At 45.9% G+C, this 72,089-nt stretch overlaps 1 protein-coding gene across 1 annotated transcript; it reads right to left on the bottom strand.

The window, feature by feature from the left end:
- Positions 1-18,191: 18,191 nt before the first annotated feature.
- Positions 18,192-62,650, bottom strand: chaf1b (chromatin assembly factor 1, subunit B). Its single transcript, XM_070893829.1, has 14 exons — positions 62,575-62,650; positions 58,926-59,061; positions 52,348-52,480; positions 50,519-50,639; positions 47,131-47,234; positions 45,749-45,845; positions 41,040-41,118; positions 38,082-38,175; positions 28,150-28,219; positions 27,973-28,064; positions 26,986-27,142; positions 24,896-25,333; positions 21,717-21,772; positions 18,192-18,629 (listed from the first exon to the last, which is right to left on the bottom strand). Exons 2-14 carry the CDS (start codon positions 59,049-59,051, stop codon positions 18,559-18,561), a joined length of 1,638 nt encoding a protein of 545 aa, XP_070749930.1. The 5' UTR covers positions 59,052-59,061; positions 62,575-62,650; the 3' UTR covers positions 18,192-18,558.
- Between the last annotated feature and the right edge of the window lie 9,439 nt (positions 62,651-72,089).

Below are 72,089 nucleotides of genomic sequence, written 5' to 3'. Positions count from 1 at the left end.
CAGAAAGTAGTTGAGGCCAATTCACTAAATATATTCAAAAGGGAGTTAGATGAAGTCCTTACTACTCGGGGGATCAAGGGTTATGGCAAGAAAGCAGGAAGGGGGTACTGAAGTTTCATGTTCAGCCATGAACTCATTGAATGGCGGTGCAGGCTAGAAGGGCTGAATGGCCTGCTCCTGCACCTATTTTCTATGTTTCTATGTTTCTATGTTTACTTGGTCCAGATGTTTGCGGCATATCTGCCCATTGTCAAGTCTGACCACGATGACCCTATTACCCTCTTTGCCAATTGCAGTACCCTCAAGCCACTTGGGTCCCAAAGCATGATTGAGAATAAATACAGGGTCATCGATTTCTATGCATCTCCCCACTGAGTTGTGATCATGGCACTCGATTTGGGACTGGCGCTTGCCCTCAACAATGTCTGACAGGTCTGGGTGAATGAGGGACAGCCCCGTATTAAGCGTGCGTTTCATTTGTAGTTCCGCGGGCTGGACTCCCGTGAGCGAATGCGGGCGGGACCTATAGGCCAGCAGGAGGCACGATAGGCAGTACTGAAGGGAGGGTCCTTGAATCCGGAGCATGCCCTGTTTTATGATTTGAACCGCACGTTCCGCCTGGCCATTGGAAGCCGGCTTGAATGGTGCTGTCCTGACGTGTTTGATACCATTACCCGACATAAACTCCTGGAATTCATAGCTAGTGAAACACGAGCCATTATTGCTAACCAGGATGTCCGGCAAGCCGTGGGTCGCAAAGACCGTATGCAGACTCTCCACAATGGTGGATGTCGTGCACGAATTCAATATGATGCGCTCGATCCATTTCGAGTATGCATCGACAACAATCAGGAACAGTTTTCCCATGAACGGGCCCGCGTAGGCTACATGAATACGTGACCATGGCCTGGTGGGCCAGGGCCACGGGCTGAGTGGGGCCTCCCTGGGGGCATTTCCCAGCTGAGAACACGTCGTGCACCTGCGAACCCAGTGTTCCAGGTCTGAGTCAATTCCCGGCCACCATACATGTGACCGGGCAATGGCCTTCATTAGCACGATGCCAGGGTGCTCGCTGTGGAGTTCCCTGATGAATGCTTCCCTTCCTTTCTGGGGCATGACTATCCAGCTGCCCCATAACAGGCAGTTGGCTTGGATGGAGAGCTCGTCCATCCTTCTGTGAAACAGCCTGACCTCCTCAGGACACGCTCCGTGTGCGGGCGCCCAATCCCCAGTCAGGACACATTTATTTATCAGGGATAGGAGGAGATCTCTGTTGGTCCAGATTTTGATCTGGCGGGCAGTGATGGGAGAGCCTGCAGTTTCGAAAGCCTCAACGGCCATGACCATCTCCGCGCTTTATTCCGACGCCCCCTCGGTGGTTGCCAGTGGGAGCCTGCTGAGTGCGTTAGCGCAATTTTCAGTGCCTGGCCGGTGCCGTATGGTGTAGTCATACGCAGCCAGCGTGAGGGCCCACCGCTGTATGCGAGCTGACGCATTGGCATTGACAGCCTTGCTGTCGGACAACAGGGATGTTAACGGTTTGTGGTCCGTTTTTAACTCGAACCTTCTGCCGAAAAGGCACTGATGCATCTTTTTCACCCCGTAGACACATGCGAGCGCTTCCTTTTCAACCATCCCATATCCCCGTTCTGCCTGGGAGAGTGACCTGGAGGCATAAGCCCTCATCATTACTCTGCTGCAACATGCACCCAACCCCATAGGATGATGCATCACACGTTAAAACCAGTTTCTTACAGGGGTTGTACAAGATCAACAGCTTGTTCGAACAAAGCAGATTCCGCGCCCAATTGAAAGCCCGTTCTTGACAGTCCCAAAACCATTCACAACCCTTACGCAGGAGCACGTGTAGCGGCTCCAACAATGTGCTTAAGTTCAGCAGAAAGTTCCCGAAGTAGTTCAATAGTCCCAGAAATGAGCACAACTCCGATGTGTTGCCGGGCCTGGGCGCACGACGGATCGCCTCCGTTTTGGATTCGGTAGGCCGGATCCTGTCTGCGGCAACCCTCCTGCCCAAAAAATCGACCTCTGTGGCCAAAAACACACACTTGGACTTCTTTAGTCGCAACCCTACCCGGTCCAGTCGGCGAAGCACCCCCTCCAGGTTGTGAAGGTGTTCCTCGGTGTCTCGACCCAAGATTAGAATGTCACCTTGGAATACGATTGTTCCAGTGATGGATTTAAGCAAGCTTTCCATGTTCCTCTGGAAGATAGCGGCCGCTGACCAAATGCCAAACAGACACCTGTTGTAAACGAATAGCCCCTTGTGCGTAGTGATGGTGGTCAGAAGCTTCGATTCTTCAGCCAGTTCCTGAGTAATGTAGGCTGAAGTGAGGTCCAACTTGGTGAACAGCTTGCCACCTACCAGCATGGCAAAAAGATCCTCCACTCTCGGAAGCGGGTATTGGTCCTGTAGTGACACTCGGTTGATGGTGGCCTTGTAGTCGCCACAAATCCTGACCGAGCCTTCCACTTTAAGAACAGGAACGATGGGGCTTGCCCAGTCGCTGAATTCAACAGGCGAAATTATGCCCTCTCTTAGCAGCCTGTCCAACTCACTCTCAATTCTCTCACTCATCACATACGGCACGGCTCTAGCTTTGTGGTGCACTGGTCTGGCGTCCGGGGTGATGCGTATCACTACTTTGGTGCCCTTAAAGATCCCGACACCTGGTTGAAAAAGTGGCTCGAATTTCTGTAGGACCTGTGAGCATGAACTTCACTCCACAGATGAAATGGCATCACATCCCCCCATTTCCAGTTCATCTCGGCTAGCCAGCTCCTCCCCAAGAGCGCGGGACCATTCCCCGGGACAATCCAGAGTGGCAGCCGGTTCTCCGATCCATTGTGTGTGACCACCAAGTTTGCACTGCCTAGTACTGGGATGATCTCTCTGGTGTACATCCGTAGCTGCGTGTCAATGCGTTCCAGTTTGAGCCTGTTAGCTTTGAGTGGACATAGTTTTTCAAATTGTTGGGCACTCATAAGTGACTGGCTGGCCCCTGTGTCCAGCTCCATGCGTACCGGAATGCCATTTAATAGAACTTTCATCATCATAGGTGGCGTTTTGGTGTACAGCTGTGGACGTCTGCCACATGAACCCTCTGAACTTCAGTGTCCATAGCTTTGTCCCAAGCATCACCCTGCCTTGCAGACCGCTCGTCTGGTTCCTCTGCCTCGTAAACTAGCCTCGACTTGGGCTTTCTGCAGATTCTAGCCAGATGTCCACTGAAGTTACAGTTTCCACAGATAAATTATTGAAACCTACAGGTTTTCGCAGCGTGTCTGCCACCGCACCTCCAGCATGAGCTGAGGTTGTTGTGAACAAAGGAACTGTTAACAGGCATTCCTCTCTGATTGTCCCTTTGATTATTCCTGAGCACTCTGTTGCTGAGTGTCAATGGTCCCATCCCGGGATGCATTGTCCCTTGTGATGGCGTGAATTGCCGATCTCCCTGCCATTGTCTCTGTTGCTGGCCCACCCTAGAGCCTGTTGGTGCCTGGGTAGTGTCGAATTGCCCTTGCCTGCCTGCGGGATTCTGTGTTTCGTTTACAATGTTAACTCCCTGGTCCACGTTGGAACCAGGGCTGCGCGTGTAAATGATCTTGGTCTCCTCTTCCCCTGCCATGAAGGTCTGAGCTATCAGCATTGCCCTTTCCAAAGTCAAGTCCTTGGTCTCAATAAGCTTCCTGAAAATCCCAGCATGACCAATGCCCTCAATGAAGAAATCCCTTAACATCTCCCCCCTGCAGGTGTCTGTGAACTTACAGAGGCTGGCCAAACGCCGAAGGTCCTCAACGAAGCCCAATATGCTTTATCCCTCCCGACGCCGGTGTGTATAGAACCAGTGCCGGGTCATGTGTATACTGCTTGCTGGTTTGAGGTGCTCACCGATCAGAGTGCTGAGCTCTTCAAAGGACTTGTCCGCTGGCTTCTCAGGTGCGAGCAGGTCCTTCATCAGCACGTACGTCTTGGATCTACAGCTGGTCAGTAGATGCGCCCTCCGTTTGCCAGCCGCTTCCTCTCCCAGCCAGTCCTTCATGACAAAGCTCTGCTGGAGTCTCTCAACGAAATCATCCCAGTACTCACCAACACAGTACCGTTCCTCTGTGCTACCGGTGGTCGTCCTCGTGGATCGTTGATTCCCATTTCTTGTCGCCAAATGTAGTGTCCTTTCATCTTACTATAGAATCACACGAGGCATGTACTGCAGACAAGGTCACTGCATGAACTGAACCTTTATTCCCAGAACCAAGAAGTGCTGACCCTGCGTGAGACCTCCCTTTATATACCTAGATAACCAGATGAGGAGTGACCCCCACAAGTTCACCCCCTGTGGTCAAGGTGTGCATTACTCAGGTGTATACAGTGTATAATGTTGTTACATAAAGGTTACAGTTATGTGAAGGCTACAAACATGACAGTAACTTCGATGGTATGAGATGTGAATTGGCTAGAATAGACTAGCGAGTGATACTTAAAGGGCTGACGGTGGATAGGCAATGGCAAACATTTAAAGATCACATGGATGAACTTCAACAATTGTACATACCTGTCTTGAGTAAAAATAAAACGGGGAAGGTGGCTCAACCGTGGCTAACAAGGGAAATTAAGGATAGTGTTAAATCCAAGGAAGAGGCATATAAATTGGCCAGAAAAAGCAGCAAACCTGAGGACTGGGAGAATTTTGGAATACAGCAGAGGAGGACAAAGGGTTTAATTAGGATGGGGAAAATAGAGTATGAGAGGAAGCTTGCTGGGAACATAAAAACTGACTACAAAAACTTCTATAGATATGTGAAGAGAAAAAAATTAGTGAAAACAAACGTAGGTCCCTTGCAGTCAAATTCAGGTGAATTTATAATGGGGAACAAAGAAATGGCGGACCAGTTAAACAAATACTTTGGTTCTGTTTTCACGAAGGAAGACACAAATAACCTTCCGGAAATACTAGGGGACCGAGGGTCTAGTGAGAAGGAGGAACTGAAAGATATTCTTATAAAGCGGGAAATTGTGTTAGGGAAATTGATGGGATTGAAGGCCAATAAATCCCCGGGGCCTGAAGGTCTGCATCCCATAGTACTTAAGGAAGTGGCCATAGAAATAGTGGATGCATTGGTGATCATTTTCCAACAATCTATCAACTCTGGGTCAGTTCCTATGGACTGGAGGGTAGCTAATGTAACACCACTGTTTAAAAAAGGAGGGAGAGAGAAAACGGGTAACTATAGATCGGTTAACCTGACATCGGTAGTGGGGAAAATGTTGGAATCAATTATCAAAGATGAAATAGCAGCACATTTGGAAAGCAGTGACAGGATCGGTCCAAATCAGCATGGATTTATGAAAGGGAAATCATGCTTGACAAAACTTCTGGAATTTTTTGAGCATGTAACTAGTAGAGTGGACAAGGGAGAACCAGTGGATATGGTGTATTTGGACATTCAAAAGGCTTTTGACAAGGTCCCACACAAGAAATTGGTGTGCAAAATCAAAGCACATGGTATTGCGGGTAATATACTGACGTGGATAGAGAACTGGTTGGCAGACAGGAAGCAGAGAGTCGGGATAAACGGGTCCTTTTCAGAATGGGAGGCAGTGACGAGTGGAGTGCCACAGGGCTCAGTGCTGGGACCCCAGCTCTTTACAATATACATTAATGATTTAGATGAAGGAATTGAGTGTAATATCTCCAAATTTGCAGATGACACTAAACTGGGTGGCGGTGTGAGCTGTGAGGGTGACGCTAAGAGGCTGCAGGGTGACTTGGACAGGTTAGGCGAGTGGGCAAATGCATGGCAGATGCAGTATCATGTGAATAAATGTGAGGTTATCCATTTTGGGGGCAAAAACACGAAGGCAGAATATTATCTGAATGGCGGCAGATTAGGAAAGTGGGAGGTGCACCTGGGTGTCATGGTTCATCAGTCATTGAAGGTTGGCATGCAGGTACAGCAGGCGGTGAAGACGGCAAATGGTATGTTGGCCTTCATAGCTAGGGGATTTGAGTATAGGAGCAGGGAGGTCTTACTGCAGTTGTACAGGGCCTTGGTGAGGCCTCACCTGGAATATTGTGTACAGTTTTGGTCTCTTAATCTGAGGAAGGGCGTTCTTGCTATTGAGGGAGTGAAGCGAAGGTTCACCAGACTGATTCCCGGGATGGCGGGACTGACATATGTGAAGAGACTGGATCAACTGGGCCTTTATTCACTGGAGTTTAGAAGGATGAGAGGGAATCTCATAGAAACTTACAAGATTCTGACAGGACTGGACAGGTTAGATGCGGGAAGAATGTTCCCGATGTTGGGGAAGTCCAGAACCAGGGGACACAGTCTTAAGATAAGGGGTAGGACATTTAGGACTGAGATGAGGAGAAACGTCTTCACTCAGAAAGTTGTTAACCTGTGGAATTCCCTACCGCAGAGAGTTGTTGATGCCAATTAATTGGATATATTCAAGAGGGAGTTAGATATGGCCCTGCGGCTAAAGGGATCAAGGGGTATGGAGAGAAAGCAGGAAAGCCGTACTGAGATGAATAATCAGCCATGATCTTATTGAATGGTGGTGCAGGCTCGAAAGGCCGAATGGCCTACTCCTGCACCTATTTTCTGTTTCTATATTTCTATATAGCAGGGTGTGTCATGGGTAGCCAATCAGATATCACCCATTTTATGCCACGAACAAAAGATAAAACATATCCTTCCGTATGTGATAAAGGCAACTGAAAGGCTGCTTCCTATCATTACAAGGATAAGGTGAATACCTCCTTTTACAGCACAGGGAAAGCATCTGTGCACTTCACACCAGAACTGCAGTAAGTGTTTTAAAGAGTTTAAACAGCTTTCAGCACATGGTTTGTGGTTTTAATCAGATATGGGTTTTTTATTGCAAACGTAGGTTAGTTACAACATGGTGGCATATATTACAAGCAGGGCATATTGTGCACATGGTATAATTTGTTGATTGTGAAGCACGTTGTGATATCCAAAGGATAAGGTGCTATATAAATTGCACATTTATCTTACTGGATACATCGTACACTATTGCAATCAGTGAGCTTTCCTGTTATTGACAATACTATAAGCTGGAGTTAGTAATGATACTACTGTGTCCTGCTGTGCTAGAACCGAGGGAGTTCTGGCTATGCCAAAGCTTTGACAGTTAACCAATTCAGGTGGGTTGAAGTACACTCTAAGTGCCCGGTATGCAACTTGGGTTACTGCTGACCTACCAGCTAATCACTGGCATCATCACCATCATCATTATTGGGGTCTTAAACACTTAAATCCCCACTCTAACCCCAACCTCGCGAATCCCAAAGTTCGGGCCTACCTGAGGCCTCCCGTCACACCACACATTGGCGACTCGACGCGACTTGGGCCTCTCGGCTGGACCTCCTGCAGCAACTGAACGACTCGGCACGACCTGGGCCTCCTGGTTGGAACTCCTGCGGCGACTCGGCACGACCTGGGCCTCCTGGTTGGAACTCCTGCGGCAACTCGATGCGACCTGGGCCTCCCGGCTGGACCTCTTGCGACGACTAGGCAGCTGGACCTGGCTATCGGGCCTCCACCTCCTCCCCGCCCCCCCCTCCCCCATCTGGACCTCTTCTTCCCCACTGATGACCTGGCCTCCTTTCCTCCTCCAGCACATGGTGAGTACCATGGCTGTGACCCCCCCACCCCCGCCCTCCCATTCTGAACCCCAGTGCACCACTGGCCCCCCCCCCCAATTCCTGTCCCCAACAAGGCCTTGGACCACCTACCATCAAGGGCGCTACCCAGTGCCGAGCCTGCGGCCAACATCTCGCCATAGGCAACTAGGCCCATACAACAGTGCCTGGTCTCCAGTCGTCTTGGACCCCCTTGCCACTGGACCAAGACCTTGCTCAGCTAACCCTGTGTGGTAGCTGGTGTGCAACAGCCACCCCACGTTAAAAGAACTCATGCACAGGCATCTTCCAGTCCGTTAACATGAAGTTCGGGACCTGGAACGTCAGGACCCTCATGGACAACCCCAACAGCGACAGACCGGAACACCGCACCGCCATATTTGTCTGGGAACTTAAACGCTTTGATATCGACATCACCACCCTAAGCGAGACGTGGTGGGTAGGGGAAGGCCAGCTCAAGGAACAAGGTGGAGGTTACACCTTCTTCTGGAAAGGGAAACCAGAGGTAGAACGCCGCCTCCACGGAGTCAGCTTCGCCATCAAAAATGAGCTGGTCGACCGCCTCAAAGGCTCCCCCTGCGAGGCTAACGAACACCTCATGACGTTTCAACTCACCCTATCTCAACTCAACCAGTGCGCCACAGTCATCAGTGCTTACGCTCCAATACCCGATGCAACAGATGAAGCCAAAGAGGGTTTTTACTCCAACCTCGAAAAATCCCTGTCCTGCGTCCCCGCGGGCGACAAACTAAACCTCCTCGGTGACTTCAACACTAAGGTCGGCAGGGACACAGACCTCTGGGGAGGCGTGACTGGCAGAGAGGGGGTAGGGAAAGCCAACTCCAGTGGTACCCTACTCCTGACAAAATGTCTAGAGCATGAATTTGTCATCACCAACACCTTGTTCCGCCAGAGGGACAAATACAAGGCATCGTGGCAACTCCCTCGTTCCAAACACTGGCACCTGCTCGGCTATGCCATCGTCCGAGCCAGGGATCACAAGGATGTGAGCATCACCCGTGCCATGACAGGAGCTGATGACTGCTGGACGGACCATCGCCTAATCCCATCCATCATCGACATCAACATAGCCCCAAAGCGAAGGGGGCAGCAGAAGCAGTGTCACAAAAAAATCAATGCCGGGGCAATTAAGGACCCAGCTAAGAGAGCCCTTTACAGTCAGCGCCTCACAGCTAACCTGGCGTGCCTTGATGACCCGAGACGCAGAATGCCCACAGCGCTTGGTCTGCTCTCCAGGCCTCCATAACCAATGCCTGCAATGAGACGCTCGGTCACTCAACCAGGAAACACCAGGACTGGTTTGATGTGAATGATCAGGAGATTCAAGAGCTAATAGACTGCAAACACAGGGCATTTCTGAGCCTTAAACAGCAACTCAACTCAGGAGCAGCAAAGCAGCATTACAGACGGCTAAAGGCTAAGGTCCAACAAAAAACCCAGGACCTAAAGAATAGGTGGTGGATGGAGAAAGCACAGGAGATTCAGCAGCTGGCTGACAGCCATGATGTGCGAGAATTCTTCATCGCAGTCAAGGCCAACACCCAAGGCCCCACTCCACTGCTGGCCAAGAACGGGGAAACACTCATCAAGGACACTGAGGCAGTCAGGGCCCGCTGGAAAGAGCACTTCAAAGATCTCCTCAATCGAGACTCTGCCTTTGACTCGAGTGTTCTCAACTCCATTCCGCAGCGTGCGACCCGCCACCACCTCAGTGAGACCCCAACACTGCATGAGGCAGAAAAAGCCATAAGACAGCTAAAAAACAACAAGACTACGGGAGCGGATGGAATCGCTGCTGAGGCACTGAAATATGGCGCAGAGCCACTGCTGTTGCGAATACACGACCTCATCTCTCTCATCTGGAGGGAGGAGAGCATGCCGGGAGATCTTAGAGATGCAGAGATCGTAACCATCTTTAAAAAAGGGGACAAGCCCGACTGCGGCAACTACAGAGGAATCTCCCTGCTATCAGTCACTGGGAAAGTCGTCACTAGAGTCCTCCTCATTCGTCTTCTTCCCATGGCCGACGAGCTCCTCCCAGAGTCGCAGTAAGGATTTCGTCCCCTCCGGGGCACAACGGACATGATTTTTGCAGCGCGACAGCTGCAGGAAAAATGCAGGGAACAGCGCCAGCCCTTATTCATGGCCTTCTTTGACCTTACAAAGGCCTTTGACACAGTTAACCACGAGGGTATATGGAGTGTCCTCCTCCGTTTCAGATGCCCCCAAAAGTACGTCACCATCCTCCGCCTGCTCCACGACGACCTGCAGGCCGTGATCCTTACCAACGGATCCATCACAGACCAATCCACATCCGGACCGGGGTCAATCAGGGCTGTGTCATCGCCCCAACCCTCTTCACAATCTTCCTTGCTGCCATGCTCCACCTCACAGATGACAAGCTCGCCGCTGGAGTGGAGCTAAACTGCAGAACCAGTGGGAAGCTGTTCAACCTTCGCTGTCTCCACCAGGTCCAAGACCACTCCAACCTCTGTCGTCGAGCTACAGTACGCGGATGATGCCTGCGTCTGTGCACACACAGAGGCTGAACTCCAGGACACAGTCAACGTATTTACCGAAGTGTATGAAAGCATGGGCCTTACGCTAAACATCAGTAAGACAAAGGTCCTCCACTAGCATGTCTTCGCCGCACAGCACTGCCCCCCAGACATCAAGATCCACGGCGCGGCCCTGGACAACGTGAATCACATCCCTTATCTCGTGAGCCTCCTAGCAACAAGAACAGGCATTGACGACGAGATCCAACACCGCCTCCAGTGCGCCAGTGCAGCCTTCAGCCGCCTGAGGAAAAGAGTGTTTGAAGACCAGGCCCTCAAAACTGTCACCAAGCTCATGGTCTACAGGGCTGTAGTAATACCTGCCCTCCTGTATGGCTCAGAGACATGGACCATGTGCAGTAGACACCTCAAGTCGCTGGAGAAATACCACCAACGATGTCTCCGCAAGATCCTACAAATTCCCTGGGATGACAGACGCACCAACATTAGCGTCCTAGTCCAGGCCAACATCTCCAGCATTGAAGCACTGATCACACTTGATCAGCTCCGCTGGGCAGGCCACATCGTTCCATGCCAGACACGAGACTCCCAAAGCAAGCGCTCTACTCGGAACTTGCCCACGGCAAAAGAGCCAAAGGTGGGTAGAGGAAACGTTACAAGGACACTCACAAAGCTTCCCTGATAAAGTGCGACATCCCCACTGACACTTGGGAGTCCTTGGCCAAAGACCGCCCTAAGTGGAGGAAGTGCATCCGAGAGGGTGCTGAGCTCCTCGAGTATCGTCGCCGAAAGGGAAATCATGCTTGACAAATCTTCTAGAATTTTTTGAGGATGTAACTAGTAGAGTGGACAAGGGATAACCAGTGGATGTGGTCTATTTGGACTTTTAAAAGGCTTTTGACAAGGTCCCACACAAGAGATTGGTGTGCAAAATTAAAGCATGTGGTATTAGGGGTAATGTATTGACATGGATAGAGAACTGGTTGGCAGACACGAAGCAGAGAGTCGGGATAAATGGGTCCTTTTCAGAATGGCAGGCAGTGACTAGTTGGGTGCCGCAGGGCTCAGTGCTGGGACCCCAGCTATTTACAATATACATCAATGATTTAGATGAAGGAATTGAATGTAATATCTTCAAGTTTGCAGATGACATTAAGCTGGGTGGTGGTGTGAGCTGTGAGGAGGATGCTAAGAGGCTGCAGGGTGACTTGGACAGGTTAGGTGAGTGGGTAAATGCATGGCAGATGCAGTATAATGTGGATAAATGAGGTTATCCACTTTGGGGGCAAAAACATGAGGGTAGAATATTATCTGAGTGGCAGCAGATTAGGAAAAGGGGAGGTGCAATGAGACCTAGGTGTCATGGTACATCAGTCATTGAAAGTGGGCATGCAGGTACAGCAGACGGTGAAGAAGGCAAATGGCATGTTGGCCTTCATAGCTAGGGGATTTGAGTGTAGGAGCAGGGAGGTTTTGCTGCAGTTTTACAGGGCCTTGGTGAGGTCTCACCTGGAATACTGTGTACAGTTTTGGTCGCCTAATCTGAGGAATGACATTCTGGCTATTGAGGGAGTGCAGCGAAGGTTCACCAGACTGATTCCCGGGATGGCAGGACTGACATATGAGGAGAGACTGTATCGACTGGGCCTGTATTCACTGGAGTTTAGAAGAAGAGGGGATCTCATAGAAACGTATAAGATTCTGATGGGACTGGACAGGTTAGATGCAGGAAGAACGTTCCCGATGTTGGGGAAGTCCAGAAACAGGGGTCACAGTCTAAGGATAAGACTGTGATGATGATGGTGATGATATTATAGACAGTCCTTCAAAATCGAGGAAGACTTGCTTCCACTCTAAAAGTGAGTTCTCAGGTGACTGTACAGTCCAATATGGGAATTACAGTGTCTGTCACAGGTGGGACAGATAGTGGTTGAAGGAAAGGGTGGATGGCGAGTCTGGTTTACCGCACACTCCTTCCACTGTCTGCATTTGATTTCTGCATGTTTCAAAGGACGTTTCAAAGAAACGTTTCAAGGACACCCTCAAAGCCTCTTTGATAAAATGCAACATTCTCACCGACACCTGGGAGTCGCTGAATAAAGATCGCTCTAAGTGGAGGAAGAGCATCCGTAAGGGAGCTGAGCACCTCGAGTTGCCGAGAGCATGCAGAAAACAAGCGCAGGCAGCAGAAGGAGCGTGCGACAAACCAGACTCCCCACCCACCTCTTCCTCCAATGCCTATCTGTCCCACCTACGACAGAGACTGTAATTCCCATATTGGACTGTACAGTCACCTGAGAACTCACTTTTGGAGTGGAAGCAAGTCTTCCTCGATTTCAAGGGACTGCCTATGATGATGATCTGCATGCTCTCAGCGACGAGACTCGAGGTGCTCAACGCCCTCCCGGATGTTCTTCCTTCACTTAGGGCGGTCTTGGGCCAGGGATTCCCAGGTGCCGATGAGGATGCTAAACTTTATCAAGGAGGCTTTGAGGGTGTCCATGAAATGTTTCCTCTGCTCACCTGGGGCTCGCTTGTCATGTAGGAGTTCCGAGTAGAGCGCTTGCACTGGCAGTAGGCTATTACCAAGGAGCATATTTTGTGCACAGTGAAGCCTATGGCGATGTAATTTTGAGTAGAAGTTTGTTTGGGCTGGGGACAACACCTCGTAGAGTTGAGGCTGCGATCTGGATGAGACTGTTCAAGTCATTCTGTGCAGCACTGGCTCCAGTATCAACCTTTGGAGTATCTGCTTTCCCTCTCTTTACACTTTGCCAGGAAATTTGGTTTTCGTCTTGCTGATTAGGATGGGGAGCATTGGGCACAAGTTCTTTGGCTTGGAGCAAGTGGTCAATATCCTGATATGATGTGAAGGATTCAGTGGCACCCTCTATGGGGCTGTAGAGCCAGGTTGGGTAATGCATGGAATACCTAATGTCTTTCCGCAGTGCTTTCTTTATTCCAATAAATTCCTTCTATTTCCTTAAGAAAGGGGACATAGTTCTCCATATACCGATATGTGGCTGCCCTGCCAGGTGAGCTAACTTTTGGTGCTGGCCCTTTGCAAGACTGTTTTATTTCCATGCCTGGGAGATATACCTAGCACAAAGGAAGATGGTTGTGGTTGTTGGAGATCAATCATCTCAGCCACAGGACATCACTACAGGAGTTCCTCAGGGCAGTGCCTAGACCCAATCATTTTCAGCTGTTTCACCAATGGCCTTCCCTCCATCATAAGGTCAGAAGTGGGGATGTTCGCTGATGATTCCAAAGTGTTCAGTTCCATTTGCAACTTCTTAGATAATGAAGCAGTCCATGCTCGCATGCAACAAGACCTGGACATCATTGAATCTTGGGCTGATAAATGGCAAGTAACATTCATGCCACACAAGTGCCAATCAATGACCATCTTCGACAAGAGTCAGCCACTTCCCCATGACATTCAACGGCATTAACATCACCGAAACCCCACCAGCAACATCCAGGGTTCACCACTGACCAGAAACTAAACTGAACCAGCTACATAAATACTGTAGCAACAAGAGCAGATCAGAAGCTGGATATTCCGCAGTGAGTATCTCACCTCCTGACTCCCCAAAGCCTTTTCACCATCTACAAGGCACAAGTCAGGACTGTGATGGAATACTCTCCATTTGCCTAGATGAATGCAGCTGCAACAACACTCAAGAAGCTCAACACCATCCAGGACAAAGCAGTCTGCTTTATTGGCACCCCATCCACCACCCTAAACATTCACTCCCTCCACCACCGGCGCACCGTGGTTGCTGTGTATCATCCACAAGATGCACTGCAGCAACTTGCCAAGGCTTCTTCAACAGCACCTCCCAAACTCATGACCTCTACAACCTAGGACAAGGGCAGCAGGCGCATGGGAATACCAAGTTCCCCTCCAAGTCACACACCATCCTGCCTTGGAAGTATATCACTGTTCCTTCATCGTCACTGGATCAAAATCCTGGAACTCCCTCCCTAACAGCACTGTGGGAGTACCTTCACCTCATGGACTGCAGCGGTTCAAGAAAGCGGCTCCCCACAACCTTCTCAAAGCCAGTTAGGGATGGGGAATAAATGCTGCCCTTGCCAGCAATGCCCATATCCCATGAATGAATAAGAAAAAAATTCTCAGGATGTGGGCATCACTGGCAAGGCCAGTTTTATTGGCCATCCCTAGTCGACAAAGTATTGATGGGCCTTCTTCTTGGACTACTTGTCACCGTTTGTTACAACCGAGCAGTTTCCTAGGCCATTTCAGAGAGCAATTAAGAGTCAACCACGTTGGTGTGGGACTGGAGTCACAATATTGGTAGACCGGGTAAGGACGGCAGGTTTCTGTCTTGTCCATTCAGGTATTTTGCCATGGTTGGTTTGGGATGGGGCTGGGAGAAGGATAAATGTCTGCCACGCTCACTTGACTTCTAGATCTACTGGGTTACGGTCTTGTAGTTTACGGAGAATTGTCTGAGTAGAGTTGATTGTTCCAACCTCTGCGGTTTCCTTGATTCTTAAGTTTCTGACCTGGTTTCTTCTTTCACAGCGGTCAAGGTTATCCAGTTTGTGTGTGATGACTCAGTTGTTGTGTACTGTTCCAGTATGAGCAAACAGTCCTCAATTGCACTGATTCACAGCTGCCAATTGAGCTTGCCCGCCCACAGGGAGCTCCGTTGGAGAGCTGCCACTTTCATACATATGCAAGACCATCAGCAGGCCGGGGCCATTAGAGGGAGCAGCGGCATGCCACTTCAGGGAGCAGTGCGTGCTGCTGCAGGAGGATGACAGCTGATTGCAGTGCGGGCAGGAGCAGCAGTAGTGACAAAGGAGCAGCAAGAGTTCGTAGAGGGATATGATCGAGGCCCAGGAGAGGTGAGAGTTTGGGGTCCAGAAGAGGCGAGGGCCCAGGGGCAGCATGGGCCAGCCCACACCACAATATGTGTCCGTGCAGCAGAGCTGGTCTCCAGTCGTCTTGGTTAATCCTTGCTACTGGACCAAGACCCAGCTCTGTCAAGCCGTGTGGTGGCTGGTGTACAACAGCCACCACACGTTAAAAAAATCCACGCACAGGCATCTTCCACCCTTCAAGATGTAGTTCGGGACCTGGAATATTAGGTCCTTCGTAGAACTCATCCCTTTTTGGCGTGGAAGCAAGTCATCCTCACTTCGAGGGACTGTCTATGATGACATATGAAAGAAAAAGACTTACATTTATATAGTGCCTTTCACAACCACCAGACATCTCAAACGCTTTACAGCCAATGAAGTACTTTTGGAGTGTAGTCACTGGTGTAATGTGGGAAAGGGAGCAGCCAACTTGCGCACAAGTAAACTCCCACAAACAGCAATGTGATAATGAGCAGACAATCTGTTTTTGTTATGTTGATTGAGGGATAAATATTGGCCAGAACACCGGGGATAACTCCCCCTGCTCTTCTTCAAAATAGTGCCATGGGAACTTTTACATCCATCGGAGAGAGCAAACGGTGCCTCGGTTTAACATCTCATCTGAAAGAAAGCACCTCCAACAGTGCAGCACTCCCTCAGCACTGCACTGAGTGTCAGCTGAGATTTTTGTGCTCAAGTCTCTGGAGTGGGACTTGAAACCACAACCTTGACTCAGAGGCGAGGATGCTACCCACTGAGCCACAGCTGACACACATATAGTAATCAAGCTGCTTTTTATCTCGATCACAAATACTCCGAACACAGCAAACTTTGTTGCATGGGGTCCAGTGGGTTGGAGATCTAGATGTAGTGTGTGCCAGGAGCTGGGTTACCTTCTGCTTGTGGTGTTGTTCTGAATAGGGGCTGGTAGGTCTGTGCGAGGTTTTGTAACCCTTCCACAGCTTTGCATGGGAGTATCTGGGGTAATTTTGACTTTTGGGTGATGGTGTAAAACAGGCGATGTTGATTCCACCACCCGTTATAAATTTCTCCTGATTTTCATTCCATTTGGAAATGTAAATCGGGAGAATGTATAACGGGCGACATCGATCACCCAAAATCAAAATGACCCGCTGGTGTGGATGCTTGCAGAACGGTGGAGAGGAAAGCAAGTGAACCTGACACACCTATCTGGTCTGGGTATATGTGAATCTAGCTTGTATCTTTCACACCCACATCCTGAAAACAAGTTTTTTTTTAAAACTTGTTTGCAACATTTATGTAATGCGAGGGGCTGCTATGCTGCGCCTTTAATTTGCAGCTTCTTGGCTGCATGTGTTACTGCCTGCCTCTGACATCCTGGAGACCAGGTTCCAACTTCCTTCAGCTGTTTTCGCTCAGGCCGGTAAGCTTCCTGCGGGTCAGGGTTCGGTGTTCCTGCGTGGTTGTTGCTGCCTCCCACCCTCCCCCCCACACTCCTCAGACTTCACAGCACTGCAGTCCAGTTCATAATCATCATAGGCAGTCCCTCAAATCGAGGATGACTTGCTTCCACGTCAAAAAGTTCACAGGCATTTCAATGATGGACCTAAAATTCCAGGTCCGAACTAAATCTTGAAGAGTGGAAGATGCCTGTGCGTGGATTTTTTTTTTTTTTTTTTTTTAAACGTGTGGTGACCGTTGCACACCAGCCACCACACGGGCTTGACAGAGCTAGGTCTTGGTCCAGTGGCAAGGATTACCCAAGACGACGGGAGACCAGCTTTGCTGCACGGACCTAGTGCGCACACATATTGCAGTGTGGGCTGGACCGTGCTGCCTCTGGGCACTCGCCTCTTCTGGGCCCCGATCACGTCCCTCTACAATCTCTCGCCGCTCCTTCGCCCCGACCTCGCCACTCCTGGAGTACCTGCCTATGCTCCAATCACAGACCTGGATCTTGATGACTCTTGGCTGTCGTCGCTCTCCTGCTCCAGCACGTGCTGCTCCCTGGAGTGGTAGGCTGCCCCGCTGCTCCTTCCGTCGCATTCCCCCCCCCCACGCCCTGCTCCGATGGTGCTCGCAGGCCGGGGGCCGCGCAGACAGTTACAGTAAATCCTGTTCAATTCACTAACGCGGCCTTTCAATGTCTTATTGTGTTTCAGAAACCGCCCCAAGCATTTCAGACTTAGCGAATTACAATGCCCAGTTCCTACTGTTACACAGCAAGCCCGGCAGCCATTTTGTATATGCCAAGGACCCACAAAGGTCAATGAGTTGAATGATGGTGTTGAGGGACATACTACCTTCTCTTCAGATAGCGCTGTGGGAGCTGCAACAGGAAGGCCAGAAACAGCCGGGGGCGGGGGGGGGGGGGGGGGGGGGTGGCAGAAACAGACTGGGCGGGGGGCAGAAACAGACTGGGGTGAGGGCGCAGAGGCAGGCAGACAGAGGCAGAAATCGACTGTGGGGGGGTGGGGGTGGGAAGAGAGAGACTGGGGCGGGGGTAGGAATGTGCCCCGTCCGTTTCAAGTGAGGTCCGTTATGTCTGCAGTCAGCAGTCAGAATGGCTTGAATTATACTTTGCAAAGTCATCGATTACGTAGGCAGGGCGGTTCTAATTACACATTCCAGTGAAACTGCCGAGTGCGTCTTATCCTCCAAGGGGACCAATCAGCAGCCAGTCATGTGATCAAGGTGATCCAATCAGAGCTTTAGGTGTTACAAATAAACACATCCTTTTTATGCTCCAGTCTCTGGAGTGTGACTTGAACCCACAACCTTCTGACTCAGAGGCAAGAGTGTTACCCACTGAGCCACAGCTGACACTATTGTTTGGGAATGGGGGTTCAGCTTTGAGTTAGCTAATTAACTGACATTACCAGGCAGGCTAACTGGGCAGACATCTTATTGCCCTTTCTAGAATCTTATTGTGCACAAAATGGATGCTATATTTTCTGACGTCACTGCACTTCTAAGTATATGTGAACCATGGAAGATATTTCTGATGCGATTAAGGCACGGCATGAAGTCAAAACTTTTCTTTGAGAGAATTGGAATATCAAATGCACATTTCTACCAGCACTTAAACAGAAAAAGCTTTTAATTTGTTTTATGGCATAATTGTATTTTGTACAGTGATCAACTAAAACAGGACTATTCACATTCAGAACCAGCCTAATGCCAACAATACAGAGAGGACGTTATATCATCTTTAAAACTTAGACAAAGATACCCCAGAAAATTAAAGGTCCTTTATATGACTTATAATGCAATTTTCAGCTCGCATATACATCCAAGCATCGCAACAAAACAGAACAGAACAGAATTTTATACAAAGTACATGTTTTAAAAAAGTTCGGAGCAATGTTCATTTATCAGATTGCACACTGTTCTTCTCGCACTCATCGTCCGTTTTCACATTAGCCAAAGCAGTGGGCCTTAGGCTCTGTTCATTTATCAGTTCTGGAGCGTTTAGCATCTGGGGACTTGCACGATGGATCATTTGACAGAGTAGGTCTCTCTAAAACATTTAAAACATTCTTTTTTGTTGTAGTTGTAAAGCGCAGCTTTAGCCGACAAAGAAATGCACACGTGTGCGGAGGTCAGATAAGGACGGAACTCTGGTTGGCTACAATGCCTTCCCCAGTTGATCAGCATGGTGACACTCACCATCAAGGTCGAAATGCAAATAAGAAGCGGCACTTTAGTAAACAACTGGAAGGCACCCGGCACCGATGGGACCAGAACCCCGGCACTAATGGCCTTGGGGTCGTGGAGAACCCTCAATGATAGCTTTGCCCAAAGATAACATGTATTCACACCTCTTTATTCACATGTCTTGTTTGGAGAGGGCTTTAGTTAAAACATCCAGTTTTTTTACCAGCAGCTGTAAAAAGTGCTTCAACAGAGGGGCTCCCAACAATTTGCATTTATATAGCACCTTTACCGTTGTGAAACGTCTCAGGGCACCCCCCACCACCCAAACAAGGTACCTGGATGGGTTCAGGTAGCGCTATTGCATCTACAGCTAGTTACTCAAATCACAAAAACTAAATTCTACCAACTCCCTCCCCCCACTACCAGAGTTTCTCTCTACTGACTTTTTCTCTGCCCCCCACCCCACACCACTACCAGTGACTCACAGCAGCATAAGGCACCAGCTGCACTCCACTTTTCATACGTGAACCTCGACAGTGAGCGTCGGCGACTATCACGGCCTGATCCTGTCCTCGTCTGAAACACATGCAAGTCTGTTTCATGGTCAGCAGGAGCAATCCAGGTGGGCTCATTTCCCCTTTCATAGCTCAGGGCCATGTAGCCAGTTATACTGGCCCCAGCACTACATTGCTGAAAGCAGCTTACATAGTATACACCAGGGATTGCACCTGGAAATAGCTAATGTGTGTGTTTTTTAAGTATTATTTGATTATTTAAAAAAATCCACAATTCCTACTCTTTGACATCACCTTTACATTCATTAACTATACCCTAGTGATCATATACAGGGTTAGCGTCTGAAATCCGGAGTTCTGGAATGTTCCGGAATCTAGGCATCAGGTTGATCCATGGCAGCGTTGTCTGGAAAATGTTCCGAAATCCAGACACCCCCCCCCCCCCTTTGACCTCCCCTCGGCTGTCAATCCCTCCCTGCTTCTTACCTCGCCCCCCCCACCCTGCTTTTACCTCGGCCCGGGTGTTTCCAGACTCAGGGCTTCGGAAAGATATTCCGAAATCTGGAACGGCCTCGGTCCCAAGGTTTCCGGATTTCAGACGCTCTACCTGTACCAGCAAACCAAGACATTGTTGGTGCCCATCATTGTAATTAACAAAATTAGCATCTCATAGAATCATAGCACGGAAGGAGGCCATTTCGGCCCATCGTGTCCATGCCGGCCATCAAAGAGCGATCCAGCCTAATCCCACTTTTCAGCTCTTGGTCCGTAGCCATGCATGTTACAGCACTTCAAGTGCACATCCAAGTACTTTTTAAATGTGGTGAGGGTTTCTGCCTCTACAACACTTTCAGGCAATGAGTTCCAGACTCCCACAGCCCCCAGAGTAAAGAAATTTCCCCTCAAATCTCCTCTCAATCGTCTACCAATTACTTTAAATTTATGCCCCCTGGTTGTTGACCCCTCTGCTAAGGGAAATAGGCCCTTTCTCTCCACTATATACCTAGACCCCTCATAATTTTATATACCTCAATGTGGTCTCCCCTCAGCCTCCTCTGTTCCAATGAAAACAAATCCAGCCTATCTAATCTGTCCTAATAGCTTAAAGTCTCCACTCCCGGCAACTTCCTTGCAAATCTCCTCTACCCTCTCCAGTGCAATTACATCCGTCCTGTAAGGCGGTGACCAGAACTGCACACAGTACTCCAGCTGTGGCCTAACCAGTGTTTTATACAGTTGAAGCATAATTCCCCCCTACTCTTGTATTCTATGCCTTGGCTAATAAAGGCAAGCATTCCATAGGCCTTCTTAACCACCTTATCCACCTGGCCTGCTACTTTCAGGGATCTGTGGACATGCACTCCAAGATCTTTTTGTTCCTCTACACTTCTCAGTATCCTACCATTTAATGTGTATTCCCTTTCCTTGTTAGCCCTTCCAAAATGCATTCCCTCACACTTCTCTGGATTAAACTATATTTGCCACTGTTCTGCCCACCTGATCAGTACATTGGTATCTTCCTGCAGTCCGCAGCTTTCCTCTTCATTATCAACCGCAGCCGATTTTAGTATAATCTGCAAACTTCTTCATCATACCCCCTATATTCAAGTCTAGATCATTGATGTAAATCACAAAAAGCAAAGGACCTAGTACTGAGCCCTGCGGAATCCCACTGGAAACATCCTTCCAGTCGCAAAAATGCCCATCAACCATTACCCTTTGCTTCCTGCCTCCGTGCCAATTTTGGATGCAACTTGCCACTTTGCCCTGGATTTTTACTTTTGTGACCAGTCTGCCATGTGGAACCTCATCAAAAGCTTTGCTAAAATCCACATAGACTACATCATACGCACTGCCCTCATCAACCCTCCTGGTTACCACCGCGAAATATTTAATCAAGTTAGTCAGACACGACCTTCCCTTAAAGCCGTGCTGACTGACCTTGATTAATCAGTGCCCTTCTAAGTGGAGATTTATCCTGTCCTTCGGGATTTTTTCCAATAATTTTCCCACCACTGAGGGTAGGCTGACTGGCCTGTAATTACTCGGTCTATCCCTTTCCCTCTTCTGATTAGACTGGCTCCATAATTTTTTTTTGAAATATAGAAAATAGCAAGTGATGGAATAAAGAGAACAGTCACATAACTTGGGATGTGAGCGATATCAGAAACTGTACAATGTCCACTATCTGTCCTTAGACACCAATGACAATGGAGATTAGAGTGAGCTCTATACCCAGTAGTCGTTTGTGTCTAACAGAAACCAGCCTCTATTGGTATTCACTCACATACCTTTACCTACTGGTGTCTTTATAGACACCTCTGGATTTCTTATTTTGTGTTAAATGTTTTTTAGGAATGCAAATTAGAGTTTAATTGATAAAGACCACGCTTGGAGTTCGGTTGGTTGATGGCCAACGGGAATCACATACTCACCATGTACTATTTTTTCTGCTTGGGTTACTGTTGGTGTAGATGTCAGTGAGATTCGCCTAGAAAAGAGCCATAAAGCATTTCACTAAAAGTACCCAGAAATACAAAGCACAGGACACCCAGCTGACCATCACAAAACACACAAAATAACTTCAAGACCGAATAACTAGAGCGGTAGATAGGGCTTTAAACTAATGAAGAGAGTGTGGGAGGATTCAGGAAAGAGTGAATTAAAAAATAAGAGAAATGTCAAGGCTGTAGAGCAGTGCAGCGATTTGGGTAAAATTAAGCATAGTGGGTCAGGATGGGACAGAGAGCTGAACAAAGGTAATAGGGCAATAGTGACTGTGACATCAGGGAAAAATAGAAAAAAGTTCAAGCTAAAGGTACCATCATCATAGGCAGTCCCTCGAAATCGAGGAAAATTTGCTTCCACTCTAATAGCGAGTTCTCAGGTGGCTGTACAGTCCAATACAGGAATTACAGTCTCTGTAACAGGCGGGGCAGTCAGTGGTTGAAGGAAAGGGTAGGTGGGGAGTCTGGTTTGCCGCATGCTCCTTCCGCTGTCTGTGCTTGTTTTCTGCAAGCTCTCGGCGACGAGACTCGAGGTGCTCAGCGCTCTCCCAGATGCTCGTCCTCCACTTTGAGCAGTCTTTGGCCGGGGATTCCCAGGTGCCGGTGGGGATGTTGCACTTTATCAAGGAGGCTTTGAGGGTGTCCTTGAAGCATTTCCTCTGCCCACCTGGGGTTCGCTTGTCATGTAGAGCGCTTGCTTTGGAAGACTCGTGTCGGGCATGCGGATGATGTGGCCTGCCCAACGGAGCTGATAAAGGATGGGATAAAGACAGTGGATAGAAAGGATCTTGGCTTTGAAAAATCAAGATGTAGAAACAGCTTGGGTGGAGCTAAGAAACAACAAGGAACAGAAAACACTGGCGGGAGTAGTTTGTAGGCCCTTTAACAGTAGTTGTAGTGTCGGGCACAGTGTAAATCAGGAAATTAGAAGTGTATGTAACAATGATAATACAGTAAATCATGGGGGACACTAATTTTCATATAAACTGGGCAAACCAAATTTACAGTAATGATGTGGATGATGAGTTCATGAAATGCATTCAAGATCATTTTCTAGATCAGTATGTCGGGGGAACCAATTAGGGAACAGGCTATTTTAGATCTAGTATTGTGCAATGAGGCAGGGTTAATTAATAACATTGTAGTAAAGGTGCCTTTGGGGAAAAGCGATTATATGATAGAATTTGAGTTCGAAAGTGATTTCGTTAAGTACGAAACTAGGGTCTTAAATCTAAACAAAGCAAATTACGTAGTTAAGAGCGGCGAGCTGCCCAAGGCAGATTGGGAAACTACATTAAAAGATATGACGGTACATTTGCAATGGCAAATATTGAAAGAAATAATTCAAAATTCGCAATGAATATTCATTCCTTTAAGGAATAAAAACCTTACGGGAAAAATGGTCCAACCATGGCTAACAAAAGAAGTTAAAGATAGCATTAGTTTAAAGGAAGAGTAGTAAGCCTGAGGATTTTAGAATTCAGCAAAGGATGACCAAGAAATTGACACAGAGAGAGAAAATAGAATGAGTGTAAACTAGCAAGAGATATATAAAAAGAGAAAGCTTTTATAGCTATGCAAAAAGGAAGAGATTGGCGAAAGTAAACATGGGTCCCTTACAGGCAGAGACAGGGGAAATTATAATGGGGACTAAGAAAATGGCTGAGACATTAAACAAATACTTTGTATCTGTCTTCACAGAAGACACAAAAGCATCCCAGAAATAGTGGGGAACCAAGGGTCTAGTGCAAATGAGGAACTTAAAGAAATTAGTATTAGTAAAGAAATAATACAGGAGAAATTAATGGAACTAAAACCAACAAATCTCCAGACCTGATGGCCGACATCCTAGGGTTTTAAAAGAGGTGGCTACAGAAATAGTGGATGCATTGGTTTCGATCTTCCAGAATTTCCTAGATTCTAGAATGGTCCCCAGGATTGGAAGGCAGCAAATGTAGCACCGCTATTCAAGAAAGGAGGGAGAGAGAGAGAAAACAGGGAACTATAGACCAGTCAGCCCGACATCAGTAGCAGGGAAAAGGTTAGAATCTATTATTAGGGACATGGCAACTGAGCACTTAGAAAATCATAATTTGATTGGGCAGAGTCAACGTGGATTTATGAAAGGGAAATTGTGTTTAACAAATCTCGAGGTTTTTTGAGGTTGTAACTAGCAGGGTAGATAAGGGGGAAACCAGATGATGTAGTGTATTTGGATTTTCAAAAAGCATTCAATAAGGTGCCACACAAGAGGTTATTACACAAAATTAGGGCTCATGTGGTTGGGGGTAATATACTAACATGGATTGAGGATTGGTTAACGGTTAGAACAGAGTAGGAATAAACAAGTCATTTTCAGGTTAGCAGACTGTAACTAGTGGGGTACCGCAAGGATCAGTGCTTGGGCCTCAGCTATTTACAATCTATATTAATGACTTAGATGAGGGGACCGAGTGTAATGTATCCAAGTTTGCTGATGATACAAAGCGAGGTGGGAAAGCAAGTTGTGAGGAGGACACAAAGATGCTGCAAAGGGATATATTTAAGTGTATGGGCAAGAACATGGCAGATCGAATATAATGTGGAGAAATGTGAAGTTATCCACTCTGGTAGGAAAAATAGGAAAGCAAAATATTTTTTAAAGGAGGGATTGGGAAATGTTGGTATTCAGAGGGACCTGGGTGTCCTTGTACACAAATCATTGAAAGTTAACAGGCAGTACAGCAAGCAAGGAGGAAAGCAAATGGTATGTTAAGTCATTATCACAATTCAGTAGTTTTATTCCCTAGGCTATAGGAGGCAGGTAAGAAACTTTGATTCTTCGCATGCTATCATGCATCACACTGTGAGCAGCAGAACTGGACTGCACCTCTCTGTTATGCATCTTGCCTTTGCCCCTCCCCCCTCCAGCTAAGATCAGGATTGGACATAAATGGCAATCTAACACTTAGATTTATATTTTGCCTTTCGCATAACAGAAATCTCCAGAGACTCTTTCGAGTGGTTGACATTAACAGGAAGTAAAGAAGAACTTGAGAGAAGTAAGCACAAGAGCAGTGGAGTGTTACGATTAATGGTTTGTCAATTGAGCCGAGGTTCAACTTTACCTGGGCGCCGGGGCAGTGCTGGGTTTGCTCCAAGCCTCCAGCGTGTTCAAAGTGATCCTCCTGAACTGAGAGGCTTTATTGCCCCGAGCAGCAGCCTGGAGAGGTTTTGTGTCCGACAAGGTTGGAGAAACTTTGGTGGCGAGAGGAGTACTGGGGGACTCTTTAGCGGTTGCACCAGGTGCTTTCAGTCGAGTAGGGGTAGGAGAGTCATTTTGATCCACGTTCCTGCTGGCAGTGCTGCACTCGGGTTGTTTTGGGGTTATAGGGGTCATCCTGTTTGCTTGACCCTTCTTCAGTTTTTTTTCGGAGATGCTCGGGATCTGCATGGAAAGCACTGGCTTTTCTTTCAGAGGGACACCCAATTCATCTTTCTCAAACGTGATAAAGGAGCAGTATCCATCTGTGGACGATATGGTGAGGAAAGTCCCATCTTTCGACCTAGTTGAAAGGATTTGAATGATACACGTCAGCAAGAATTTCAGCAACTTTCCTCAGAAACTGTCCATTTAAAATGTATATAACTCAACAATGGGTGGAGAGGGGGTGGGGAGAAGAGAAAACAGGATATTTCTCAGTTAAAAGCCAGTCCTGCTTAGAGACTCAACTAAAAATTCCACAAGGAACTTCCCAAAGTACATATTCAATTGTCAGTTAATAAAAAATAAAATATTCTCACAAACAACCCCTGGTCAAATTAATTTTTTAAGAATTGAAAATAAGAACAATTCCCATTTGATCCTAAAATTCGTCATTAAATTTCACTTCGTACTCCTCAAGAGCGAAGGACACACACTCCCATGGGAAGCTCAGGTTGACGTACTAATGCGGTGGTAGGGCGCAGCCCTTGTGCTCACCACACCCCACATGGCAAGTTCCCAATCTTGGCTGCAATTTCAGGGGCGCCTCATCCCTTAAGGGACGGAAAGACAACTAAAACCTAAAAACCTGCAGACAGACGAATCATCTAAGATCAATGATTACTTAGAAAGTGGCAAATAAGAGAGTCTGCAAGAAGGTTACACGTTCACAGTGGAGATTGGATGCCCCGCCTGATGCGAGGTTGGAAGATGAAATGCTCGCAAAACAAGTGTGGGGCAGGGTGAGGGAATATGCAAACTTGAATGAAAGTCATTTGGACTACTTTCAGGCAACATACAATTTAAAACTATGATTCTGAAAAAAAAATCTCATCAACATTTCCAGTAGATAGGATATACATTCCAAATTGTGGTCATAAGTTAGCCTAAATTACTTTTTAAAATTAATTAATTATTATTATTATTTTTTTTTTTTAAAGTAGTTTCCTTACTTATTTAATGACATTAAACATGCACGATTGGCAAAATAATCAACACAAGTGTAATAGGATTCACGCAAACAATTCACCTCAATATCAGGAAATACACAACCAGCTCATTCTATAACCATTTTCCATCATCAGACCACTTCCTTTCATCTCTTCTCACAACACCAAGTAACATCTAAGAGGAGATCTTAAAGATAGATGACATTTATCTAAGTAAAGCCGAAACAATATTTTCAGATTTTCAAGGCAGGTGGGCGAGGGAGCACAAGTTCAAGGTTGTGAAAGGAAGTCTAGGACAGGCGTCAAGAAGTACTTTACCACTGAGTGACCAAGAGAGGTGGACAAGGTTTACACCTAAATAAGCGACCGGTCTTTAAGCTTCAAAAAGAGACATTGCAGAGGAGCCTCGTAGACGCATATAATGCTTAAAGTGAACCCATAATAATAATTAGATGCAGCGGAAAGGGCACAAGCTCAACGTTGTGAAGGGCACAGTTGAACAGACACCAGGAATAGATTTTTACAGAGGGCGATTTACCGCTGAACAGGTGGCCGAGAAGGCTGGTTGAGGCCAGGACACTACCTTCATTCAAGAATGCTGTAATGGGAAGCTGGAAGGTCAGGCATTACGAAAGGATAATATTAAATAGTCTGAAAATCCTTATTAATGCAAATCACATCTTGTAATCTCGTGATGTGCAGTAGGCTGGGATTCAAAAGCAATATAAACAAAATTCTATGCAATTGCACACAGAGAGAGTTTCCGTTGTAAACCTTTCCTTACCATGTTATATCACTCAGGGTGTGATAATGGATGTTTGAGATGTAACCAAAGGGTACCGTTTGTTGTGTATCATACAAGAGTATGGAATCTTCAGAAGCTACAGCAAACACCAGTCGATATGGCAAATTCAACATGTTCATTTTCTTAGGTGACTCACCTAAACACGAAAACTTGGGTTATAATTTTGTTGGGGGATGGAGAATAATTGTTCTAGTAAAGATAGGTTTCGAAAAACTTCTTTGCATAAATAAATCAAGCACTAACTATCTCAAATAAAAGCAGTAAATACTGAAAATGCACAGGCCAGCCAAGCATCAGTGCTGGTGAAGGGACGAACCAGAAATATTAACAAATCTTTCTCTTCCTGACCTGCTGTGCAATATCCAGATTCTACTCATTTACTTCATGCTTTCCAGGAATGTTACTCGCTGATCGAGTACCTGTACACTTTCTGAATACATTATTAGAACAATAATAATTACATGAAAAGGCTTCCATGATTTTAGAAGAAAGAAGACTTGTATTTATATAGCGCCTTTCACGACCACCGGACGTCCCAAAGAGCTTTACAGCCAATGAAGTACTTTTTTTGGAGTGTAGTCACTGTTGTAATATAGGAAACGCGGCAGCCTCGACACCGAGGCAAATAAGAAATGAGCGCAGGCGACCAAAAGCTTAAGAGGTAGGTTTTAAGGAGCGTCTTGAAGGCGGAAAGAGAGGTAGAGAGGTGAGATGGTTTAGGCAGGGAGTTCCAGAGCTTGGAACCTAGGCAACAGAAGGCACGGCCACCAATGGTAGAGCAATTAGAATGGGGGATGCTCAAGAGGGCAGAATTTGAGGAGCGCAGGTATCTTGACAGTAAGGAGAAAATTGTCGAGGGAAGCAATAAAGGGAAAAAAATTTAATATATTACAATTATATCGGACTAGATATCTGACCAAAATCAGATCCCGTCAATTAGTGCCCATACTGCTTTATCAGACTCACCTTCTACTTTATGTTGCCTTAATTCAAAATATATCGGGCAGCAACGAACAGCCAGAGTGGCCTTAGCAGGACAAGGCAGGTGGGCAACGGGCCTTCAGAAAGAGAGATACTTTTATTAAGTTACCTCACAAATTTCAAGCAAATATCCAACATTGTAATAATAAAGCAAGCCCCTACCTTTTCAAGTTTTTTCTGGAAAACACATATGTTGTATTAGTAACATTTTCTCCAGCTTCCACGCAGCCAGCTGAAACAGGAAGTACAAACCAGTGAGAAAAAAGAAAAAGACTTACATTTATATAGCGCCTTTCACGACCACCGGGCGTCTCAAAGCACTTTACAGCCAACAAAGTACTTTTTGGAGTGTAACGTGGGAAACGCGGCAGCCAATTTTACGCACAGCAAGCTCCCACAAACAGTATTGTGATGACCAGATAATCTGTTTTGTTATGTTAATTGAGGATAAATATTGGCCAGTAAACTAGCTCATCTTCAAAATAGTGGCACTGGATCTTTTATGTCCACCTGAGAGCACACAGGGCCTCGGTTTAACGTCTCACCCGAAAGACGGCACCTCCAACAGTACAGCACTCCTTCAGCACTGCACTGGAGTGTCAGCCTACATTTAAGTGCTCAAGTCCCTGGAGTGGGACTTGAACCCACAACCTTCTGACTCACGAGGCGAGGATGCTACCCACTGAGCCATGGCTGACACTGTAAGGTTCTTTGGGTCAAGATAAAAATGAAATGCAAAAGCTGAACAGAGAATGTTGGAAGTGCACAAGTCTCAGGCCTCTGAAAGAGAGAGGGGCTAACTTTTTAGGACCAGATCCCACCAGAGTAGTTAACCCATCTTTTCTTTGTATTTCCAGCACTTTCTGTTTCTACTTCTGCAGTTAATTTAACTCAAACAGTAAATACAAATGTGAAATTGCTTTCAGAAATGATTCGTTCCGGAATCATTCTAATGAACAGACAAATTTGCACACAACTCCCAGCGTGTTCTGAAATATTGGATAATGTTAAAGTGGAGTAAGAAAGCCAACAAGTACAACTACACAGAATTAATTCATTATGGCAGATTTATGAATAGGTATTTATCGTTGAAAGAAACAAACTGTAGCACAGTTTTAATTTTGCATTCCCCTTTCTTCTAGCTGCTTCCAAGCTTTAATATTGTCCTTCAAAAAAGCAAAAGGCAGCCATACCAAAAAGGTGCCAAATTCTTTGTAATTTTAATTATGACGGCATTACTACTCAATTGCTCTGCTGATTAGACCGGCAGCTGCCTAAATATTTATTCTGTAACAGAGAATTCACCGTTCTGGAGCACCAGCAAGTTAAGCAAAGCAAAAAATAAACAGTCTTTGCTTCTTGATTGCTGTAAAATGACTGTTCTACAAGTGGCCATACATAACTATTACCAAAGCATATCCTGGGTACATTGGGGGAAGGGAGTGGGAACTCGGTGGAAGAAGAGGATTACAGTCCCATATACACAAACTATTTTTACAGCTTAAGCCAAACCAAATTCTGTGGCATAAGAATGTAAATTTCTGTAGTACACTGCAGCGTATTCTGCCTCTGAACATATTTACAAAAAGTGTAACAGCAATTTTTATTAAAAATCATTTCAACTATTAATACCATCAAACATTAACTCAACTATTCCTGCAATCAACTATTAATCAAATTTTTTAAAAGTGCAGTCGCAATGATTTAAATTTAAGCACTCAGTCAATTTATCTCAACAACTTTTTGTGCTCAGTCCAAAAGCACTTTTCTTCCCACGAAAGGCCAGCTTATTTTTATTCGGCATTGAAACAAAGGAACACTAACATTCCAGCGCTGTCCTTGGAGAGCGTCCTTCTCCCGAGAGCAGTGCCTGTTGTATGTTGAAGCTCCACTCTGCATCAGCCAAATTGGTAATACTTGGCAGTGCAAACAACGCAAACATCTTCAGGTTACCTGGACAGATTTCTCAAGAGCAGCAACAAGGTCCATGACATGTGCAAGACTAATGATTATAGATACAGTTGGGCTGTGATCCCTTACACAGATTCGCAATTTGTTTCCCATGTATAAAGAATTCTACGTATAATATACCACTGCACCTTCAAGTGAAATTTCATTTAATTAAAACAGGAATGATCTGTGCAACAGCTTTGTACATAATGGTTGATAGAAACGCCTTTCCTAGTTGAGATGGACCTACCCATCCAGTGTTGTCTATCTCCACAGAGGCAGCTACAATGTCAAGAGTATTTCTTCCACCCATTATCATTTGTTTCATTAATAATGATGAATCCTTTTTTGACTGCAAGCTTCCCTTGCACCTCCTCTCCCTCTGCCAAATGCACATGAGGAGTTTCTCATTGGCTGTGCAGGAGGTACAGCCCCCCACAGTTTTTGACAAGGGTTTGTAGAAATTCTTGCGCAGGAGAGTCTGCCTCCAGCAGCATTTGCTGCAGAATCTTCTACAATGTTTATTTGCACCACTTGTGGTATGGTCGTTGTCCGAAGAGATGGCACCACAGCACGTCGTTGCTTCCTATTGCCGTACTCCAAAGTCCCAGCTGCCCTCCCCTTGTGTGTTTGAGGATGAATGGCCTGCGATTGATTTGCGAACGTGACCCACTTGGCAGAGTTTTGCTCCAAGCTGCTACAGTTTGGCACTCGGTGGGCGCGCACAGTAATGTACAGCACAGTTTTGGACCAACAGTGATTAGAATGCCGTGGACTTTTGAACAAGCCTATCCATAATCACAAGTTTCTAAAACTAAGTTCTGTTGGTAACACAAAAATTTGCTCCAAGGTGGGAAGACAAATTTAAACATGCACACTGAAAAAAAAACATGCCAATTTAATCTGCAGTAAAAAAAAAATCAAAGTAATCAAAGCAGTAAACTCTGACACAAATCCTCTTACAACATTGTAAGAAACGTTATTCAAACACAAAAATGAGCTGCTTTTGCAAGGCTTCAATCCCTGCATTGAGCCTCACTATGAGCAAACGGCTCAGAGAATCTGACACCGAGATCAGTCCACCTGATTTGTGAAACTCTTCATTTTCCAGAAATCAGGAGGGTTGCCGTGCACGCCAGATTCTCCAATCACTGCTCAGGAGAAGCAAGCCTCGCAACCCTCTCCCCCCAGCAGCTCAATGTCAGGACGCTGTGACTCCGGACAGAGGCCCTCAGGTAAGTCCTGGAAGGGGGGAATTTGGGAAACGGCAATCGTGGGGGTGGATTGCAACGCCTGTGAAGTCGGGAGGTGTCCAATGCCTGCCTCGCTCATTGCTGACTAATTTTGAGAAGTGGTCCTTTAACAGGCAAGAAGTCCCTAATTTACATATTCAAGGGGCTTAATGCTGAGTCCCGTGAATTTAGCAGTGGAACCAAGACCTACGCATAGAAACATAGAAAATAGGTGCAGGAGTAGGCCATTCGGCCCTTCTAGCCTGCACCGCCATTCAATTAGTTCATGGCTGAACATGCAACTTCAGTACCCCATTCCTGCTTTCTCACCATACCTCTTGATCCCCCTAGTAGTAAGGATTTCATCTAACCCCTTTTTGAATATATTTAGTGAATTGGCCTCAACAACTTTCTGTGGTAGAGAATTCCACAGGTTCACCACTCTCTGGGTGAAGAAATTCCTCCTCATCTCGGTCCTAAATGGCTTACCCCTTATCCTTAGACTGTGACCCCTGGTTCTGGACTTCCCCAACATTGGGAACATTCTTCCTGCATCTAACCTGTCTAACCCCGTCAGAATTTTAAACGTTTCTATGAGGTCCCTTCTCATTCTTCTGAACTCCAGTGAATACAAGCCCAGTTGATCCAGTCTTTCTTGATAGGTCAGTCCCACCATCCCGGGAATCAGTCTGGTGAACCTTCGCTGCACTCCCTCAATAGCAAGAATGTCCTCCCTCAGGTTAGGAGACCAAAACTGTACACAATACTCCAGGTGTGGCCTCACCAAGGCCCTGTACAACTGTAGCAACACCTCCCTGCCCCTGTACTCAAATCCCCTCGCTATGAAGGCCAACATGCCATTTGCTTTCTTAACCACCTGCTGTACCTGCATGCCAACCTTCAATGACTGATGTACCATGACACCCAGGTCTCTTTGCACCTCCCCTTTTCCTAATCTGTCACCATTCAGATAATAGTCTGTCTCTCTGTTTTTACCACTAAATGTGAGGTTATCCACTTTGTTCACATTATACTTCATCTGCCATGCATTTGCCCACTCGCCTAACCTATCCAAGACACTCTGTAGTTTCATAGCATCCTCCTCGCAGCTCACACTGCCACCCAACTTAGTGTCATCCGCAAATTTGGAGATACTACATTTTATCCCCTTGTCTAAATCATTAATGTACAGTGTAAACAGCTGGGGCCCCAGCACAGAACCTTGCGGTACCCCACTAGTCACTGCCTGCCATTCTGAAAAGTCCCCATTTACTCCTACTCTTTGCTTCCTGTCTGACAACCAGTTCTCAATCCATGTCAGCACACTACCCCCAATCCCATGTGCTTTAACTTTGCACATTAATCTCTTGTGTGGGACCTTGTCGAAAGCCTTCTGAAAGTCCAAATATACCACATCAACTGGTTCTCCCTTGTCCACTCTACTGGAAACATCCTCAAAAAATTCCAGAAGATTTGTCAAGCATGATTTCCCCTTCACAAATCCATGCTGACTTGGACCTATCATGTCACCTCTTTCCAAATGCACTGCTATGACATCCTTAATAATTGATTTCATCATTTTACCCACTACCGATGTCAGGCTGACCGGTCTATAATTCCCTGTTATCTCTCTCCCTCCTTTTTTAAAAAGTGGGGTTACATTGGCTACCCTCCACTCCATAGGAACTGATCCAGAGTCAATGGAATGTTGGAAAATGACTGTCAATGCATCCACTATTTCCAAGGCCACCTCCTTAAGTACTCTGGGATGCAGTCCATCAGGCCCTGGGGATTTATCGGCCTTCAATCCCATCAATTTCCCCAACACAATTTCCGACTAAAAAGGATTTCCCTCAGTTCCTCCTCCTTACTAGACCCTCCGACCCCTTTTATATCCGGAAGGTTGTTTGTGTCCTCCTTCGTGAATACCGAACCAAAGTACTTGTTCAATTGGTCTGCCATTTCTTTGTTCCCAGTTATGACTTCCCCTGATTCTGACTGTAGGGGACTTACATTTGTCTTTACTAACCTTTTTCTCTTTACATATCTATAGAAACTTTTGCAATCCGTCTTAATGTTCCCTGCAAGCTTCTTCTCGTACTCCATTTTCCCTGCTCTAATCAAACCCTTTGTCCTCCTCTGCTGAGTTCTAAATTTCTCCCAGTCCCTGGGTTCGCTGCTATTTCTGGCCAATTTGTATGCCACTTCCTTGGCTTTAATACTATTCCTGATTTCCCTTGATAGCCATGGTTGAGCCACCTTCCCTTTTTTATTTTTACGCCAGACAGGAATGTACAATTGTTGTAGTTCATCCATGCGGTCTCTAAATGTCTGCCATTGCCCATCCACAGTCAACCCCTTAAGTATCATTCGCCAATCTATTCTAGCCAATTCATGCCTCATACCTTCAATGTTACCCTTCTTTAAGTTCTGGACCATGGTCTCTGAATTAACTGTTTCATTCTCCATCCTAATGCAGAATTCCACCATATTATGGTCACTCTTCCCCAAGGGGCCTCACACAACGAGATTGCTAATTAATCCTCTCTCATTACACAACACCCAGTCTAAGATGGCCTCCCCCCTAGTTGGTTCCTCAACATATTGGTCTAAAAAACCATCCCTTATGCACTCCAGGAAATCCTCCTCCACCGTATTGCTTCCAGTTTGGTTAACCCAATCTATGTGCATATTAAAGTCACCCATTATAACTGCTGCACCTTTATTGCACGCACCCCTAATTTCATGTTTGATGCCCTCCCCAACATCACTACTACTGTTTGGAGGTCTGTACACAACTCCCACTAACGTTTTTTGCCCTTTGGTGTTCTGCAGCTCTACCCATATAGATTCCACATCATCCAAGCTAATGTCCTTCCGAACTATTGCCTTAATTTCCTCCTTAACCAGCAATGCTACCCCACCTCCTTTTCCTTTTATTCTATCTTTCCTGAATGTTGAATACCCCTGGATGTTGAGTTCCCAGCCCTGATCATCCTGGAGCCACGTCTCCATAATCCCAATCACATCATATTTGTTAACATCTATTTGCACAGTTAATTCATCCACCTTATTGCGGATACTCCTTGCATTAAGACACAAAGACTTCAGGCTTGTTTTTTTAACACCCTTTGTCCTTTTAGAATTTTGCTGTACAATGGCCCTTTTTGTTCTTTGCCTTTAGGCATAGGCCATTCCACTGTCTAATTGCTATGCTCTGCTCCCATTTTAAGCCCGAAAGACGGCAGCAATACATACCATTTTCTACCCCCTAGTATTCCATTCTCCAGCTGAGACCAAAGATTTTGCCTTCGTTACCCTATTCTGATCAATAAGAAGCTGATCCTGGCATCATTCCCTTCAATAAACCTTAACTCATGGCCCTTTGTTCTAGTATCCTGGCATATCTTGAGGTATTATGCCAGAATCAGTCTATCTGTACCAGTTAATATTTTTAATAAGATCTTTTCTAAGTCAATTTCTTTCAAGGTTGAAGAGGCCCCAGTTTCCCCACTCTTTGCTCATAGTGATTCAATTGTTTTGACACCAGCATCAACTTTATGGCTCTGCTGTGTTCTGCCTGCATGGCTTAAATGTTTCCCTCACGTCTTGTCGGCCAAAACTAAACGCAGTACTCAAGGTGATCAAGGCACTGTATAGTTTTACCATGATGGCTTCCAACTGATCCTCTAGTGACCAAACAAGGTTCAACAATCTATTAAGTTTGTTTAATGCTGCTCAACAGTGATTTAACATGTTAAGAGCCAAATCTATCACACAGGGCTATCTTACAGGACTTGACAGGGTAGATGCAGGGAGAATGTTTCCCCTGGCTGGGGAGTTTAGAACCAAGAGTCACAGTCTCAGAATAATGAGAGGAAATTTCTTCACTCAGAGGGTGGTGAATCTTTGGAATTCTCTACCCCAGAGGGATGCGGAGGCTCAGTTGTTGAGCATATTCAAGAAAGAGATCGATAGATTTTTGGATATTAAGGGAATCAAAGGATATGGGGATAGTGCAGAATAGTGGAGCTGAGGTAGATCAGCCATGATCTTATTGAATGGCGGAGCAGGCTCGAGGGGCCAAATGTCCTGCTCCTAATTCTTATGTTCACACTCACATCCCTTTCTATTGAAACTATGGCTATTTCTACATCATCCCTAGTGTACACACAGTGTCTAGTTTTCCTGTTAATGTGCTGTACTTCACACTTATCTGTACTGACCTTCATCCATCAGTAATTTACCCAATTGCTATTATCTTATTTCTTTTGTAGGTTCCTGGCTGCTTCATCCTTCAACTGTACCCCATCATCTGTGAACTTGACCAGTTCACATTGGGTTCTGAAGTCTAAATCAGTATTGTAGATTAGGAACAGTAGGGGCCTCAGCACCAGACCTCAGTACTTCTCCCTCCTGGCACCACTTCCTTATCCAGTATCCACTTCTTTCTTTCCTTCAGCCCAGTCCAGATCCGTGGCCAGGGTTTTACCTCAACTTCTCACTGCCTTCACTTTCTGCAAGAACTTTATCAATTATTTTTTTTCGAAATCTGAATATGCCATAGCATATAGCCTCCAATGTCCACTTCGGGTGTCACTTCCGCAAAAAGAAACCCAAGGTGAGTTAAGGAAGATCTTCCCTTCTCTGCCTAGGTTGACTTGCATTTATCAGATTATTCCATTAAAGTACTCCTTACACTTGTTTCTGAAAATCGATTCCATCATTTTAGCAGATACAGATTTTAATCTGAGGAGTCTGTAGTTGCCAGGATTAGATTTATCTGCTTTCTTGACTTGGAGTACTTTGCAGCTGGTTTCTAATCTGGTGCTACCTTCAACATTCATTGACTCTCTCAGGATGTTTACCAGCACTTCATCCCTAGTCTCCTGAAAGGAAATGTATCCTCCATCACCAAAGCATTGTGATTGCAGTGATTATTAGTTTACAACGTTTTGCTGACACCTTTTTAAGCCATGCCTGTTATCTTAGAACTTTGAATTACAAATCTTAATTTTGTTGCATACAACATGGTCATCAGCCCTTATTACCATTACAAGCCAAGAGAAGAATGCTACCATCTGCTGGTTGCTAAAAGTTCTGTAACATATGCTGCAGACCTTCCGTAGAGGAACTTAGTTTGCGTCATGACAGTCATGTGACTGAGACAACAGGCTGTGGAAATGGTGTAGGGAAGTCTGGGAGTGTAGGCCAGTGCTGGGTGAGGCAGCAACTTTAGGGGAGCCCGAGTCACTGTACCCACCTTTTGAGAGTTCGATAGTTGCTGAATGCTGCTTACGGCTTTAAAAATTGTGTACACATCCTTTGTAGGGCACCTGTAAATAAAACTGCTTTATAATTCAAAGCAGTCTTTTAATGCTCCAATCTGGCATTTGACGTTTTGTGAACCGGTGCTTACTGGTGATTAAGCATTCCACAAAACCCTCAACATCATTCGGTTATTGTTTACGAATAACTTTGTGCTATGTTGTTCCTCCTCTAAATGACTGCAGGATGACATTCCAGCAGCTTGCACTTCCTATTCTGCAGATTTTTTTTTTTAAAGTCCCTGGGATGTGGGCGTCTCTGGCAAGGCCAGCATTTATTACCCATCCCCAATTGCCCTAGAGGTGGTGGTGGTGAGCCGCAGCAGTACTTGCGGTGAAGGTACTCCCACAGTGCTGCTAGGGAGGGAGTTCCAGGATTTTGACTCATCGACGATGAAGGAACGACGATATATTTCCAAGTCAAGATGGTGTGTAACTTGGAGGGAAATTTCAGAGGATGGTGTTCTCATGCGCCTGCTGCCCTTGTCCTTCTAGATGGTAGAGGTCGCGGGTTTGGGAGGTACTGCCGAAGAAGCCTTGACGAGTTGCTGCAGTGCATCCTGTAGATGGTACACACTGCAGCCACGGTGCGCCAGTGGTGGTGGGAATGAATATTTAAGGTAATGGATGGGATGCCAATCAAGGGGCTGCTTTGTCCTGGATGGTGTCAAGCTTAGAGTATTGTTGGAACTGCACTCATCCAGGTAAGTGGAGAGTATTCCTGACTTGTGCCTTGTAGCTGGTGGAAAGGCTTTGGGGAGTCAGGAGGTGAGACACTCACCGCAGAATATCCAGCCTCTGACCCACTCTTGTTGTCACTGTATGTGTGTGGCTGGTCCAGTTAAGTTTATGCACTGGCAAGTCAGCCAAAGGCCATTTTGAGCAAGATAGCTCACCAAATCAGGATCAGTTGCGACACCCATTGAAGATTCTCTTTAACCTTTTCTTTCTCCCATCCCCCAAATTTCTTCCCTCCTCTCCAGAAGGCGTTGATTTATACTGGGGTACAGTTCCACAGCTGCAAGCAGCCCTCCAGCACTGTGCCCAAGTGCGCAAACTTCATGTGTGACTCTAAGTAGTCAATGTCTCCAGGCTAGTTGTGTGTGTGGGGTGTGGGGGGGAGTGCACCTGTCTAAAAGCTACAAACATGCAGTCTACAACACAGGTCATTGTAAAGCCATTAGGAACAGAAGTCCTGGCATATTTACCTCCTCTCATCCTCCAATGCAATTGCATCCTCCAATGCAATTGCATCCTCCAATGCAATTGCACCCTCACTACTGCTGCCTTGGCTAAGATCAGGTACCTCAGCACTGGCCAGGGCGTAATTGAAACCAGGACTTTCCTAGACTGTCTGGCTCAATATCACACCAACTGGTGCATCTGATCACTAACCCATCAAAGAAAGGTCTTCCAATCCATGATGAAAAAAAAGAACATGGAATTAAATTACAGTGGCTATAAAAGACCTACAAGTACTGCAACTAGATCTGAAAGAGTTGTTTGGGCATTTCACGCACATTGTAGAAGTAACTTCTCTTCCATCACTCTACAAAGCCCGAACAGGCGTCGCAGAACTGCTTACCTGGAGTGAGAAGCAAAGAACCATCTGGTGTGAAGGTGAGTCGGCGGAAGAACGATTTCATACCATCATCGTGAAACATTCGATAGCTCTTGGTCTGCGATTAGTTCAAAACAAAACATGAATGAATGAATAAATGAACTCCAATTCTAGCAATTGAACAATCCGAAGTAACTGTTTCCAAACAAGCAAATGTTAGATTTGTATAGCACTTCTCATTTATTACAATTCACACAACGAGTGCACACCAAGCAGAGCAGAGGGGGTTAAGGAGGGGGCCAGGACATGGTCAAAAGGAAGGATTTTTAGGATTCTTATGAAGCCAGGGAGGAAGGTGGCAGAGATAACAGCTTAGAAATTGCTGGAAAAATAATGGCGCGTTCAAGGCGCCCGCCATTATTAACGGGTAAAGAACCAAGCACTTTGTGGCAAGGAAGAGATACACACCACGAGTTGCGGAACACCACAAATGGTTGGACAAGTTGAATCGCTCCTCCGTTAGCCTCACAGAAACTGTAGCTCGCTGGCAACCTCCCTTTGAGTGTCAAAAAATGGCTCCATTTGCACTGTAAATACGATTGAATCTCGTTGCAATCATTTAGGTCTGGTATTTCATGTTGCAAGGACCCCGTTAATGACGTGACTAATGGCCCCGACTTGAAAATCAACCTTGGAGGCCCAGAAGGGAAACAATTGAAACTGTGGCGTCTCACTCCTGCAGGTAGTAAATTGTTTCTAGGAAGTTTATTTCTTACTTTTTCTTTCTGTCTCTATTTTCTCTCTCTCTTAATCCAATCTTTCGTTCCCTCTCCTTATTTCTCTTATTGTATCTAATTTGACTCTAATTCACTCGATTTCCATCTCCATCATGCCTGTTTCTTTTGCTATCCTTAAATTTCATTCTTTAATAAGACAGATCCTTTATCAGGAGGCCCCCCAGGTGCTCCTGTTGCATTTCCAGCAATTTGCGGTACAAAAATACATTCTGAAAGAAGAGATGAAAAAAATCCAATTCACTACGCTCGCCAGGAGATGCGTCGCTCCAGCTATTTCTGGACCATTGAGGAAGAGCTTACAGAGGGTGGGGACACATGAAGAACGTGTATTTATATAGCGCCTTTAACGTAGTAAAACATCCTAACGCACTTCACAGGAGTGTTATAAGGCAAAAAAATAAATTTGACAATGAGCCAGATAAGAAGAAATGACGGCAGGTGACCAAAAATATGGTCCAAGAGATAGGTTTTAAGAAGCGTCTTGAAGGAGGAAAGTGAGGTAAAGAGGCGGAGAGGTTTAGGGAGGGAGTTCCAGAGCTTAGGGCTGAGGCAACTGAAGGCACGTCCATCGATGGCTGAGTGATTATAATCAGGGATGCTCAAGAGGGCAGAATTTGAGGAGTGCAGACATCTTGGGGGATTGAGAGGCTGGAGGAGATTAGAGATAGGGATTTGTAAACAAGGAGGAGAATTTTGAAATCAAAGTGTCGCTTAACCGGGAGCCAATGGAGGTCAGCGAGCACAGGAATGATGGGTGAGCAGGACTTGGTGCGAGTTAGGTCATGGGCAGCCGAGTTTTGGCACAGTCTGAAGCAGCAGCCATGATCATCATAATTATAGGCAGTCCCCCGGGTCGAGGATGACTTGTTTCCACACTAAAAATGAGTACTCAGGTGAGTGATTAACTCATTTTAAATGGTGGAAGATGCCTGTGGGTGAATTCTTTTAACGTGGGGTGGCCGTTGCACAACAGCCACCACACGAGCTTAACAGAGCACGGTCTTGGTCCAGTGGCAAGGGGATCCAAGACGACTGGAGACCAGGCTCCGCCGCATGTGCCAATACGTACATGAATGGTGGAGCCAAAGGAGCAGGAACCAATAAATAAACCAGTATAGGAGAAGATCACAAAAATAGGCAGGGACACGGAGGGAGTTGAAAATGACCACAAGGACCTTGAAGTCAATTCTCTGGGGCATGAGGAGTTAGTGGTGCCTACCTCGGGCTGCAATGATGGATGCTTTGGTACAGCGACTGCACAAAACAAAAATCTGCAATGTGGCTTGTAATCCCAACCATTATCATATTGATTTGAGGTGTCAGTCATGGCTCAGTGGGTAGCATACTTGCCTCTGAATCAGCAGCTTGTGGGTTCAAGTCCCACTCCAGGAACTTGAGCACAAAGATTTAGATTGACACTCCAGTGCAGTAGTGAGGGAGTGCTACATTGTCGGAGGTGCTGCCTTTCGAATGCGACGTTAAACCGAGGCCCCGCCTGCTCTCTCAGGTGGACGTAAAAGATCCTGTGGCACTATTTCAAAGAAGAGCAGGGGAGTTATCCCCGGACAGTGCAACACTCCCTCAGTGTAACAAAGGGAGTCTCAGGAAAAAATTACATCAATTTGCTCAGGCCCTGAAACTCACCAGAATGCTCCATTCAATATTATAGTGCTCCTGTGCTAGTTTTCTGCCACAAGAGGTCCCCACAGACTCACACCTTTCAGCGGTAAAAAGGCAGATTGTGTAGCATCCAAACAGCCCCAGAAAGAGGAAAAAGAAAGCCCCTTGAAACAGTGTCAGCTTATCAGCACTCTCCCCCATGGATCCGAGGATTGAGAGCTTGAGGCCTGTACCAGGAGCTGCACCTCGAAATGCGGCAACACGAAGAGAGGGATATTTGGAGGGCAGAAAGCAAAGGATAGAAACAAAAGGAAATAATCTCAGATTTGGAAAGACAGAGTGGTGCTCAAACCCGTGCTGTCCAGCGCAGTGAGACACACCAAGAAACAAAACAGGCAGCTTACTCGCCCTATCACAACACACTTCCAATCGCCGCGTATTGCGCCACACAGCCAGAGGGGGACCGGGGAAAGAAAGGGAATTAGCCATCATTAACAGGACTCTGCACGATGAATTTATGGAAAAAGCACCTCTCTTGCCAAGTACCTCATACAATATAACTTACCTCCCCCTCGCAACCAGATGTCATCTTGCTGACATTGAAGGCTACCCGCCTGGTCTGTGTGCTGTACACTCGCATCACCCTGTTAAACAAAAGAGACCATGGTTATGCTTTAAATACCTCACATTTACTCAGAAATTTGAACTGTATTACTGTTACATATAAAATCATGAATATAAAATTTATGTCCACTGACAATTAAAAATGAATATATTCAAACTGCTGCTATTTTCCACAGCAAAATCACACAAATTACGCTGATATTAATGTGGCTTTGAAACTGACTTTGCATGGATATCAGGTTATGAATTATAGAAATACTTGGGCATTAAAAGTGAAAGAAAATTCAGCGTATATTCGGTAAACCAAAGCTGACCAGGTAATGGAAATCTTGGAAAAACTGTCTGATCAATTATCAACATTTTTCTTAATTCGTTCCTGGGATGTGGGCATCACTGGCAAGGCCAGCATTTATTGCACATCCATAATTGCCCTCGAGATGAAGTGGTGGTGAACTGCCTTCTTGAACCACTGCAGTCCTTGTGGTGAAGGGTCACCCACAGTGCTGTTAGGGAGGGGGTTTCAGGATTTTGACTCAGCGATAATGAAGGAACGGCGATATATGTCCAAGTCAGGACGATGTGTAACTTGGAGGGGATCTTGCAGGCGATGGTGTTCCCATGCACCTGCTGCCCTTGGGGGGTAGAGGTGCTGCCGAAGAAGCCATAGCAAGTTGCTGCAGTATAGCTTGTAGATAGTACACACTGCAGCCACGGTACACCAGTGGTGGAGGGAGTGAATATTTAAGGTGGAGGATGGGGTGCCAATCAAGCGGACTGCTTTGTCCTGGATGATGTTGGATTTCTTGAGTGTTGCTAGAGCTGCACTCATCCAGGCAAGTGGAGAGTATTCCATCACACTCGTGATTTGAGCCTTGTAGATGGTGGAAAAGCTTTGGGTGAGTCAGGAGGTGAGGCACCACAGAATACCCAGCTTCTGACCTGCTCTTGTTGCCACAGTATTTATGTGGTCTAGTTAAGGTTCTGGTCAATGGTGACCCCCAGGATGTTGATGGTAGGGAAGATTCAGCTATGGTAATACCGTTGAATGTCAAGGGGCAGTGGTTAGACTCTCGCTTGTTGGAGGTGGTCATTGCCTGGCACTTGTGTGGCACGAACGTTCCTGGTCATTTATCAGCCCAAGCCTTAATGTCGTCCAGCTCTTGCTGCATGTGGGCATGGACTGCTTCATTATCTGAGAAGTTGCGAACAGCACTGAACACTGTGCAATCATCAGCGTGCACACCCACTGTTGACCTTATTGTAGAGGGAAGGTCATTGAGTAAGCAGCCGAAGATGGCTGGGCCTAGGACTCTGCGCCACTTATTCAGACGCCAGGTGGATATAATTCACTGGTGTTATTAAATTAATAAAGTACAACCGTTCACATTATTGACAATTAGAACACAATCAAAGCACGGTTTGTTCTTTGTATACGACATACATCTTCAAACCATTCTTCTTCATGGTTCAGAAAGCCTAGGCTTGCAATAATGTAAAACCCAGGGCCAAACTGAAGGTGGATCTGTGGCAAGAGGGGGAAACAGATGCAGGAAGAGAGAACACCAGCATACATTGACCCATCACTAAGTACCCTGGAGAGGGGGAAATCAGCTGCACAGCGAGTGCGTCTCTTTGTCAAACCTCCTTACTAAATTAAGGTGACAAGAAAGCCTGGTACACAGTTTAGACCTGGATGTCTGTCTGACACACTGCAAGTGGCCCGACATAGTTCTTCCCCCAGGAATAGCTGATGAGAAAGGCTCGGAGGTGAGATGAGCGCTGCTGGAACTAGGAACACGCACTCATATATCCACGGCTTGGTGCACAGCACAGCTATGTTGGGAGAGGCAAGCGGATGCCGGTGACAACTCTGTCACTGTACCCTGCAAGCTGCGCAGCTCTCTGCTGGTCTCAGGCAACCCGGGACCGGCTTTTTCAACGTTATGTTTCACGCAATTGGGAAACTGTGAACAGGCCGTGCAGCCGCTTAAAGGGGCCGCGCATCCCAAAAATAACTCAGAGGAACATTGCACTCTGTACCTCCAACTCGAGCAGCCAAGATTCAAATGGGGGAGGTTTGTGTTCAGGAGGGTGGTGGCAATAATCCCATATTTTATGGCGAGTTGTGTTGATTACCAAGCTGTACCTGAGGTGTTTCAGGTACCTACAGTCAACTCAGTGAAGGCTCAAACCCACACTTGTCAGTTATCTAACTAATCAGAAGAATAAAATCCAAAAACATGAAGATCATAATAAACATTACCCAGGGATGAGGGGAGGGGGAGGAAAATCAGAAAATAAACCCTTTTTAAAAAAAAAATCTCTGAATGGACTGGGATGGTCAAAAATATATCCTCAAGATGCCATTCACTTTTGCCTCGTCAGTTCTAGGCAGACTACCATACCTTTACTGCTCAAACATCCCCACACATGCCAGGAAGATTCTAGGCTCTATCGCTGTTCTGTAGTGTTAGGTGATCTGAACCAAAGCGGCATTAGGGGAGTCATAATAGTCACAGTACCCTTAACTTAGGGAGCATTAAAGTGAGCAGGGCTCTCAGTCCTGATCGCTGTCCAGTTCCTTCTTGCTGGAAGTGCATGTGACAACGCTTGATGAGAACGGTATCAGACAGAGTTGCTCCCTGCCCCCCAACTCAATCAAACAGCCTGCTTGCGTTATCAATGCTCGTATGGCAAAATAGCCACAAAGTACCAAAGGGTAGCCTGCACATCTCTGGAACCAGACTCCTTCAAGAGAGGAGAGCAAAGAAAATAGGTGGGAAAAAAAAATAAGAAAATGCTCTCATTGAAATGAGGATAGAGCACCCACTGCAAATTACAACTCCCACATTACAACACTGACTACACTCCAAAAGTACAGGCAACTCTCGATTATCCCGGTCACTTGGGGATTGGGCTATTCCGGGTAAACGATTTTTCCGCTAGGGTGAGTCTACATTTTAAAGTTAAAGCTTTAATAGAAACATAGAAAATAGGTGCAGGAGTAGGCCATTCGGCTCTTCGAGCCTGCACCGCCATTCAATGAGTTCATAGCTGAACATGCAACTTCAGTACCCCATTCCTGCTTTCTCGCCAAATCCCTTGATTCCCCCTAGTAGAAAGGACTACATCTAACTCCTTTTTGAATATATTTAGTGAATTGGCCTCAACAACTTTCTGTGGTAGAGAATTCCACAGATTCATCACTCTCTGGGTGAAGAAATGTCTCCTCATCTCGATTTTAAATGGCTTACCCCTTATCCTTAGACTGTGACCCCTGGTTCTGGACTTCCCCAACATTAGGAACATGCTTCCTGCATCTAACCTGTCTAAACCCATCAGAATTTTAAACGTTTCTATGAGGTCCCCTCTCATTCTTCTGAACTCCAGTGAATACAAGCCCAGTTGATCCAGTCTTTCTTGATATGTCAATCCCGCCATCCCGGGAATCAGTCTGGTGAACCTTCGCTGCACTTCCTCAATAGCAAGAATGTCCTTCCTCAAGTTAGGAGACCAAAACTGTACACAATACTCCAGGTGTGGCCTCACCAAGGCCCTGTACAACTGTAGTAACACCTCCCTGTACTCAAATCCTCTCGCTATGAAGGCCAACATGCCATTTGCTTTCTTAACCGCCTGCTGTACCTGCATGCCAACCTTCAATGACTGATGTACCATGACACCCAGGTCTCGTTGCACCTCCCCTTTTCCTAATCTGTCACCATTCAGATAATAGTCTGTCTCTCTGTTTTTACCAGCAAAGTGGATAACCTCACATTTATCCACATTATACTTCATCTGCCATGCATTTGCCCACTCACCTAACCTATCCAAGTCACTCTGCAGCCTCATAGCATCCTCCTCGCAGCTCACACTGCCACCCAACTTAGTGTCATCCGCAAATTTGGAGATACTACATTTAATCCCCCTGTCTAAATTAATAATGAATCAATACAATCAGCTACAAACAGTAACAAAAGATGGACATTACCAGCATGCATGTACAGGTTCTGTGCCTGGAACCCGGTGCCGGCACTGCCCCCGTTCCCAACGTCAGCGGCGGCCGCGAGAGACAGTGGCTGCAGCAGCGCGCGCACACACACCAGCAAAGCAAGGGCAGAGGAGGGTGATTTTTACGGTGAGTGAGAGTGTATACAAGAGAGAATGTGTGTGTGAGAGAGAGAGAGAGAGAGAGAGAGAGAGAGAGAGAGAGAGAGAGCGCAAATACAAATGAGCAGTGTTTGGAAGGCGATTTTTCCAAATTATTTGGAGCTGTCTTTTCACTTGTTAGCAACAGAATTTAAAATCCTGTTATAATAGTTTCCCGTTGGATCAGTGTACGGATAATCGACAATTGCTGTACTTCATTGGCTGTAAAGCGCTTTGAGGGGTCCGGTGGTCGGAAAGGGCGCTATATAAATTGCAAGTCTTTTTTTTTTTCTTTACTATTTTCCTATACACGATGGGTTCCCATCTCATTCACGTCATCAGAGGGAGGTGCTCACAGATTATCCTTGTGGGACTGAGTAAGGTACCATTACACAGGGGAGGGGTTAGAACTTTGACTTTAAAAAGTGGGGTAAACTCCACTAAGTATTATCAGGAATTTACTTGGAAGAGGAAGAAAAGGGAAGATTTCAGCCACCTTACCGGTCACAACTAAGTGTAGCAATGTATTGCCCCAGAGGGTCCCAAGTGACACCTTGCACATAGCTCTTGTGTTCATTAAAGATTGACAGCTTTGCCCCTGAAAAAATTGACAAACACTTGGAAACAAGGTAACAATTCACTGCAAGTGTAACATATTGTCTACTAATCTCAAACACTAAGCATTTCAAGTAGCATTTTAGAATTAATACAGCAGTACTTATGCATTGATTATCGATCAGACTATGCTAACTTCTCATGCGTTTTCAAACCAGAGATGCATTTTTGTGCACATATGTTAGGGAAATTGGGAACATTATCTGTCAGGACTGCAGCACACTATACCCAAGATACCATATACAATTCTCCACACAGCCAGCCTGTGATCAGAGCCATGTTGTCAGAATGCATCCCTGCCTCAGGGAGGGAGAAGGAAAAATGTCCAGTGGGAAGTAAATACAAAGAAATGGATTGATGGATGGCAGGCACAGAAAATTACACCATCGCCTTGTCACCCCTTGGGCTTTGAACCATAGAATAGTACAGCACAGAAGGAGGCCATTCGGCCCATCGACTCTGCACCGGCTCTTTGGAAAAGCAATCCAGTTAGTCCCACCCCCCCCCGCTCTTTCCACATTGCCTTGCAATTTTTTCTCCTTCACGTATCTATCCAATTCCCCTTTGAAGGCTACTATTGAATCTGTATCCACCGCCCTATCAGGCAGTACATTCCAAATCCTAACCACTCATTGCTTTAAAAAAGTTTTTCCTTGTGTCGTCTCTGGTTCTCTCGCTAATCACCTTAAATCTGTTTCCTCTGGTTATCGACCCTTCCGCCATTGGAAACGGCTTCTCTTTATTTACTCTCTCTAAACCCTTCATGATCAAACCTCCTCTTAGTCTTCTCTGCTCCAAGGAGAACGACCCTAGCTCCTCCAGTCTATCCAGGTAAATCCAGCAAAACTATAAAGGTCCTACAAGAAATAAGGTAGCAGTCACCTCAATGTAGTTTCTAATAGCTGTGTTGGGTGAAGTCACAAGACAAAACTGTCCACAAGTTGGCATTAAAATGGCTGTCTCAACCAGAGGTGGACAGGTGCTGGAAATGTCTCACTTGTGGAAGGAGGGGATGGGAATAATATGCAGAGGGAGCAACAAACTGCAAGTCATCACTTCTTAGAGAAAAGTGACGATGTTCATATATATCTTAGTAGCTGAATCAACAGAAGCCTAAGCATGTCATCAGATAGACTCCCTAAACTCCCAGACAGGGGAGTTGGTGCATGACAGGGAGGTAAGTGGGAGGTGAAAAAAACTCAAATTGCTTTTTTTTTTAATAAAAAAGAACATTTACAGTTGAACAAATGTCATGACTACATTCCTACCTTTATTAACATCCCACATAATGGCGGTGTTATCAACTGAGCCAGACACCAGGTGGTTCCCATCCGTTGTCCAGCAGATATCATACACGTCCTCTATGTGCCCTCTACAAGAAAAGCACACAAAGCATATTTAGGTAAACAGCATAAATGTAAACAAAACCCATAAACTAAAAGGCTCTTCATAGAGATTTACGGCACAGAAGGAGGCCATTCAGCCCATCGTGTCTGCTCCGGCCAACAATGCGCTATCCTGCCCAATCCCACTCTTCAGCTCCTGCTCCATAGCCCTGTAGGTTACGGTACTCTAGTGCGTATCCAAGTACTTTTTAAATACGATGCGGGTTTCTGCCTTTACCGCCATTTCATACCTGAACGTAGGCTTAGAACATGCTTATGGTCAAGAAGTGGTGGCAGTTCCTAGTTTATTTAGGCTTTCAGAAAACTTTTCACAATATTCCACATGAAAGACTTCTAATTAAACTAAAAGCACAGGAATCTAAAATAATGAGACTAGTTAAGAACATTTAAGATAGAAAACACAGCGCTTCCAAAGAGGGGGTAGGGAAGATTTGGGTGGTGTGCCAAAAGGTCATTGCCTGAACACTTGATTCTAACTGACATAAATGGCCTAGTTATAAGGTATTACACATGTCAAAAATCATGGCAATATAAACGAGTAGAACTGAATTAGCACAGGGAGGCTTAAAGGGAAGTAATAAATTGTCACTTTCAATGCCCAGACAATATGACAAAGCAATTTTTTTTGAATGTTGGAACATTAGAGCAGTAGTTCTCAAACTTTTTTGGTTGAAGGACCCCTTTCAAATGGATTAGTAATCACGGACGCCCTATCTAAATTAAACTATATAATCTTGGGCAGCCCCTCAGAGTCGAGAATGACTTGCTTCCACTCTAAAAGAGAGTTCTGAGAGTCCAATGCAGGACCTACTGTCTCTGTCACAGGTGGGGCAGACGGTGGTTTGAGGGACAGCTGGATGGGGTGCTTGGGTTGTCGTGCACTCCTTCCACTTGCTCCGGGGAAGAGACTCGAAGTGTTCGGCACCATCCCGGATGCTTCTCCTCCATTTTGAGCAGTCTTGGGCCAGGGATTCCCAAGTGTTGGTGAGGATGTTGCACTTTTTCCTCAGGAGCTTTGAGGGCGTCCTTGCCGAGTCGGAGCTCTGAGTAGAGTAAAACTATATAATACTCTTAATGTGAAAGTGCTGCGCATAAAGAGTGTTTTAATAATTCTATTAAGAAAACAGTTATTTACTGACAGATACCAGCGAGATAGGTGTTGCTGCTTCTCGCACCAATTCTGGGGACTTTGCAGCAACAGATGGCCACTATTAGCCCCTTAGCGGAGGACAATCTTTAAAGCCGTCAGTAGGCTGGTCAAGGTGAGTGAGGGCACGAGCATCCAAGCACAGGCTGGGACTGCTGCTGGAAGCGTGACTCACCACCACTGTCCCACTGGTATGTTCTGTAACAGCTGCACGTGTTTGAAGAGCCCCGCAGGCACTCTGATCACGTGTCAGGAGGATGGCGCAGGGCCGCAACGCCAGGGAGAGGAATTGGCTCGACCGGCGGGGAGCGCTTGTTGCAAAGAGAGAGAGCGAGCTGTGGGCCTCTGAGGAGGCGGGCCCAACCTTTGAGAGTAACTCGCACCAAAAGAATCAGTGTCTGTTTTATAAAGAGGAGTAGGCTTAAAATTTCCTCCAGACGCGGACCCCTGCAAAGTCCCTATAGGCCCCTGGGGGTCTGCAGACCCCCGTTTGAGAAATACTATCAGGAGATACTAGAGGTTATGCCAAGGCTTTACAATGCACCACTGCACCACACTTAGAATATCGTGTTCAGTTTTATTCCTCATGCCATTAGAAAGATACACTTCCATCAAAAGGGATAACGAAAGCAGAAACAAGACTGATCCCAAGTACAAAGAGACCGAGGTCCGAAAAAGCTTGGAGAAGAAGCAGTTCCGAAATAAAATGGGTGGAGGATGGTCAAGAACCTCACTGAAGCATATAAAATATTAAATGGCATCGATTCACTGTGAAGTGCAAGTGTGGCTGTCAAGTAACGACAGGATCAGATTCAGCTATGATGCCTTCCCTGGTCAAATGGCCGACACTGATTGCTGAAGCTCGTGCAAGAAGAATGGCTATTTGGGCAAGGTGCTGGAAAAAGAAAAGAAAATACTTCATTTTATATAATGCCTTTCACGACCTCATGCGCCTAAAGCGCTTTAAAGCCAATGAAGTACTTTAGAAGTGTAGTCACTGTTGTAATGAAGGAAACATGGAGCCAATTTGCGCACAGCAAGCTCCCACAAACAGCAATGTGATAGTGGCTAGATCTGTTTTGATGATGTTGGTTGAGGGATAAATATTGGCCAGGACACTCGGGATAACTCTCATGCTCTTCTTCGAAATAGTGACATGGGATATTTTAGGTCGACCCGAGAGAGTAGACAGTGCCACAGAAGGCTGTTGCCAATTGTGGAACCATAATCCATCAGTTAGCACTTTTTTTGAGTGGGGGAAATGTAGGGGGAAAGAAAAACTGATAGGAGGGTAGGGAAGGAAAAGCAGGAAGATGGGGTTACAAATGTAGGAGATACACTACTAAATGTTCTAAACAATATCATCATCATAGGCGACCCTCGAGCGAGGATGACTTGCTTCCACATGAGTTCACAGATGTTTTAATGAAGGACTCGATGTTCCAGTCCTGAACTCCAATTGAGGGGGTGGAAGATGCCTGTGCGTGGATTTTTTTAACGTGTGATGACCGTTGTACATCAGCCACCACACGGGCTTGACAGAGCTAGGCCTTTATCCAGTGGCAAGGATTAACCAGGACGACTGGAGACCTGCTCTGCTGCACGGACCTGGTGCGCACATATCACAGTGTGGGCTAGCCCGTGCTGCCCTGGGCTCTCGGCTCTTCTGGGCCCCGTACCCTCATTTACCGCACCTCCGCCCATGATGTTCCAGGGCCCGGCGCTCCAGCTCAATTTATAGCCCCGACCTGTGGTGGTGTTCTCACACAGGTCAGGGCGGCCCACAATATAAGTGAGCATGACCCGATTTTCAAATAGGAAGGGGTTCTAACAGTGAGGAACAGTGATATACATCACGTCACAAGTTGAGAAAGCACTTGTGTTTAACTCACATTATTCCATTTCTCAAAGACATGCCCAGGAAGTAATTCTTAGTTTTAGGATGACAGTTTAAAACAAAATTCTATTGTAAACGGACAGAACCGCGGCCCATAATCCCATCCTTTGTTTACACCGATATAATGCTCCAATACATGGCCTTTCCTTTAATTATGAACCGAGTGAAGTGCGAAGGCCGAGAGTGTAGAAGAGAGCTCTCCCTACCGCAATGTTTTGAGCACTGTCCAATTCTCCTTATTTAACTGAGTATCCTCTTCAAACAGGTTTTGTTCCGATTCTTTGATATCTTTGTTGTCGTTCAGTTTCCATAACAATATTAGAGCATCTGTGGCACAAGGATGGAAACTCGAGTTAATATAAACACACTGAAAAAGTATTTTGGTCATTTCAATCACCTCAGTGAGAGTACAAAGTTACAGAACTAATGCATAACCAGTCTACTTAAAAGGATTAGAAATCATTTCCCGTACACCCACCGCCCCCCTCCTCCCGAGAGTCTGTGGGTAAATAGCTGGAACCCCAGCTATTTACAATATACATTCATGATTTAGATGAAGGAATTGAATGTAATATCTCCAAGTTTGCAAATGACACTAAGCTGGGTGGTGGTGTGAGCTGTGAGGAGGATGCTAAGAGGCTGCAGAGTGACTTGGACAGGTTAGGTGAGTGGGCAAATGCATGGCAGATGCAGTATAATGTGGATAAATGTGAGGTTATCCACTTTGGTGGCAAAAACAGGAAGGCGGAATATTATCTGAATGGTGACAAATTAGGAAAAGGGGAGGTGCGACGAGACCTGGGTGTCATGGTACATCAGTCATTGAAAGTTGGCATGCAGGTACAGCAGGCGGTGAAGGCGGCAAATGGTATGTTGGCCTTCATAGCGAGAGGATTTGAGTATAGGAGCAGAGGGGTCTTACTGCAGTTGTACAGGGTCTTGGCGAGGCCACACCTTGAATACTGTGTACAGTTTTGGTCTCCTAAACTGAGGAAGGACATTCTTGCTATTGAGGGAGTGCAGCGAAGGTTCACCAGACTGATTCTCTGAATGGCAGGACTGACATATGAAGAAAGACTGGATTGACTAGGTTTATATTCACTGGAATTTAGAAGAATGGGAGGGGATCTCATAGAAAACATAAAATTCTGACGGGATTGGATAGGTTAGATGCAGGAAGAATGTTCCTAATGTTGGGGAAGTCCAGAAGTAGGAGTCACAGTCTAAGGACCATTTAGGACCGAGATGAGGAGAAACTTCTTCACTCAGATAATTGTGAACCTGTGGGATTCTCTTCCACAGAAAGTTATTGAGGCCAGTTTGTTAGATATATTCAAAAGGGAGTTAGATGTGGCCCCTACGGCTAAAGGTATCAAGGGGTATGGAGAGAAAGCAGGAGTGGGGTACTGAAATTGCATGATCAGCCATGATCATATTGAATGGTGGTGCAGGCTCGAATGGCCTGCTCCTGCACCTATTTTCTATGTTTCTAAATGCACCATGTGGCACCGCACTGAGCAACACAAATCAGGAGTCTCCCTGCTTCAACCCTTGACCTGCACGGAGGTCGCCAGTACTCACTCAGGGTGACAGTGGGAGTGTGCTTACATTTGGATTCAGCATTCCAGAGTCCTTGGGGGCGAGGAACAATGCCCAGAGTTCCTTCACAAAATAGACTGTTTGGATCCTGACCTCTTGCAAGGTTCTCCAAGTAAATGTTCCTCTTGGCTAATCCATAGCCGAGGCTGAAAATTCCTGCAGGTGTCGGCCCTACTGCGACCCACTCAAGCAACTTGAAGGCACTCTGGCTGCACACAGATATTGGAACCATATAGCCCAGTCCCATCGCAATCAGCAACCATCAAAACGTTGCTTAATAACCAAGACTCCCTCCACACATGTCCACTACATCTTTAATGGCCCAACAGACACAGTAAATGGCTTGCTTGGCATTATTGGTTTCGTCAGACTTGCAAATTGGACCAGTTTCAGATACACATTTTTAATACTCACTTGATCCATAAGTTACACTTACCATCTCCTCCTGACGCAAGAATCTCGCCGTTGGGGGAGAAACGTACAACGTTCACCGCCTTGGTGTGACGTATTAGGCTGGATAAAATCTCCACGACTGCTTTCCCATCACTGCCTTTGTCGGCCTTCCATATCTGCAAGAAAATGATGGGGGGTGAGAAACAACTGAGCTCCACGATTACCCTGCAGGTTGATTCAGTGAGTACCAGGGCCACCCGGACCAGGAGGGTCTTGGGGTCAATCCCCAAACTGGGTTAAATTGGCTGCTCTCAACCAGGTCACCAGTCAGGGCGTTACAAGGGGATGCAGCATTCCTGGGTCAGAGTGGGGGCGAAGGTGAGCCGAGGCTTCCATTGCTAACTAGTCATCTTGCTATAACCTGCATGCACGCAGACATTGAGTGAGGAGAAAACTAGACTCAGACTGTGACATCCCAAAGTCAAATATCTTGACAACACTCGAATTCACTTCAATTTTCCACCCCACTCCCACTCTGATCTCTCCCCGTCCTCGGCCTCCTGCACTGTTCCAATGAAGCTCAACGCAAGCTCGAGGAACAGCACCTCATAGCCTTCTAGACTCAATGTCGAGTTCAACAATTTCAGACCATAACCTCTGCCCTCATTTTTTTCCCCCCTTTCCTTTTTTTTTTTACAAACACCCCTTCCCTCCCCTCCCTTTTGTTTCTCTTTCCCATGGCCACTGCTGATCATTCCGCGATTCACATCCCATCTGGACTCATCTTTTGTTTCTTAACTTGTACCATTAGCATCTCATTTTTGCCCATCACCTCTTTTGTCTCTTGCCTTCCAATCAGTCACAGCCCTTCTCTCCCCTTCCCCTTTTACTGCCCCTGCATTTCCTCAAGAATCTTTTACATCTCGAACTTTTCCAGTTCTGATGAAGGGTCACAGACCTGAAATGTTTACTCTTGTTTCTCTCCACAGATGTTTCCTGACCCACTGAGATGGCCAGCATTTTCTGTTTTTATCTTGCCAACACTAACTGTCAAGGCTCATAAATGAATAATGACCCCTTGAGCTTGGTACTGGAGGGTTCCCGGCAACAAGGAATCATACCTAGAACATAAGAAATAGGAGGAGTAGGCTATATCGCCCCTCGAGCCTGCTCTGCCATTTAATACAATTATGGCTGATCCGATCATGGACTCAGGTCCACTGCCCTGCCTGCTCCCCATAACCCCTTATCAGTTAAGAAAATGTCTATCACTGTCTTAAGTTTATTCAATGACCCAACTTTCACAGCTCTGAGGCAGTGAATTCCACAGATTTACAACCCTAAGAAATTACTCATCTCAGTTTTAAATGCGCATCCCCTCATTCTAAGATCATGCCCTCTAGTTCTAGTCTCCCCCATCAGTGGAAACATCCTCTCTGCATCCACCTTGTCAAGCCCCCTCATAATCTTACATGTTTCGACAAGATCAACTCTCATTCTTCTGAATTCCAATGAGTAGAGGCCCAACCTAGTCAACCTTTCCTCATAAGTCAACCCCCTCATCTCCGGAATTAACCTGGTGAACCGTCTCTGAACTGCCTCCAAAGCAAGTATATCCTTTCTTAAAATATGGAAACTAAAACTGTACGCAGTACTCAAGGTGTGGCCTCACCAATACCCTGTATAACCGTAGCTAGACTTCCTTGCTTTTATACTCCATCCCCTGTGCAATAACGGCCAAGATTCCTTAAGCTGGGAGTCACGGACAAGAGGAGAGAAAACAGATCGGTAGAATTCTTTTGAATTAATTAATTATTTATTACAGTGTATACTTGTGGATGGGCTATGGCAACTCAAGCAAAGGTTGCTGAAGCTGCTTCTGTTCATGGGCCATTAGCCCATCAGTCAGCACCTTTAGAGCAGGAAAACCAAAAGCACGTACCAATGGGAAGCCTCAACACTAAGCAAGCTGGATCAGTAGATTTATTGGTCTTCAACTCACTCTGGCTGACCCACCAACAGTTTCAGATAAAGCTGCATCATCATTTTAAAATCATTAAAATGTAAAATAGTTATTGTTGGCAAGATACCGGGTATGGTAGCATAATGGCTATGTTACTGGACTGCTAATCCAGAGGCCTGAACTAATAATCCGTAGATGCGAGTTCAAATCCCTCAACGACAGTTTGTGACTTTGAATTCAGTTTATTAAATAAATCTGGAATTAAAATCCAGTCTCAGTAATGGTGATCATGAAGCTATCCAATTGTTATAAAAACCCATCTGGTTCACTAATGTCCTTTAGGGAAGGAAATCTGCCGTCCTTACCCAGTCTGGCCTATTTGTGACTTCAAACCCAGCAATGTGGTTGACTCTTAACTGCCCTTGAAATTGCCTACGCAAGACACTCAATTGTATTAAACCACTACAATAAAATACAGCAAGAATAAAACCGGACGGACCACCCGGCATCAACCCAGGTTCGGAAACCCAGCCCTGAAAAGTCCTCCTCACTAACATCTGGGGACTTATGCCCCAAAATTGGGAGAGCTGTTCCAGAGACCAGTCAACCGATCGCCTGATATAGTCATACTCATACTCACACCGGCAGGACAGACCCATCAAAGATAGTAGCGCAGGAGGGAGTGGCCCTGGGAGTCCTCAACATTGATGCCAGACCCCAGGAAGTCTCATGGCTTCAGGTCAAGCATGGGCAAGAAAACCTTCTGCTGATTACCACATACCGCCCTCCCTCAACTAATGAATCAGTACTCCACCATGTTAAACACCACTTGGAAGAAGCACTGAGTGTATCAAGGGCACAGAATGTACTCTGGCTGAGGGACTTCAATGTCCATCACCAAGAGTGGCTCGGTCACATCACTACTGGCCGAGCTGATCGATTCCTTAAAGACATAGCTGCAAGACTGGGTTTGTGGCAGGTGGTGAGAAAAGCAAGAGGGGAAAAATTTACTTGACCTCGGCCTCGCCAATCTACCTGTCGCTGATGCAGCTGTCCATGACAGCATTGGTAAGAGTGAGCATCGCACAGTCATTGTGGAGACAACATCCCATCTTCACACTGACGATACCTTCCATCGTGTTGTGTGGCACTACCACCGTGCTAAATGGGATAGATTTAGAACAGATTTGTGTGTCTATGTTAACAGATCTAACAGCTCAAAACTGGGCATCCATGAGGCACTGTGGGCCATCAGCAGCAGAATTGTATTCCACCACAATCTGTAACCTCATGGCCCGGCATATCCTTCACTCTACCATTACCATCAAGTCAGGCGACCAAAACTGGTTCAATGAGGCGTGTAGAAGAGCATGCCAGGAGCAGCACCAGGCGTACCTAAAAATGAGGTGCCAACCTGGTGAAGCTAAAATACAGGACTACATGCATGCTGAACAGCGGAAGCAACATGCTATAGACAGAACTAAGAAATCCCACACACAATGGATCAGAATAAAGCTCTGCAGTCCTGCCACATCCAGTCGTGAATTGTGGTGGACAATTAAACAACGGGAGGAGGCGGCTCCATGACATCCCATCCTCAATGATGGCAGAGCCCAGCACACGAGTGCAAAAGGCAAGTCTGAAGTGTCTGCAACCATCTTCAGCCAGAAGTGCCGAGTGGATGATCCATTTTGTCCTCCTCCTGTGGTCCCATCGCAGAAGACAGTCTTCAGCCAATTCGATTCACTCCACGTGATATCAAGAAGCAGCTGAGCGCACTGGATACAGCAAAGGCTATGGACCCTGACAACATCCCGGCTGTCGTGCTGAAGACTTGTGCTCCAGAACTAGCCGTGCCTCTCACCAAGCTGTTCCAGTGCAGCTTACAACACTGGCTGAAGATGATTGCGAACACTTTAGTTTGCTTTTGAGTGTCACGTGCTGGGCTCCGCCATCATTGAGCATGGGGATGTTCTTGTCCATCATCATTCACGACTGGGCCAGTACAGCTACAACACTGGCATCTACCAGATAATATGGAAAATTGCCCTGATATGCCATGTCAACAAAAGCAAAACAAATCCAATCCGGCCAATTACCGCCCCATCAGCCTACTATCAAACATCAGCAAAGTGATGGAAGGGGACGTCGACAGTGTTTTCAAGCGGCACTGACTCACCAATAACCAGCTAACCGATGCTCAGTTTGGGTTCTGCCAGGACCACTCGGCCCCAGACCTCATTACCGCCTTGGTCCAAGCATGGACAAAAGAGCTGAATTCCAGGTGAGGTGAGACTGACTGCCCTTGACATCAAGGCAGCATTTGACCGAGTGTGGCATCAAGGAGCCCTGGTAAAATTGAAGTCAATGGGGATCAGGGAGAAAACGCTCCACCGGCTGGAATCATACCAGACACAAAGGAAGATGTTGGAGGTCAATCATCTCAGCCCCACGACATCGCTGCAGGAGTTCCTCAGTTCAACACCCTCGGTCCAACCATTTTCAACTGCTTCATCAATGACCTTCCCTCCATCATAAAGTCAGAAGTGGGGATGTTCACTGATGATTGCACAGGGTTCAGTTCTATTTACAGCTCCTCAGATAATGAAGCAGTGCTTACATGCAGCAAGATTTGGACAACATCCAGGTTTGGGCTGATAAGTGGCAAATAACATTCACCAGGCAATGACCATCTCCAACAAGAGTCTAACCTCCTACCCTTGACATTCAATGGCATTACCATCGTCAAATTCCCCATGAACATCCTGCGGTTAGTATTGGCCAGAAACTTAACTGGACCAGACACACAAATACTGTGGCTACAAGAACAGGTCAGAGGCTGGGTATTCTGCGGCAAGTGTCTCACCTCCCGACTCCCCCAAAACCTTTCCACCACCTACAAGGCACAAGTCAGGAATGTGATGGAATACTCTCCACTTGCCTGGATTAGTGCAGCTCCAACAACATTCAAGAAGCTCAACACCATCCAGGATAAAGCAGCCCACTTCATCATTCACTTCCTCCACCACCAGCACACCATAGCTGCAGTGTGTTCCATCTGCAAGACGTACTGCAGCAACTCACTAAGGCTCATGAGAGAGCACCTCCCAAACCCGCGACCTCTACCACCTAGAAGGACATGGGCAGCTCCCTCCATCACCTCCAAGTTCTGGTCCAAGTCAAACACCAACCTGACTTGGAAATATATTGCCGTTTCTTCATCATTGTGGGTCAAAATCCTGGAGCTCGCTAACAACACTGTGGGAGTAACATCAACACAAGGACTGTTTTCATCCGAAAACACAGCCCCAGATCAACATGTACGCGGATGACACCGAGCTCTACCTCAATACCACTTCTCTCAACCCCTCAACGGTCTTTAAATTGTCAGACTGCTTGTCTGACATCCAGTTCTAGATGAGCAGAAATGTTCTCCAATTGAATACTGGGAAGACCGAAGCCATTGTTTTCAGTCCCCGCCACAAACTCCGTTCCCTAGCCACTGACTCCATCCCTCTCCCCAACATCTGTCTGAGGCTGAACCAGACTGTTCGCAACCTTGGTGCCATATTTGACCCTGAAATGAGCTTTCGACCACATATCCACAGCATATCTATGACCGCCTATTTCCACCTCCGTAACATCGTCCATCTCTGCCCTTGCCTCAGCTCATCCGTTGCTGAAGCCCTCATCCATGCCTGTGTTACCTCTAGACTTGACTATTCCAACGCACACCTATCTAGCCTCCCACATTTTACCCTACATAAACTCGAGGTGATCCAAAACTGGGCTGCCCATGTTCTAGCTCGCACCGTCCCGCTCACCCATCGCCTGTGCTCGCTGACCTACATTGCTTCCAGTTAAGCAATGCTGCGATTTCAAATTTCTCATCCTTATTTTCAAATCCCTCCATGGCCTCGCCCCACCCTATCTCTGTAATCTCCTCCAGCCCCACAGCCCTCCGAGGTGCCTGCGCTCCTCTATTCTGCCCTCTTGAGCATCCCTGATTGTAATTGTTCAACCATTGGTGGCCGTGCCTTCTGTTGCCTAGGTCCCAAGCTCTGGAACTCCCTACCTACACCTCTTTCCTCCTTCAAGACGTTCCTTAAAACATACCTCTTCGACCAAGCTTTTGGTCACCTGCGCTAATTTTTACTTATGCGGCTCGGTGTCAAATTTTTCAATCTCAGAATACTCCTTGGGACGTTTCACTACGTTAAAGGCACTATATAAATACAAGTTGTTGTTGTTGTTGACTGCAGCGGTTCAAGGCGGCGACTCATCACCACCTTCTCAAGGGCAATTAGGGATGGGCAATAAATGCCGGCCTTACCAGCGATGCCCACATCCTGTGCCTTAATCAATTAAAAGAAAAATCAACTGTGATGCTATAGATTGAACTTTTATTAAAGGCTGCATTACGAAGCAAGGAGACAGCGAAAGAAGATAATTTGTAATTATTTTTCAGTGTGTTTATCTTGTCTTTATTGAAGGGGTGGAAGCTGACTGTCCAACATCCAAAACCCATCCAATAACAGCCCAACATCCCAAATGGATCCAGCCGTTACCAACTTGTTATTGTTGTAAACAAACAAACAGTTTTAAAGACCGAGTTGCTTCCCCTTCTTTCACAAAATCCAAGCCCTGAAGGTGCTTACCCGAACTGCGGTGTCTACTCCTGCGGAGGCCAGTCGATCTATCCTTCCATCTGGTCCATGCTGAAAGTCGACACTGTACACAGGTTCTTTGTTATGCCATGCTATTTCACAGGTGACGAACTTCATGCTGCTCAAGCTGAGGGAGTGGGGAGGAAAGAGGGGGGAGAAAAAAGTTACAATTCAGTGACCATTTTAACAGACAAAAAAAGACAAGCTTCCTTTGGACACCAAATCAGTTCCTCGGATTCCTGCAGAGAGATGTCAGAAGTGCCAAAGCCAGCAGTTAGATGGTCTTGTCCTCACTATTGAGGGGCATCAGCACTGGGAAAGGACGAGCATTTCCAATCTCAGCATCTAATACTCCCGAGCCCATGGTTAACTGCACAGTAAAGATCTCCCTACTCAGCCCCACCTTCAAGTTATCAGCAAGGTATTTGCAAACACTGAACAACAGTTTTGTACAAGTTTTGGATTTCTGGCGATGTCTTGAGTGCCGAGTCTCAATATTGCACCAAACCTTGTAGACAGCAGGGTGTTTATACTGTGAAATAACAACAGAAAATGCTGGAAACACTCAAAGGCCATTGGCCTGAAACGTTACCCCTACCTTCCTCTCAGCACAATGCTGCCCGACCTGCTGTGTGTTTCCAGCGATTTTCCTCGCTCTATTTCAGATTTGCAGCGTCTGCAGTCATTTGTGTTTTGGTGTTTACACTCCAACAGTTATACTGTGGGTTTATCTTTTTGCTATACTGCTGGGCTGACAGCAGTTTCACTGATCATTTTTGTATTTATGTATTGTCTAAACTTTCAAAGAGTGTGAGGAGAGGGGCGAGGGAATTAGCACCACGATTTAAGAATATAAGAAATAGGAGCAGGAGTAGGCCATTCAGCCCCTTGAGCCTGCTCCACCATTCAATAAGATCATGGCTGATCTCCTACCTCAACTCCACTTGCTTTATCCCCTTATCGCTGGACTCCATTAACATCCAAACATCTATCAATCTTCTTGAATATACTCAAAGAATGACTGAGCCTCCACAGCCCTCTGGGGTAGAGAATTCCAAAGATTCACCACCCTGAGTGAAGAAATTAGTCCTCATCTCAGTCCTAAATGTCCGACCCCTGGTTCTAGACTCCCCAGCCAGGGGAAACATCCTCCCTGCATCTACCCTGTCAAGCCCTGTAAAAATTTTGTATGTTGCAATCAGAGCACCTTCTAACGGTAGAGAATATAGTCAATCTCTCCTTGTAGGACAATCTCATCCCAAGAATCAGTCTGGTGAACCTTCGTTGCACTCCCTCAGTGGTAAGTATAGCCTTGGAGATCAAAGCTGTATACAATACTCCTGGTGCGATCTCACCAGGGGCCTTATGTAATTGCAGTAAGTCATCTTTACTCATACTCAAACCCTCTTGTAATAAAGGCCAATTTGCTTTCTTAATTGCTTCCTGTACCTGCATGTTAACTTTCAGAACATCTGAATCTGGCAGTCTTCACTTCATCCTCCAGTCACCTCCCTCACCAACACCAAATGTGAAGGTGAATTTCTTTACGCTGCCACAGCAGACTTTTTACAGTTTGCTTAACCCGAGTGAATTATTTCTTACGATACCCCCTCACTGGTCTACAGGTCAGAATGTTTCAATTGTGCAATGAGCATGAGGATGTAGCTGGTCACTGGATCTTTATGTGGTTTTCACAAGACTGAAACATTGCTCAATTCTTTCTCAAAACAAGACATCAAACTTCTTGAGCCTCTTTAAATATACTGGCAGCTCAATAGCTCAGTGGATAAAAGTACCACCTAGTGTGGTGCTGAGCCACAAGTACCACAAGGCCCCTGGCTTGATCCACAGTCTGTGCAATTAAGTCACCCCAGCGAAAGCAACAGTCAGGGTACAATTGGCCTTAGTACCTCCAGGGTAAAAGGCGAGGGGGGCAAGAGAGAGAAGTCATCCAGGGTTCCTGCTCCTGAATGCAATTCATAGAATCATAACAATTTACGGCACAGAAGGCAGCCATTCGGCCCATCGTGTCTATACCGGCTGACAAAGAGCTATCCAGCCTAATCCCACTTTCCAGCTCTTGGTCCGTAGCCTTGCAGGTTACGGCACTTCAGGTACATATCCAAGTACTTTTTAAATGTGATGCGGGTTTCTGCCTCGCCCGCCCTTTCAGGCAGTGAGTTCCAGACCCTCACCACCCTCTAGGTCAGAAAAGTTCTCCCCAACTCCCCTCTATTTCTTCTAATTACTTTAAATCTATGCCCCTGGTTATTGACCTCTCTGCTAAGGGAAATAGGCGCTTCCTATCCACTCTATCTAGGCCCCTCATAATTTTATAGTGACACTATGCTAGAAAATGTGTTAGAAGGGATTTTAGATGAGAATGTCAAGCTCGGTTGTGATCCTTTCTAGTAAATAGCCCACCGCCAGTCACTATCTAGATCTAGACATGAAGGACATATACCAGGACTAGATACTGGACGGTTGCCAAAGTTGGTGCAACCATATACAACAGCAGGTCTCATCACCTGCGGAAGACAAAATGGGAGGACAGGGGTAGAGGGAAGGATAGGGAGTGGGAAGAAGTTCTTAACCAACCTGAGAACTCTGAAAACATGCTCTTCCTCTCCCTGCATGAAGTCCCACCCGTCAGGAGACATATTGGGACATTGTGCCTAATATTTACTGTGTATGCACTCGTGACAGGTACGCACATTTCTAAAATCTATTACAGCACTATAGAGTTCAGCAGTGCATCTATTCCCAACACCTAATCTGCTGCTATTGTCCAGTGCATTCTTAACCCATTCCTTCTAGCAGCACTTTTAATCATTTGAGGTCCAGCTCTCTAAACATTATCTCAAGAGATACAATTACGGGTGCGACAGCCAGAGCAGTGACCTGCATTTTATCTTTATAGATGCTGACTGACCTGCTGTGTATTTTCTAATATATCGGATTCCCAGTTACATTGTGTTCAACCTACCCAGGGCTGTCAATATTCAGTGTACAGGCCTTCAATCGGCATCTGTCATGTCAGCCAGGTGTCAGACCACAATTCTCAATCGCAAATTAACATTTCCAAAAAACGATAAGGCCGATTGAGAAGGGACAAACATCAGCTCTTGGAAGCCAGACGTTAACCATCCGTTAGCAACAATGAGCTTCCCGTCAATTATTCTAAACTGCAGAAAAAAATGTTGAACAGAAACAAAACTTTCAAAAAATCATATAAAGCTCACTCGCAAAACAAAACTGTGATGCAGTTTTATTTTAACAAAAAGGGTTCACTCCTGAACAAGTTGTCATCGCACCATTATATATATTTTTTTTAAGTCAGGACAGACTATAATACAAACGGTTAGTAAATGATTGAGGAGATGGAGGGGAAAGGGATGGCATTTAATAATGGATCATTTAAAAAAAACAAGTCCCGCTAAATTGCAGCAGCGCCTGGGTACAATGAATGACAAGGGGGTTCCCAAAAGCCCTGCCGCTTGGTATTATCTGCACCCCATACCATACAATAACAATAACAATAACTATATATATATATATATATATATATATATATATATATAAAGCAGTAAGGTGCATGTGCCTGTGCAGCAGCCCGGGGATGTCCCTCTCAGCTCCATACCTTGTCCCGGGCCAACGTTGCAATCTTCTGCAACACGCCGCTTTCCCGCGCGCGCTTCCCGGGCAACTTTCTCTTCCCCGCCCACTTCTCGCGCACCACTAACCAACGAGCAGCAGCCGCCTCCCGCGCCAAGATGGTCCGCTGCCTGAGAGCGGGCGCGCGGAGATAGCACCGACAGCGCCACCTGGCAGCAGGAGGAGGAGAAGCAGCAGGGTAGGCAAAGGGCGCCGTCTGCAGCAGGATGAAACTCCGGCTTTGGAGATTTTGTTGGGAGTCGCTTTAATCATCCTGCGCGGGGTTGTTTACCAATTTTTGATTTATTCCTTGGCACGGTTCGGTTGATGCAACTACTCAGTCACGGATGAAAGGATGAGTGTGTGTCTGTGAGGCTTTTGAAAAATGATCCTGCTGCTGAAGTCAGCTTTATTTATGTAACTGGTATTTTTTTAAGTGCCAGAAGGTTGTCATTGCTTTACTTCCTTTTTTTAAAGCGATAGATAACAAATTCTTCATTTCTAATCTGGGGAAAGAGACATCAAGATGGCCGGCGGTTCACCTTCAGGAGTCGCAAAGTGCTCCGCAGCGCCTCTGGCGGCCAGAGCCTGCCACCACAGACAGCGAGCAAAATGTCACATTGATCCTACTGCACTGTCATCTACAGGTGTCACAGGCAAAAAGGGTTACACAGGACATCTCAATGGAAGCCGGACAGGACATAACAACATAATCAACACATTCTGAAACCATCCACATTCTACTCAACCTTAGGACAAACCAAATGTATTATGAGATTGAAAAATTAGACACCAAGCCGCATAAGTAGAAATTAGCGCAGATGGCCAAAAGCTTGGTCAAAGAAGTAGGTTTTAAGGAGCGCCTTGAAGGAGGAAAGAGAGGTGGAGAGGGTTAGACAGGGTGCTCGAGAATTTGGGGCTGAGGCAACAGAAGGCACGGCCACCAATGGTTGAGCGATTATAATCAGAGATGCTCAAGAGGGCAGAATTAGAGGAGCGCAGAAATCTCAGGGGGTTGTGGGACTGGAGGAGATTACAGAGATAGGGAGGGGCGAGGAAACGGAGGGATTTGAAAATAAGGTTGCTTAACCGGAAGCCGATGTAGGTCAGCGAGCACAGGGATGATGGGTGAGCGGGATTTGGTGCGAGTTAGGACACGGACAGCCGGGTTTTTGATCACCTCTAGTTTACGTAGGGTAGAATGTGGGAAGCCAGGAGTGCGTTGGAATAGTCAAGTCTAGAGGTAACAAAAGCATGGATGAGGGCTTCAGCAGCGGATGAGCTGAGGCAAGGGCAGAGACGGGCGATGTTCTGGAAGTGGAAATAGGCGGTATTAGTTATAAGAACATAAGAAATAGGAACAGGAGTAGGCCATAAGGCCCCTTGAGCCTGCTCTGTCATTCAACAAGATCATGGCTGATCTGATCATGGACTCAGCTCCACTTCCCCGCCTGCTCCTCATAATCCCTTATCTCCTTATCGTTTAAGAAACTGTCTATTTCTGTCTTAAATTTATTCAACAGCTCTCTCAGGCAGCAAATTCCACAGATTTATAACCCTCTGAGAGAAGAAATTTCTCCTTATCTCTGTTTTAAATGGGCGGCCACTTATTCCAAGATCATGCTCTCTAGTTCTAGTATCCCCCATCAGCGGAAACATCCTCTCTGCATCCACCTTGTCAAGCCCCCTCATAATCTTAAACGTTTCGATAAGATCACCTCTCATTCTTCTGAATTCCAATGAATACAGGCCCAACTTACTCAACCTTTCCTCATAAGTCAACCCTCTCATCCCCAGAATCAATCTAGTGAACCTCTGAACTGTCTCCAAAGCAAGTATATCCTTTCATAAATATGGAAACCAAAACTGCATGCAGTATTCCAGGTGTGGCCTCACCAATACCTTATATAGCTGTAGTAAGACTTCCTTGCTTTTATACTCCATCCCCTTTGCAATAAAGACCAAGATACCATTGGCCTTCCTGATCACTTGCTGTACCTGCATACCCTGTACTATCCTTTTGTGTTTCATGCACAAGTACCCCCAGGTCGCGCTGCACTGCAGCACTTTGCAATCTTTCTCCATTTAAATAATAACTCGCTCTTTCATTTTTTTTCTGCCAAAGTGCATGACCTTACACTTTCCGACATTATTCTCCATCTGCCAAATTTTTTGCCCACTCACTTAGTCTGTCTGTTTTTTTGCAGATTGTGTCCTCCTCACACGTTGCTTTTCCTCTCATCTTTGTATCGTCAGCAAACTTGGCTACGTTACACTCAGTCCCTTCTTCCAAGTCGTTAATATAGATTGTGAATAGTTGGGGCCCCAGCACTGAAATCTGCGGCACCCCATTAGTTACTGGTTGCCAACGAGAGAATGAACCATTTATCCTGACTCTCTGTTCTCTGTTAGTTAGCCAATCCTCTATCCATTCTAATATATTACCCCCAACCCCATGAACTTTTATCTTGTGCAGTAACCTTTTATGTGGCACCTTGTCAGATGCCTTCTGGAAGACCAAATACACCACATCCACTGGTTCCCCTTTATCCACCCTGTTCGTTACAGCTTCAAAGAACTCCAGCAAATTTGTCAAACATGCTTCCCCTTCATAAATCCATGCTGACTCTGCCTGACCAAATTTTGCTTTTCTAAATGTCCTGCTACTGCTTCTTTAATAATGGACTTCAACATTTTCCCAACCACAGATGTTAGGCTAACTAGTCTATAGTTTCCTGCTTTTTGTCTGCCTCCTTTTTTAAATAGGGGCATTACATTTTGCAGTTTTCCAATCTGCTAGAACCTCCCCAGAATCCAGGGAATTTTGGTAAATTACAACCAATGCATCCACAATCCCTGCCGTTACTTCTCTTAAGACGCCAGGATGCAAGCCATCAGGTTCAGGGGATTTTTCTGCCTTTAGTCCCATTATCTTACAGGGTACCACCTCCTTAGTGATTGTGATTGTGTTCCTCCGCCCCTATAGCCCCTAGACTATCCACTGTCAGAATATTGTTAGTGTGCTCTACCGTAAAGACTGATACAAAATATTTGTTCGGAGTTTCTGCCATCTCCATGTTCCCCATTACTAATTCCCCGGTCTCGTCCTCTAAGGGACCAACATTTACTTTAGCTACCCTTTTCCTTTTTATATACCTATAAAAACTCTTGCTATCTGTTTTTATATTTTGTGCTAGTGAACTTTCATAGTCTATCTTCACTTTCTTAATCATTTTTTTAGTCGTTCTTTGCTGGCTTTTAAAAGCTTCCTAGTCTTCTGTCCTCCCACTAGTTTTGGCCATTTTATATGCCCTTATTTTTAATTGAATACCGTCCTTTATTTATTTAGTTAGCCACGGATAGCTATCTTTTCTCTTACACCTTTCCTCCTCACTGGAATATATTTTTCTTGAGAGTTGTGAAATATCTCCTTAAATGTACACCACTGTTCCTCAACCATCCTACACTTTAATCTATTTTTCCAGTCCACTTTACCCAACTCTGCCCTCATACCTACATAGTCTCCTTTATTTAAGGTTAGAGATCCAAATTTCTCACCCTCCATCTGAATTTGAAATTCAATCGTGCTATGATCACTCATTCTGAGAACTGGATGTCAGACAAGCAGTGTGACAATTTAGAGACTGCGGAGGGGTAGAGAGAAGTGGTGGTGAGGTAGAGTTGGGTGTCATCAGTGTATATGTGGAAACTGACGCTGTGTTTTCAGATGATGTCGTCAAGGGGCAACATGTAGATGAGAAATAGGGGGCCAACGATAGATCCTTGGGGGACACCAGAGATAAAGATGCGGGAGTGGGAAGAGAAGCCATTGCAGGTAATTCTCTGGCTACAATTAGATAGATAATGGAGCCAGGTGAGTGCAGTCCCTCCCAGCTGGACGACAGTGGAGAGGCATTGGAGAAGGATAGAGTGGTCAACCGTGTCAAAGGCTGCAGACAAGTCAAGGAGAGATAGTTTGCCTTTGTCACAGTTGCAAAGGATGTCATTTGTGACTTTGATGGAAGCTGTTTTGGTACTGTGCCAGGCGCGGAAACTGGATTGGAGTGATTCAAAGATGGGCACGGATTTGGGAGGCGACAACACGTTCAAGGACTTTGGAGAGGAAAGGGAGGTTGGAGATGGGGGCGGTAGTTTGCAAGGAGGGAAGGTTTGAGGGTTGTTTTTTTTGAGGAGAGGGGTGATGATGGCAGATTTGAGGGAGAGGGGAATAGTAGCTGAGGAGCGAGAACCAGTAACAATGTCAGCTAACATGGGAGGCAGAAAAGAAAGTTGGGTGGTCAGCAGTTTGGTGGGAATAGGGTCAAGGGAGCAGGAAGTGGGTCTCATGGACAAGATGAGCGTGGAGAGGTTTTGAGGGGAAATCAGAGAGAAACTGGAGAAAGATGTGAGGTCGGGGGAATCCTTAGAGGAAGTTTGGCCCGGTGGGCTAGGGGAAGGAAGGGAAGATGGTCTCAAATTTAGAGACAAAGAAGTCCATGAGCTCCTCACACTTATTGTCGGAGATGAGGGTGGAGTCTGGGGAAGGGGATTTTAATATTTTAATACTGGTTTTAATCATATTTAGCCTTTCCACCATCTACAAGGCACAAGTCAGGAGTGTGATGGCATACTCTCCGCTTGCCTAGATGAGTGCTTCTCCAACAACACTCATGAAGCTAGACACCATCCAGCACAAAGCAGCCCGTTTAATTGGCACCCCATTCACCACCTTAAACATTCACTCGCTCCACCACCAGCGCACCGTGGCTGCAGTGTGTACCATCTGCAAGATACACTGCAGTAACTCGCCAAGGCATTTTCAGCAGCATCTCCCAAACCCGCGACAAGGACAACAGCAGCAGGCGCATGGGAACACCATCACCTGCACGTTCCCCTCCAAGTTACACACTATCCTGACCTGGAAATATATCGCCGTTCTTTCATTGTCGCTGGGTCACAATACTGGAACTCCCTCCCTAACAGCACTGTGGGAGTACCTTCACCACACGGACTGCTGCAGCTCAAGACAGCGGCTCACCACCACCTTCTCAAGGGCGATTAGGGATGGGCAATAAATGCTGGCCTTGCCAGCGAGGCCCACATCCCAGAAATGAATAAAAAAATACATTAACGGAACTCGGCATCTATCTCTTGCATTTCCCTTCAAGACTGCTGTTGATGTATTCCCTGGAGGGAAGTAATCTACATAGGAGCATTCTGAAGTCAAATTAGTGCCTAATTGCCCAGGTAAATTTCTGTAGATTGGCAATCAGTGGCAAATACCAATCTCCTTTGGGGATTCAGTAAATTACTGACTCCTTATTGAATCATTTTGACACTTTGAAATGTGACTTTCTGAAGTGTGACAGATGCACGTTAGCTGCAAGACTTGTATAGCGATGTCGTTTTTCAGTAATCTGGCAGTGATTATATCACACATAACTTATCCTGTTAGGATTATACTTGGAACAAACTGGTTAGAGTATGTTTGTAAAATGTGTTCATGTTCACAAATGTGATCAAATCCATCTATGTGCCCAACACAAACCCATATGCATTTTGTTATAACTAATTTGAAATGTTACATGCTTATTATCCATACCATTTTACTCTGTACATGCAGATTATGATCATTATAATGTGCAACCCAGGACAGCTAAACATTTCTCTCAAGTTTTAACCTTAATTCTGTAAGCTTAATGCTTGGGTAAACCAACCACAAATACTGATGACGAAGCACCTATTTCTATGGAAACTACAGTCCACTTGCTGACTTTGGAAAAACGTGTGTTCAGGTAAGCTGTGTATTAACTGTAGTTTTCCCACAGGCAGTAGAAGAAAATTAAATATTGGTGCTCTTAAGAGGCAGGCCCTGCCTGCTTTACAAAGAGAACATTTGTAAGGGATGGAGAAGGACAGTGTGATGTACTGGCCCCCGAGGATACCAGGAGGAATCCAATTGACACAAAATACTACTCTTGTTTGAGATTAATTTCCTGAGTCTCTGGTCAGAATAACAATTATTGTGATTTTTCCAGCCGTTTTAAAAATGTAATTCATTTAGAAGGTGTTAGAAAGTGTTCTGAAATAATCCACATTAATAAAACTGAATATTTATCTAACTCTACCAGCATAACCCTCTATTCCCTTCTCCCTCATATGCTTGTCTAGCCTCCCCTTAAATGCATCTACACTATTTGCTTCAACTACTCCCTACTTCCGCATTCTCACCACTCTTTGGGTAAAGAAGTTTCTTCTGAATTCCTTATTGGATTTCTTGGTGACTATCTTATATTGATGGCCTCTAGTTATACTCTTCCCCACAAGTGGAAACATTTTCTATCTATTCTATCAAAACCTTTCATAATTTTAAAGACCTCAGCCTTCTTTTTTCAAGAGAAAAGAGACCCAGGGCTGGAAATTGCCCTTCGCCCCAACTGGGGACCGTAGCCTTACGTAGCCGTAACTTCGAGCACCTGGCTCGCAAGTCCTGCCCCCGATGCAGAATTGGGCGATGGGGCCCCTCAAAGGAAGTGAAGCACTGTCTCCGGCACTCCGCTTCTTTTGAGGGGCGTTCCCAGGGCGGCAACGTGGCGCTGGGTCGGCCAGAGCTACGCCGATAAGAAATAGGATTAGACCATTTGGCCCCTCGGGCCTACTCTCCCATTCAATCAGATCATGGCTGATCTGATCTTGGGCTCAGCTCCACTTCCCCACCCGTTCCCCATAACCCTTGATCCCTTATCGTTCAAAAATCTATCTCCGCCTTAAATATATTTTATGACCCAGCCTCCACAGCTCTCTCGGGAAGAGAATTCCACAGATTCACGACCCTAAGAGAAGAAATTCCTCCTCATTTCCATTTCAAATGGGCAACCCCTTATTCTGAAACTATGCACCCTAGTTCTAGATTCCCCTACTAGAACTTTTATACTCTATCCACCTTTTAATAAAGGCCAACATTACATTTGCCTTCCTAATTACCTGCTGTACCTGCATGCTAACTTTTTGTGTTTCATGTACAAAGACGCCCAGATCCCTCAATATCGCCGCATTTTGTAATCGCTCACCATTTAAATAATAATTTGCTTTTTTATTTTTCCTACCAAAGTGGATAATTTTCCCACATTATACTCTAGCTGGCAAATTTTTGCCCACTCACTTAGCCTATCTATATCCTTTTGTAGATTATTTGCATCCTCCTCACAACCTGCCTTCCCACCTATCTTTGTAGGGAAATTAAGGATAGTGTTAAATCCAAGGAAGAGGCATATAAATTGGCCAGAAAAAGCAGCAAACCTGAGGACGGGAGAATTTTGAAATACAGAAGAGGAGGACAAAGGGTTTAATTAGGAGGGGGAAAATAGAGTATGAGAGGAAGTTTGCTGGCAACATAAAAACTGACTGCAAAAGCTTCTATAGATATGTGAAAAGAAAAAGATTAGTGAAGACGTAGGTCCCTTGCAGTCAGATTCAGGTGAATTTATAATGGGGAACAAAGAAATGGCAGACGAGTTGAACAAATACTTTGGTTCTGCTTCACGAAGGAAGACACAAATAACCTTCCGGAAATACTGGGGGATCGAGGGTCTAATGAGAAGAAGGAACTGAAGGAAATCCTTATTAGGCAGGAAATGGTGTTAGGGAAATTGATGGGATTGAAGGCCGATAAATCCCCGGGGCCTGATAGTCTGCATCACAGAGTACTTAAGGAAGTAACCCTAGAAATAGTGGATGCATTGGTGATCATTTTCCAACAGTCTATCGACTCTGGATCGGTTCCTATGGACTGGAGGGTAGCTAATGTAACCACTTTTTAAGAAAGGAGGGAGAGAGAAAATGGGTAATTATAGACCAGTTAGCCTGACATCAGTAGTGGGGAAAATGTTGGAATCAATTATTAAAGATGAAATAGCAGCACATTTGGAAAGCAGTGACGGGATCGGCCCAAGTCAGCATGGATTTATGAAAGGGAAATCCTGCTTGACAAATCTTCTAAAATTTTTTGAGGATGTAACTGGTAGAGTGGACAAGGGAGAACCAGTGGATGTGGTGTATCTGGACTTTCAAAAGGCTTTCGACAAGGTCTCACACAAGAGATTGGTGTGCGAAATTAAAGCACATGGTATTGGGGGTAATGTACTGACGTGGATAGAGAACTGGTTGGCAGACAGGAAGCAGAGAGTCGGGATAAACGGATCCTTTTCAGAATGGCAGGCGGTGACTAGTGGGGAACCGCAGGGCTCAGTGCTGGGACCCCAGCTATTTACAATATACATTAATGATTTCGATCAGGGAATTGAGTGTAATATCTCCAAGTTTGCAGATGACACTAAGCTGGGTGGCAGTGTGAGCTGTGAGGAGGACGCTAAAAGGCTGCAGGGTGACTTGGGACAGGTTAGGTGAGTGGGCAAACGTGAGGCAGATGCAGTATAATGTGGATAAATGTGAGCTTATCCACTTTGGTGGCAAAAACACGAAAGCAGAATATTATCTGAATGGCGGCAGATTAGGAAAAGGGGTGGTGCAGCGAGACCTGGGTGTCATGGTACATCATCATTGAAAGTTGGCATGCAGGTTCAGCAGGCGGTGAAGAAGGCAAATGGTATGTTGGCCTTCATAGCTAGGGGATTTGAATATAGGAGCAGGAGGTCTTACTGCAGTTGTACAGGGCCTTAGTGAGGCCTCACCTGGAATATTGTGTTCAGTTTTGGTCTCCTAATCTGAGGAAAGATGTTCTTGCTATTAAGGGAATGCAGCGAAGGTTCACCAGACTGATTCCCGGTATGGCAGGACTGACATATGAGGAGAGACTGGATCGACTGGGCCTGTATTCACTGGAGTTTAGAAAGATGAGAGGGGATCTCATAGAAACATATAAAATTCTGACGGGACTGGACAGGTTAGGTGCAGTAAGAATATTCCCGATGTTGGGGAAGTCCAGAACCAGGGGACATAGTTTAAGGATAAAGGGTAAGCCATTTAGGACTGAGATGAGGAGAAACTTCTCCACTCAGAGAGTTGTTAACCTGTGGAATTCCCTAACGCAGAGAGTTATTGATGCCAGTTCATTGGATATATTCAAAGGGGAGTTAGATATGGCCTTCACGGCTAAAGGGATCAAGGAGGATGGAGAGAAAGCAGGAAAGGGGTACTGAGGTGAATGATCAGCCATGATCTTATTGAATGGTGGTACAGGCTCGAATGGCCTACTCCTGCACCTATTTTCTATGTATCATCAGCAAATTTGGCTACATTACACTCAGTCCCTTCATCCAAATCATTAATATAAATTGTAAATAGTTGAGGCCCCAGCGCTGATCCCTGTGGCACCCCACTAGTTATAGTTTGCCAACCTGAAAATGACCCATTTATCCTGACTCTCTTTTCTGTTGGTTAGCTAATCCTCCATCCACGCTAATATATTACTCCAACCCTGTGAGCTCTTGTGCAGTAATCTTTTATGTGGCACCTTATTGACTGCTTTCTGGAAATCCAAAT

The sequence above is a fragment of the Pristiophorus japonicus genome, chromosome 11 (assembly GCF_044704955.1).
Source record: "Pristiophorus japonicus isolate sPriJap1 chromosome 11, sPriJap1.hap1, whole genome shotgun sequence".
Taxonomy (NCBI): Eukaryota; Metazoa; Chordata; class Chondrichthyes; family Pristiophoridae; genus Pristiophorus; species Pristiophorus japonicus.
This window is presented reverse-complemented; position numbering and strand designations above follow the sequence as displayed.

Excerpts from the sequence above, each read along its gene's own strand:
- chaf1b (XM_070893829.1), bottom strand. The coding sequence starts at position 59,051 with ATGAAGTTCGTCACCTGTGAAATAGCATGGCATAACAAAGAACCTGTG. Across the intron at positions 47,235-50,518 it reads ACAGTGCTCAAAACATTGCG|AGGGCACATAGAGGACGTGT; the intron begins GTAGGGAGAGCT and ends CTTTTCTTGTAG. Across the intron at positions 27,143-27,972 it reads AAGGCAACATAAAGTAGAAG|GTGAGTCACCTAAGAAAATG; the intron begins GTGAGTCTGATA and ends TTTCGTGTTTAG.